General features: G+C 32.9%; 1 protein-coding gene across 2 annotated transcripts; it reads left to right on the top strand.

Annotated features, from left to right (window-relative positions):
• The first annotated feature begins 460 nt into the window (after positions 1 to 460).
• Positions 461 to 55710, top strand: LOC145242395 (beta-glucuronidase-like). 2 transcript variants are annotated; one of them, XM_080105421.1, is made up of 12 exons: positions 461 to 894; positions 4496 to 4675; positions 8030 to 8205; positions 13018 to 13160; positions 16750 to 16943; positions 18392 to 18529; positions 26388 to 26563; positions 30264 to 30410; positions 39977 to 40061; positions 41222 to 41398; positions 47441 to 47576; positions 55544 to 55710. In XM_080105421.1, exons 1-12 carry the CDS (start codon positions 670 to 672, stop codon positions 55690 to 55692), a joined length of 1926 nt encoding a protein of 641 aa, XP_079961547.1. In that variant the 5' UTR covers positions 461 to 669; the 3' UTR covers positions 55693 to 55710. The 2 variants fall into 2 exon arrangements, with proteins under 2 accessions (XP_079961547.1, XP_079961548.1); XM_080105422.1 differs by lacking the exon at positions 461 to 894 and having other exon boundaries at positions 4669 to 4675; positions 8125 to 8205.
• The last annotated feature ends 5238 nt before the right edge of the window (positions 55711 to 60948 follow it).

Here is a 60948-nt window from a genome sequence, read left to right as displayed (position 1 = left end):
CACGCTCTGGTTTTATTTTCATAGCGTCATCGACAGGCAGGCAGTTGCCAAGAAAGAAAAGGACGTCGAAGGTATTCTGAAAAAATAAAAGAACTGAGGATGTGCAAGCAAAGACTGGGGGAGGGGGGGAGTAAAGAAATATGTTATACATTTTTCTATTTTTCTATGCTATTCTTAAATAAAGCAACAACAAAAACTTATTTTAATTGTTTATTTTTAGTAAATTTAAATATTACTACTTGCTTTTCACAAAATAAAAAAAAGTATGCATAAAAATGAAATTAAAATAATATTTTACATTTTTAAAGAGAATTGTTATACACCCATTTCGTTTTGATTACTATAAAGTAAACACTAAACTTGGTTGATTATGAATGAAAATAAAGGGAAAAAAAACAATGTTACAGCTTGATTATCAAAACGGTGTCAAGCGAAAATGTCCCTGTTATTGTTTAGTTCGTTTTTTTTTTTGGTCAGCATCTTATAGATTTTGGGCTACAATCTCCTAAGTTTTAAATTACAAATGTTGGCATCGTTATTTCTTTTTCACTATAGATGAATAAATAAATAATGGTAAATAAATAAATGCTAAAATGTTGTATAAATGTGTTTGTTTTTTTTAGGCCCGCCCACTTTTAATTTCATACAAGCCGCGCACTAAAGACAAACATGGCAGTTTACGCGAATCGTTTTTCTACTTTTCTGTCTTCTTTCTTCATCTTTGTTGTTTTGGTGTTGGTTTTCTGGCCATGTCGAGCGTCAAGTCTTCGAATTCAAGATTCGGAAAGTCGTCAAATACGCTGCTTATCCGGAATGTGGAATTTTAGGGCAGACATGTCATCCAACAGGAACGCGGGATTCGAGAGGATGTGGTACAAAGAATCTTTGAAAAAGGTAATTATAACTTGTTTTGATATTTTTTACGGACATATTTTTCTGTGGACAATTACCGACCATGGCGCTAGAGAATTACGTTTTTGTATTTATTCTTTTTTATTGCTTATTAAATATTTTAGGGTTTGGGATCAGTTTCTAATATAAATTTAACGTAAAATTATCACCCATTTCCTGACTAAATAGTAGGTAAACAGTGTTACCAACTGGGAGTTTAAAAACCCGCTAGATCAGGGAAAGAAATCTCTAGAAAATCGCTAGATTTTTTTACATTTTCCATCTGAAATTTTAAAAAACCGCCAATTCGAACCAAAAAAATCCCCAAAAAAGAAAAATACTATTTTAACTCATACCCTAAATAAAAAAATATTATGAATAACACTATATATTTTGGGAATTATATTGAAACGGTTAGCTTCCAAATTTTATTAGTTAGTTTGATCTGTTCTGGGGAGAGAGTATATTTTGTTTTGCAAGAAACAAATCATAAAATCAAAGTGTTTACAATAAAAGTTAAATTGAAATATATTACAAATTAAATGGTTTATTTAAATATTGAATATCGCTGAATAAATTCTCCGTAAATATTTAAGAAATTAATCTTTGCAAAAAAAAAAAAAAAAAAAAAAAAAAAAATCCGCAAAACGTAGGCACCAAATTTATGCATTAATTGATAGATTTTAGAACCATTCTGAAAGGGAGATTGGGAGGGTAGGTAAAAATAGCACAAGTTTATAAATGGGAAAATAGCACAACTTGCAAGTTTATAAAAATTTTTGAGAATATATATAAAGAGAAAGCATTAAGAACTTTGTCAATTTAAAAAATAAATTATATCTATATTTAAAAGTAGATGAGGAGAGGACCCTTAGCTATCCCCACCCCCTCTAAAAATGAGATTCTGTTTCGTTTTTTGTTTTAGGTGATTACGTGTTTATATTTCAAAAAAATATTTTAGAATTGAAAGTGGGGGATTATTTTTTCATATATTTTTTTTATTAAAATGATCCCTCATTCCTAGGACTATGTAGCAACTGGGATAGGTAACTAATCTTTAATATCTGTCTAAGTCTAATGCACAATGTCGTAAAACCACATGAAATCACTTTAAAAAGTAAAACATGCAGAATTTATCTCTCATCGCATTAAAAAAAAAAAAACGCTTAAGCCTTGAGTATGTCCACCACCATTCATAATCGAGTAATTTTTGTCTGCTTTTAATATTTTAAAAATGAAAAAAAAATTATGATTTAAATATTTGCCAATTTACAATATCTTTTTATTTTCGTTTTATTTGTATAATTTTTTTTACTTCTCCAAATAAAATTAATGTTAAAGTATAGTATCTGTTCTGATACTGTGTCTTTTCTGTTCTTGGTCAATGAAGGAGAAATTCTTTAAGATTGAGGATAAAAAAAAAAAAGAAAAAAAAGTTGCCCCATCCTGAGTGTCTCTTTTTTGGGGTAGCAGGGTTTTCACTGGATTAAAAACTGACTTTGTGTCCTACTTTACCATTGTAAGAAGGCAACAGAAATAAACGCAATAAACTGCACCGAGATATTGACATATGCTGACATTTAAATGTAATAATAAACGTTAGAAACCTCCAACCGATTGTAAGAACGGAGCACCACGTCTGTGACGTCAGCACTTGTGTTAACTATACAAAGTTTGTAATAAGTATGGAAACAACAAAAAATTAGATTACAATTTATTTTTCCAGAAGTTTCCAGAACTTGGTGATGTTTAAGGAATGGGTGATTATTTTACTTTAAATTTATACAGGAAAATGATCCCCTAATCTAAAATCTAAAATATTAGATTTAAAAAAAAATAATAAAATGGATTCTCTAGTGACATAATAAGTAAGTGTGTACAGAAAAAGGAGAACAATTTGGTGCAGAAATAATGAAAACGCACAAATACTTTTTATACAAAAAAAAAAAATGATAGATTTGAAAATTAATAATTAAAAAAAATATATATAGGTGCTTATACTGATCACCCTCAATGATGGCTTGACTCAGTAAAATCCCTAATGAGTCAAGACAACAAGAGTAGTCTTGTATTATAATTGAGAAAATAAAAATTAGAGGTAATCATGACAATTCCTGATCCATGTAATTTTATTGGAAAGATGAGCAAAAAGTGTCTTTTTTTTTAATCATGACATGCTGAACATATTGGTGTTAAATTCAGTTTAATATTGTGCATGAAATAGGAAAAAAAAAAAACACTTTTAATGAGTTGGCACACAGCTATTCCTGGTAAAATGCAAGATGGTTGTTCCTTAAGCTAGTCTAAAATATTGAAATGGAGAGTGATTAAGACAAAGCAAATGGAAGAGAAAGCAGAAAAATGATATTGTAAAACAAATATTTTCATATTTATTTTGTTTTAAATAAATTATTTTTACTTAATAAACTAAAAAAAAGAATTCATTAACTAGACCTCCCAGAACTGCACGAAACAATATTTCAGCTAACAGAGAACAAGTAACTTGAACAATGGTCTAGATTCTGGTGTCTTTGGGTCCAAGAGGAAAACTCCCACCTGGTTTAGAATCACGGGTCTGTCATAAATTCCATACTTTAATTAAACACTGATTTAGATAATTATTTTATTGAGTAACCTTGTTATATTTTATTTATAATTTTATTATTATAAACCTGCTTGATAAGAGTGCTTTTTTTTTTTTTTTTTTTTTTTTTTTCAGAGAAAAAAAAATACCTGTTCAACTGATGACTTATTTCTCTCTATTGAAAAAAAACTGTTCTAATAGATCAGGCTGTCTGAAGATTGTCAGCTTCCTAGCCAAACATTGATGTTAGATTTTTTTCCTTTCGTTTTGCAGATTCAATCATGTTTTGCAAAGCCAAAAACAATTTTTCTCTACAAAACAGCCAAACCAAACACTATGACTAAATATTTGAAGCATAAAAAACTTTTACCAAAATGACTAAATTCTGCAGTAAATAACCTAAAAAATTGGTTGGCATGCTATAAAACAACCAAACACCACAAATAAATATTTAAAGATATAAAGAACTTAACATATAAAAACTTTTACCAAAATGACCGGATTTAGCATTATATAACACCAAAAGGTTTGATATGCCGTAAAACAAAACAACCAAACCAAACAATGTGTATTATTTTCCTCCATCAGATTAAAGTATAAAATTATAAATTATTTTCCATTTTGTAACTAAAATAAATTGAACTATGAAATTTATTGTTCATTTTTGTGAACAGAATAAATCTGTTGGCTTTAGAAATAATAAGAGCATGCCACACTAACCTAGGAACTCTAGTATCATATGGAAGTCAATGAAATCAACTATAATTAACTGTAGTTTTTAAAGAACATAGTCAAAATGAGACCAAAACTTTATATCAAAACAAATTTAATTATAGAATTTTGAGGAAAAAAGCTATTGATGACAAAGAAACAAGAAAATAACTTTACTTTATATATTAGATAATATTGTGTTTGTTTGTCATCAATAACCTGAGCAATTAACATGTGTTAACATGTATTTCTAATAAGTATGTTATATAATCATGTTATTTTATTTGTCCTTTTTTTATTCCCTAATAGACTGGACCGGTTATCCCAATGCCAGTTCCATCCAGTTACAATGACATCACCCAGGATAAAGACCTTCGAGATTTTGTTGGCTGGGTGTGGTATGATCGAGATTTCTTCATTGATTCAAACTGGAAGAATGACAAAATTGTTCATCTTCGTATAGAAAGTGCACATTATAATTCTATTGTCGTGAGTTATTTTTCACAATATTTTAGGGATGGCCATTTTTATTGATAATTTTCTACTTAGATTGAAATAATTAATAATTTTATAATTTTCTACTTTGATTAAAAGTATTAATAATTTTATTGAAATTATTGAAAATTTTCTACTTTGATTTAAACTATTTATGATTTAATAACTATAACAAAATGTTTATTTTGGAAGTTTTTGGATAAACTAAAGATTATTATTCATCTGGACTACTGATCTCATCTTAATGTTATTCTCACAACATTTTGATCAATGTAACATCCGACCTTTTTCAGGTCATCAAATTCAATTCTGTTCAAAAAGGTTTCAGCTAAAATTCCATATAGATTCCTGAGTCTGCTATCCAGATTCCCAAGTTCAATTAGACACACCTGAAGGTCAGAGATTATATCAGTCAAAATGTTATGAAAATATCATTCAAGAGAACAATAGTTTGAATCATCCAAATATAAATTAAGAAAAATATTTGATAATTGTCACCATCAATTCATATGATTAATAATTTTCTATTTTGATATCAAAGTTTTGATGATTTTGTTAATGTTTTAATTTTATTGACACTTTTGGTAATTCTATTGATGTCTTATACTTCTTTGTAGTGGTGGGACGATTAATCTGAATAGGAATCGTTAATCGTAAGAATCCTGTATTTTAGAGGGGGATCAGAATTGCAACGTTAAAAAATACCTTAGATTTACGATTCTTTCATTATGATTCTCTTATATTTTTAAGTTGAACTGTTTGTTTGAAGTGAGATTAATGCTGTAAAAAATTTATGATAAAAACGTCATAGAACTTTTCATAACATATTTAATATGCTGTACAAGAATTTTATTAACTACTTTAAAGGTAATCTTTATTTATCTTAATGAGTTTTCTTATTCCATCACATACATAGGCGCTGTCTTTCTTTTTCGAAATTTCGAGGCCCATGATTAGTTATCTGCTGCACTAGGTACAGGCAATTTAATCGCTGCTTCGGTAGGGGGGGGCATGGTTTTTAACGCCGGCTAATCATAATAATTTTTTTCATTTTCAATTACTTTTTTATTGTGTTTGAAAGATTATAGTTTAAAGTTAATTTCTCCAAGAAAAAAAGTGTGGGAAATAAAAAATACATTGAATAATTTTATCTCAAATCTGAAAAACCATACATTTCACGTAAAAATTCGTTATGACAAAAATCGTGTTTACAAAAAAAGGTAAATGTTACCTTATGCTACAACAGAGCATCAACTACTCTGATTTGTTTTCTTAGGGATATTCAAGGTCACTGACAACTAATCTGATAAACCTGCCACAAATTTACCGTTTGCATGGTATGAACCCCAAGACCTTGGGACTATTTTGTGCCATTTCACTGCGTTCGGTAGTGTTTTTCTTACATGATACATTCGCGTGTGAACGGGCGTAGTGGGATGTCTTATCACATTGCGTAAAAATCTTTCAAATTAGAAAGTTTAAAAAAAATGTGCATTTTTTTTCGTCTTACGTAGTTTTTTTAATACTCTTTTAATTGATCAAAAAAAAAAAAAGTTTTCACAAGCGGTTTGCAAAAACATAAACACCAAACAGGTGCTTCTGCAGTTTAATTAACCGTTTTTCCATAAGTTACGCGCTGACATTTACCATTTCACAAAAATTCTGTTTACATTGGGGAGGGTGGTGCTGGGGCGCGCTTATTTACGGAAAAACGGTTAATTAAACTGCAGAAGCACCTGTTAAACTACACAAGTCCTATAATTGAATACTCCCACCCCACAAAAAGGACGAAAAACATAAAAATATGTTTTGTGAAAACATTTTTTTAGATCAATTAAAAAGCATTAAAACTATGTAAGACAAAAAAAAAGTAAATAAACCACATTTTTTTTTTTTATAACTTTATTTCAAATGACTGCTTAAAGATTCCTACGCGATATGATAAGACACTCCACTATGTCCGTTTGCACGCGAACGTATCATGTAAGAAAAACACTACTGAAGGTGATGACAAAATAGTCCCAAGGTCTAGGGGTTCATACCATGCAAACGGTAAATTTGCAACGGGTTTGATTATAAGATTCAATGTCAGCAACCTTGAATACCCCTAAAAACTAAATTAGAGTGGTTGGTGTTTTGTTGTAGCTTAATGAACCACATTTATTTATTTATTTATTTTTTTTTTAACTTTCTTTTTAGAAAGATTCCTATGTGATGCGATAAGACACTTCACTACGCCCGTTCACACACGAACGTATCATGTAAGAAAAACATTACCGAAGGTGATGAAATGGCACAAAATAGTCCCAAGGTCTAGGGGTTCATACCATACAAACGGTAAATTTGCAGCGGGTTTGATTATCAGATTCGTTGTCAGCGACCTCAAATACTTTTTAAAAAACAAATTAGTGGTCAGTGTTCTGTTGTAGCGTAAGGTAACATTTACCAAACCAATTAATTTCGATTTAAAAAATAACCTTGTTTAAAAAATAACATTATTATTGTTAAAAATATTTTTTAAAAAGTCAAATAAATAGGAATAATTTGAGACGATTGAATATAAAAATTTAATCAAAGATTTAGTTATTTTAAAATTTCATTTAGAAATAAGAATATTCTAGAAAGTGGAATAAAAATCAGTGATTGAAGCTGCAAAAAAAAAAAAAAAAATGTTAATTTTTAAAAGAGTTATCGAAGATAAAGAGAAAATAAAACAAAAAAATGAATATCAAAAGATAAACAAAACATGTTATTCCCCTTGAAATTTGATGTTTTTGTATTTTTGTTGAATTAATCATGACTTAATTTTTCTTTATATTTTTTAATATATAAAATAACTCCTAAAATTGATTGTTATTAATTTCATGATGCATGTTTAATTAATGGTTAAAATATTTGTTTTGACTTTTATCTTCAATGAAAAAATTTTACAGAAAAAATCAAATCGTTTTCAAAATTCCCTAAATTGTATTTCCACTTTTTCGCTGTACCAAATTTTTTCACTACACAAAAACTTTTGATTATATAATGGTATATTTCAAAACAACAATTCCACGGGAATCGGAATCGTACTTGGTATCGGAATCCTTAATCAACATTTTCCTGAAATCAGAATCGGAAAAAATTTAGGAATCGTCCCAACACTACTTCTTTGAATAATTTGAAGTCTAATAGCTCTTCTACTTGTTAAGGTATCTCAGTATTAATGACCAATCCTGTATAGAATGGGTATTTCAGATAGTCACCATTATATTGATTAATATCTGAATTATCTTTTTATCTTTGTGTATTCCTCCCCCTCTCTCTCTCTCTCTCTCTCTCTCATATATTCTTTTTCTTTTTTAACAGTGGGTGAACTCTCATTTTGCCTTTAATCACAGCGGGGGTCACCTACCCTTTGAGGGTGAAATCGGTCATTTATTGAACTATTTTACAATTAATAGGATAACAATTGCCGTTAATAATACCCTGACTCCCACTACTCTGCCACCAGGGACGATTGAATATAAAAGAAACTCCAAGAGGTTTGTTCTTTATTCTTTGCTCTTTAAAAAAGCAAATGAAAATATGCATGGTATTTGCCTAAATCAAGTAGCAAACATTTCTATGATGTTTTTTTTTCTTTTAGTATTTTAAAAATTAACCAAATAAATTATTTTTTTATTATAATTACTTTGCATTTTTTATCTTATCTCCTGCTGAGGTTGAATGGTTTGTGAATAACTTCCAACTTCTAAAGTCTGTTGTCATTTCAGCTTGTGTTGTCTTCCAGAAACAGATCGTCATAAACTGATTTCCTCAATGTTTTAAGTGGCCTAAACAAAGAAAAAGAAAAACATTTCCACAAAAAAAAAAAAAACTGTTTAAAACCTTTTGAGATGAGGATTGCTAATTTGGATCATTCTGACTACTACTCTCATCTTGCTTGTTATTTTCACAACATTTCAGCTGTTGTAAGCTTCGACGTTCTTTAATTGCATCTTTTCAAATGTGAAAACCTTTGTCAAAATTTGAAAACTTACAAAATTCAAGCAGACTCTTTATTTAATCCCCTTATTTTCATTCCATTAGCTGGATAGAAGTGTTAATTAATTCTTATTTTATTCTTAGTTATTATAGTCTGTAGTAAGGATTGAACCTTCATCCTACAGAAGATTATCACTTAGAATTGATTGTTGATCAATGTCAAGATCTACTGTGTCACTAGACAATACTAGATGAGATTAGGTTTAAAGTACCTAAATTTAAAACTAGAACTAGATTAACTACCTGAATCAACCAAACATTTATACTTGTATAAATTGATCAACAAATTCATGTATCGTTTGGATTATATTTGAACTATTGTTCTTATCTTGAATGTTATTCTCAACATTTCAGCCAATCTAACCTCTGACCTTCATCAGGCGTATCTAGTTGAACTTGAGTAATCTTTCTATTAAACTTGGGAATCTGTATGGAATTTCAAACAGAACTCCTTATTTAATCTAAGGAAGCAGCTTGCTCTTGTTCTCTCAGCCATGACTGAGTAGAATCTTAAATAATTTGTAATTTTTAGTATCACTCACACTGGATTGAACCTTCAACCTCCAGAAAACTGTCACTTAGTACTGATTACACTTAACACTTTATCCATTATGCTACAAGTCCTTGCTGCCAGAACCAGCTACCTCCATAGATTAAATAAAGGGTTTTGTTTGAAACTATGTTCTGAGTTTGGCATAAAGGTTCTGGAGTTCAACAAGATTCACCTGAAAAAAGTTGGAAATTACATCTGGCAAAACATTGTGAGAATAACATCCAAAATGAGAACAGTAGTCAGAATATTCCAAATTATTAATGTTTTTGTGGAAAAACTGAAACATAAAGTCAAATCATTTGCATAACCAGGTATGACTCACCTCCTTGTTCTGGATGTCAGTCTACTACTAACATTTCTGAATTTTTGAGATGAGGATTGCTTATATGTATTATTATTCATCGGACTATTGTTCTCATCTTGAGTGTGATTTTCACAATGTTTCAATCGATATAACCTTCTTCAGGTGTATTTTGTCGAACTTGGGAATTTGGACAGAATTTCAAGCGGAACTCTTTATTTACTTCACGGGGGTAGCGTGCTCTTGTTCCGTCAGCCATGACTGGATAGAGGTCCTAATTAATTCGCAATTGTATTTTTCGGTCACCCACACTGAGGATTGGACCTTCAACCTTCAGGAGAATATCACTTTTACAATTGATTTTTCTCAGTACTAACCACTGCGCCACGAATCCTTGTGCAAGGACCCGTGGCGCAGTGGTTAGAGTACTGGGAAAAATCAATTGTAAAAGTAACCTTCTCCTGAAGGTTGAAGGTTCAATCCTCAGTGTGGGTGACTGATATACATTTGCGAATTACTTAAGACTTATATCCAGTCATGGCTGACAGAACAAGAGCACGCTATGCCTGTGAAGTAAATAAAGGGTTCTGCTCGAAATTCCGTCCAAATTCCTGAGTTCGACAAGATACACCTGAAGAAGGTCGGAAGTTATATCGACCGAAACGTTGTGAAAATCAGAGAAAAAGAGAACAGTAGTCTGATGAATAATAATATATGCTACTAACATGTTTGGCCTAGCCACTATCTCTTTATCACCACAGACACAACAGTTGATGACTGATGTTGATGGTCATTATCACCAAGCATAGTGAATAAGTCATTGTCTGTAACAGCTTTACATGATCATGTTTCTATTTAAAAAATATTTCCTATAGATAGTATTTGTTTAGTCTTAAATCTCTTATAAACATTAAAAGTTATGGATTTCATCGAATGTATAATTCTACTGTCATATAAAATTGCAATGTAATCATACTCCTCTGATAAGTAAGCCCACTTTTATTAGCTAAAAACTTTTCTTTGTTTTGCGTGTCACTTAGACATGTACATTGCATGTTGGCCATGGCAGCACAAAGTGATTTGTACCATCAAAGTTTAAAAAAAAAAAATTACATTCATTTTTCTAAGGTGGAGGTTCATCATTTACTTCTGAATTTATTTTTATTTGCTTTTATTTTTCTTAAATAGATTTAGTTTTCACATAAGTTTGATCAAAATTTGACTTTTAAGTTCCATTTTTTTTATTGAAGATGTACCCTTTAATTGCTCTTTTGCTTTTAAGCATTGTCTTAAGGAGAATTGCTTTCCAACATGCTGGAAAACCCCATCAGTATGTCCTGTATTTAAAAATTCAGGTGATCAGTTATCTCCCTCTCAGTATAGACCAATCACTCTCCTGTGCGTCATGAGTAGGTTGTCAGAATCTGTGTTAAATAAAGTAGTCAACCACCTTAACAAAAATAACCTCCTCAGTGACATGCAATATGGTTTCTGTTCTGCTAGATCTACAACAGATATGCTAACAGTTATATTGCATAGGATTAGCAAATCTCTCGACAGAGGCTCACTTTCTAGGGCAATTGCTCTTGACATACTAAAGGTCTTTAATAGGATATGGCATAAAAGTTGTCTCCACAAAATCTTCAGCAACGGTATAGCTGGAAATGTCTTTTCAATTATTAAATAATTTCTCTCTGATATGTTCATAAGAGTAGTGATTGATGGGCAGAAATTAGAAACTCACAGTATTAATGTTGGAGTCTCTCAGAGGTCCATCCTGGACCCAACTCTCTTTCTGATCTACATCAATGATTTCCAAAATTACATCCTAAGATCATTTGTAGACATTTATGCTGATGACACTACCATCTATGGCAACACTTCAAAGGCTATAAACAACCAAGTTCTCTCTGATTCTCTCTTCTCTGATCTTGAGCTCGTGCTGCAATGGGAAAAAGGGTGGTTGGATAATTTTAATACAGTTAAAAGCAAGCTTCTATCTTTACATTATCAATGCTCTGATACCCGTCTAGCATCAATTGAAATGAATGGCTCTCGTCTTGGGAAGGCTTCATGTTTTGACAAGCTTCTGGGTCTCATCTTTACTCCTGATCTGAAATGGAACATATATATCAAATTCGTTGTCAAGGCTGCTGGAAAAATGGTTGGATCATTCTACTATTCCAGTAGATATCTCACTGCTGATGAAATCCTCTACCTGTATAAGAGCTAAGTACATCCAAGGATGGAGTACTGTTGCCACATCTGGGCAGGAGCTGCTAGAAAGACCTTATCCTGTCTTGACAGAGTTCAAAATAGACTTCATAGCCGAGTGGGAGATGCCCTTTTCTTTTCCCTGCAACCTCTTCCTCACAGAAGAGACATTGCGAACCTGTCTCTGCTTTATTATTATTTTCATGGCAAGTGCTTATCTGAGCTCAAATCTATGATTTCCCCCTTGCCTGTCTTTCACGAAAAACACTTGTCTAGCTGAAAACACTATCAATAATTTTCTCCACTTTTTATCTGTGCCTAAACCTAAACATAGATTCCATGAACAAAGCTTCTTTTTTAGAACTGCACGCCTGTGGAACTCTTCCAATTTCCTGCTTTCCAATTGACTACAATATGGTCGACTTTAAGTCCAACGTGAGCACGTTCTTAAGCCATCCCCTTAAGTAATCCAATTTACCAAATTTCCACTATTAACAATTACGATATTGTCCCATTGACAACGCATTAACACTTATCCTCCAGTGGCCTCTGGGCCTTGATAAGTGGTGACTCTTTTGCTATACAAAAATACATAAGCTATTAATGTTCTTTAACAGTCCATTCAAACAATAAGACTGACTCCAAATGCTCATGAAAAAACATAATTTAACCAAACTATTTAAAAACTATTGAACCTACCTGAAAGATTCCAAAAATTATAAAACATGATTGAGTAGAAAAATAATTACTAGTAAAAATAAAATTTATCGAATTATAGATTTGTCTGCTTTAATGTGGAACAGTTGTTTGCAGCTAATTCTGTATGACAAACTGACTTATCTCCCCCTTGCTTTTATTTAAAATCAGCCATTTCAAAATAAAAAAATGTTGAACCCATGTTGTGTATGATTTTTTGCACCTGAAATGCATTTGTTTCAAATTTCACTATTCTGCAAAAGCACCAAAAAATGTTTCATATTTTTTAAGATGATTCATATGTCTGCGCTGACTAAGTAATTTTTTTACATAAATTGAAGCTAAGTACATCATGATGCTGCCAATAAATGCAGTACAACAATAACAAATGAAAATAGGCTAGTCAGAAGAAAAGTTTGATTTGTCAGCTTAAATGCTGTGTGGGTTTAACTTGAAAATTGGGCAAGATAACTTTATATGTTAGAACTGTTTGAGCAAGTGAATTTATTTCAACTACAATTTACAAAGATTGGTTCTTTGTTTCAGATATCCTCGTGGCTATTTTGTCCAAAATTTGCAGATGGACTTCTTCAACTATGCTGGAATTCATCGCCATGTTTGGTTGTACACGACGCATCAGATTTATATCCATGATATCATCTTGAAGACTTCCATCGTGGGATCGACAGGTTTGTTGATACTGTTAATGTTTTCTAGTCTTAAAACAAGCAGCATTTTTTCTTAACAGGCATGGCTTCCATGGCTTCTTTTTTATTCAATACTAACTATTTTTACTCCATGTTTCCTGGAAATCTTTTTACTTTTATTAATAATTTACCTGACTGAAATAAATTTTCTTCACCAATAAAAAAAATGCTCTTTAGCTAGGAATAAAAGTATTTCATATTTTTTTTTTTTTTTTTTTTTTTTAAATTTAAAATGTTGACCTTTTTAGTTTTTCCTACGATTTTGCATCCTCTTAAAAAAATCTACTCATTTTTTTTTTTCTTTAACTTTGACATTAAAAGTCTACCATGATTTAAAGACGAGAAAAAAATGTAGAAAATATTTTACATCTTCAAACAGGAATCAAACTCTGAATTCTGTCTTAGCAGGCTGGCATTTTATCAATTTTGTCCACAGATTATGAAATATGCTATGGGAACATTATAGTGTAAGTAGATGAGGTCAAATAACGATCGGTTGAATGGAGAAGTGAAAGTGAACTTTGGTTTACTTTCAGCAGTCTTGTAACTCTTGCTTCTCTTATTTTGTCCTTTAGTTCTTGTATTCCATGAGCAATGTTTCTGACAAAGGGCAAAGAATTGCTGTTTTTTGAGTTGGAAACTCTCCATATAATAGTTGTCATTGACTAGTTTTTTATCTTGAAATGGTATTTAAAAAAGATTTTTAGCTCCCTATATCAAGTGGCTTCATGTCTTGTCTGGAGTGATTACCATAAAAATAATTGCATATCAAAATATAGTAAAATTTAAAAAAATTGATTTAAAATTAGATTTATTCCAGATTTCTTTATGGTGACATAGATAACAAGGGAAATAAATAGTAATCAAAACAAATCTGTTGATCAGATGAAATATGAAATCAGATTAAATTGATTAGAAATGAAATTCTATTTGCCTAAAATGACTGACTAAATAGTATTAAATACATACCTTTTTTAGTCTTTTATACTATCATTACTTTATATAAAATAATCATACAGTCCTGGATATGACCTTAAACTATATCCAGTGGTGAGGCCCCAGCTTGCGGGTTTTGGGGAGTGTGGAGCCACCCTTTAATTAATTACCATCGCTCCCAGGTCCACTCTGTTAAGGTCGCAACTATGGGTTAAATAGAAACTGACTTGAAAACAACAAATATATTCTATTAAAAAAATTTTCTTCAAAATCTTTGGATTCCACATTAAATAACCTGAAAAGTGTTGATATGCCGTAAAACAACCAACCAACCAACTAAAATAATTAAAAATAAATAAATAGCCATATCTACCCGAAGTTGCCAGAGATTCATTGATTGCACATTTTTAAGATCATAAAGGAAAAAAAAAGTTTTTATTGTTTTATTATTTCATTAATTATGTCAACAAAATTTAGATTAAAGGTCAATTAAAAAAAAAATAGGCATGAAACGAAATATTATTTAAAATTTTTAAATTTTAAAAATAAATGAGTTAGTCACATACAGGTGAAAAACACATATATAGCATTTGAGACAAATTAATAATTTTTTATATTCATCCATTTCAAAACCATTTGAGGTATTTGGTAGTGGTTAAGTACAACAGATGGTTATTTCTTAATTTTATTTTTCAAAAAAATGATCTCATTTAATTTAATTAATAGACTATCGCTTAGAAAACTGACCCTTTTTACGGATACATTACAGTTTCCAGTAATTTTCACACTTTCAATATCATATTCAGTCCTGAATAAAAAAAATAACCCTCCAAAATACTAAACATCTTATACCCACTCGTTCAGTGATGTTGCTACAGTACATCGATATGACAATTTCCTTTTTTCTCTAGCTTCTACCACTTTATAAATTGTTTTTTAAGCAAAAAGAATTTGCTCTGAATTAATGCCAGATACTCTTTTCATTTACTCAAGCAGGACACTATGGAAATTCCACATCAATCTATCATTTACTGTTGATATTCTTTTGGAAATAATGAATGTGTGTCAAGGTCAATACTATTAAAAATAAAATATGTATGTTTTGAAGATAGACTCCCATAAAAAGATATGCTTCAATTTGAATGTGATACAATAATATCATTCATTCTGGGTGTTCATATATAATAACATATATACGACAGATCAAGGATACGACTAAAATTTCCATGGCTTCCATTAATAAAAGAATAATATGTATAATTATAAGCTTATACGAAGTTCATTAAATAAGTTTCCAGACAGGCATTTAAAATTGTTGTAGATTCTTGAAAGTTCAGTATGTTATTGCTATACATCTTATGAGATAACTGATCAATTTTTATGATCTCAGGTTCAAATGAATAGCTACAGCAGGAATTGGAATACACCCTACTAAAGGCTGATTATCACAGCTGGTGAATTTTAAAAATGCAATCTGGATGTGAGGATACTTTAGAACAATATGCAATAAAACTTTTTAACTTGAAAAAAATGCCACATAAAATTTTGTTATTGCTATTGTTATAAGTAATATTTCTTTTATTCATTGAAAGGATATTTAGATGACAACTATCTTTCAGGAAAATGTAAAAATCTTTATTTATTTAGGAAAAAAATATTTAGGTGACAAGTACATTTACAGTAAAAAGGAAATGGAGGACAGCGACCTTTGGAATTTCCACAGGAACCGATTAGTAAAGAATGATAATGATTCCAAATAATGGTAATAGTAACCCATGGAAACTCTACATTGCTTTCTACATCAATCTTTGTAACTTATTATTGATAATGATATTCCTTTCGAAATAATGCTTGTCACGATCAATACTGTCAAGAAGAAAAGAAGTGAAGAAAGCAATTTATAAACAAAAATACAATTAATAAAAATTTAATTTACAATCAATTGATGACTAGTCATATTTTGTTTAATCTTTGATTTTTAAGTTGTTAATCATTGAAGTGTCACATCAAGTATAACCTAGTGCCATGTTACATACATCTGGTTTACAAGCCTCTGAAGGCAACGATACAAAATCTACAAAAAAAACAAAAAACAAAAAAAACAAACACTTCAAGTGTCAAACCTGAAAAGCATATTAATAGAAGAATACATTTTCTTGCACTTGGTAAAGGTCATTTGTCATAAATTCTGTTTTCTTCACCCATTTTTTCCCCCTATATAGCACACTCAACAAATATTCTTTAACTGCAACAAATATGTTTTGACTTTATGTAAAATTGTGTCAATTTAATTTTTTCTTTTTTAAAACAATACATATTCTCTTATCATAAAAGCAATTGTCAGCTGAATATCCTTCAAATCAATAGGACAAATGTTACTTTTTAGAATGTATTTATTTAAAGGGGTATTGTTTTAGTCAAGGGAGACAACCTAATTTGTTTTGGGAACAATTTATTTAAAAATGATGAAAGTCAAAACTTTTTAGCTTAGCGATATTAAATTAATCATCTTTGCTAATTGGACAATCTCATATTTTTATTTTAAATACATGTGAAAGGCGATAATGTATGTACAAACATTAGATTATTTTTAATTGTCACAATGTCTTCCTAATCCAAGAAATAATTGTTTCAGGTTTGGTAACTTATCTTATTATACCAAGTGAAGCTGGAAATACAGTATATTGCGAAATTCAAGTACTGGACAAGGATGGGAAGCCAGTGGCTCATGCAACTGGTATTTCAGGTACAATTATGATCCCAAATGCCAACCTGTGGTGGCCGTACACAATGAACAAAACATCGCCTGGATACTTATATACATTTAAGGTAAATTTTTTTAAAAGACAAAAATAAAACAAATTGAATTATTTGGATTCTTTAGACTATTGTTCTCATCTTGATGTTTCAGCTAATGTAACCCCTAAATTCTTTAGGCGTATTTTGCGAACTTGGGGATCTTTCTGTCAAATTTTAGAATCTGCACGGAATTTCAAATGAAAACCTTTATCCACTGAGATAGGATGCTCTCATTCTGTCAGATAGAAGTTTTAAATAATTCACAATTGTGTTTTTTGTATTGCTCGCACTGAGGATTGAACCTTCAACCTCTAAAAGAGTGTCACTTACAATTGAATTCACCTAGCACTGTATCTGTTCTGCCACAGACAATTCTAATATGAATTTTAAGAGCCTTAAATCTATCTTGTTTAACTGCTGCTACTCAAGATGAGAAAAGTAGTAAATAATCGAAATAATCCAAATCCTCATGTCAAAAATTCAGAAACATAAAACCAATTATTTTCTATTTTAGAAATTTTGAGAAAAAATTATTTTCATGATTTGTATTATTCAAACTACTTTTCTCTTCTTGGTTGTTATTTTCATGTTTCAGTTGATGTAACCTCCAACCTTTTCATGTAATAACCGCCTTTTCCCAAAGAAAAAGGTAATGCTTGGAAGTATGGCCTTCTAGAACTGAACTGGCTAATTCAGACAAAAGAAGTTGGAATTAAATGTTTGACAAAAAGAGTGGATTTTCCTGAGAGCTGCTAAGCAGTTCAGCCAGTGTATGCCTTTCTGGGCAGGTTAGGTCTGACTTGTGTGTCTCAGTTTGATCAAACAAAAAGTCTCATTCTGAAAATCTTTTATTTTATCATGGGAGGATGAATACTTGCGATCTCCAAAGAAATAAATGTTATTTGTTTATAAACTGGACTTGTGGTTTTGCTTGAGATGTAAAATCTCCATTGCAGCACTGACGACGGTGCCAACAACTTTGCATCGGCATGGCAAGTGAGATGATCACAGCCAGTGCATGTTCATACTTTAGACAAAAATATTTGAAGCTTACAAGGTGATTGTTGAGTTTCTTGAGAGAAGACAAATTGCAATTATTTATTTAGGAATTTTATATAAAATTTATAATTTAAAAATAAATTTTCATTTAATTCTTATGATATACCTATTATTTTCCTCCTTGTGTTGGCAGAATTAGACATAAGGTCAGTTTTTAAGGTGGGGAAATCCAGCTATTGAAAAAGGGGTACTATGGATTAGATAAAAATAAACATTGTCTCAGTCTCACTGAGGACAGAAAAGATGAAGTCTAATATCAAAACAGATACTACATTTTCTCCTAGTCAAAAGGTCAAGTTATATTTGTATCATATATAATGTAACAATTAGAGTAAATTTTTGTGTTTTGGCTTTGAATAACTCCCAAAAGTGTTGATATGCCTTAAAACAGATAATTGTTTTTTTGGTTTATTTTTTAGGTTGTACTCTTAGCTGATAAAACTGATGTTTACAGACAACCATTTGGTATTCGCACCGTTTCTGTCACAGATAATCAGTTACTCATCAACAAACGACCATTTTATTGTCTTGGAGTTGGACGACATGAAGATGCAGATGTAAGTGTATTCTAAATCAAAATTGTTTAATATGTGCATTTTTTTTTAATCTTTATAAAAATGAGTCCGCACTGTTCAAGTCCAAAAAATACTCAAAGTTAATGATTAATGAGATAGAATGATTGTCAGTTGATGGAAGAATGTTATGAGAGGAATGGAAATTATTACTGGAGTGAACAAATTTTGATTAATTATGGTAGATTGTTTATGACAAGTATATGTAGTGTCAGTTTAATGATGAATAATATTATAAAACTTGGATGACTTATGACAAGAAAAAGAACAATACATAAAATTATCTTCATACAAAACAATAGCTGAAATAACAAGCTGATAAAATTTGATTACTTTTTAGAATGATTTATGACAAGTATTTGGTGACAATAGATTTGAAGATAATCATGTTGTCTTGAAGTAGCCCCATGATAATGTGTTTCATGATTAGGAAGTTCTTAGAAAAATACTTTCTACTCTATAATTGCTTCTTTCCTCAAACTGCTCGTAATGTAAACACTCCACTTAGAACAGTTTCTTTTAAATCTGGTCCCTAACCAAAATCTCTTAAATCTCTGTGACAATATGCCTTGTTTGGAGTGAATAAAAGTAAAAAAAAAACATTTTATGTTTTTGTTTATATACTAATGAGCCACCGCCTATCAAGGCCTGAATATCACTTAAGCACAAGGGTAAATAATGATGTTAGTTGGCAATGAACAACACCTCTGAGAGAGTTTGAAACAATGTCATAAACAGTCAAAATTTTATTATTTAAATCAGTGACTCAAGACTAGTTGTAAACTAGATGGTTAGAGACCCCCCCCCATCCTTTATTACCTGGCTCCAGTGGAAAACAATCAACTGTAAAGAGGAATGAGGGCTATCAAAAGCTGCTATGACCAGATGGTGGCTACAAAACTGACCCAACCATCTGCAGATGTGGAGAGGAGGACAATACAATGCAACACTGTCTTCTCTTCCATCAATTGCCTAACTGGTGCAACTTGAAAGATCTTGCAAAATGCCACAATGATACAAAGGACTGAAAACTGTTGTATGACCTGCTTTGAAGACATGCAAAGAAGAAGGTGGCATGACAAAAATTTGTTAACGTCGGACATAAAAATGATCAAGTTGTATACAGCATCTCTGCAATACTGTATTCTTTGTTCATGATAGTTTTGTTTTATTTTAGGTACACACAAGAAAAAAAGAAAATTTATTAATGTTGACACTAGATGAGTTGTTGCTGGAATGTTTTACAGAGGGAAGCCAGATATTGGACCTCAGGCAACCACCTACCATGAAACTAATGATAGAGTAGAACAGGGGTTGGCAACTCATTTGACCCCGTGAGCTGGATCATGTTATCATGATGGGTTGCAGGCTGGATGAAGGTCATTCATGAAAAATTAAGGAAAATTACATATGCAGACCCCTGTCAACCTAAATATTTAAAACCATAATGAAAATAAACATTGAATAATCAAAAAACCAAAAGTCTAATATTAAAAAAATACCTTTTCAAGGAATCATAAAGTTGTTTGCTCAGCAACCGAGAAGGCTAACATGCTTGCCAGTCGGTTTGCCTCAAAAATCCACACTGGACCCTCCAACCATCCCTACCTGACTTTCCTCAGCGGACAGACGCCATGCTAGACGATCTAAAAATCACCCCTGCTCAGGTGCATGCTATCATAAAAAACCTTGACACTTCAAAAGCATGTGGACCCGATCTCATCCCAGCTGTGCTATTAAAAAAGTGCTCAGCCTAAGTAGCTTCAGTTTTCTCAAAACTCTACAACAAATGCCTTAATGAATCTTGCTTTCCGGGCTGTTGAAAAACTGCTTCTGTGGTACCAGTATTCAAGAATTCTGGCGAAAGAACTGACCCATCAAATTATTGCTCCATTAACCTCCTCCCACTTTTTGCCAAACTATTTAAGACTATAATTAACCATGCTCTAGTCCATCACTAAATGATGCTAAATTTCTGACTGACCAACAATATGGATTTAGACAAGCCCATTCCACAGCAGACATCCCAACTGTAATCTCTGAACGTATATACCATTCACTGGACAAAGCGGGGGAGGGCAGAGCAGTAGCTCTAGATATATCTAAGGCTTTTGACAGGGTATGGCATGAGGGTCTCCTCAGGAAAATTAGATCATACGGTATCACTGGTAGAATACTTAACATAATTAAATCCTTCTTAGATAAGGGAAAAATCCAGGTTGTCTTCGACGGTTGTACATCTAAACAATATGATATAAATGCGAGAGTGCCTCAAGGGTCTATCCTTGGACCTCTATTGTTCCTAATATTCATAAATAACCTCCCCAACAAAATTGCCTCTGAGATGGGTATATATGTTGATGACACCACGCTCTATAACAGGCATGACAGGAAAACAAATGAACACATATCTAAACAAATGGCAAAACACTAGAGGATAACCTCCAATCTGTAGTGGAATGGGGACAAAAATGGATGGTCACATTCAATGCTGCCAAGACTAAACTGGTTTTCTTCAATAATTACAAGAAACCTTCTCTGCCAGTGACTCTTTATCTGAGAGTACATCTTTCAAACTCCTTGGCCTAACGCTCACAGGAAACATGAGTTGGAACAATTACATTGAAAGCATTGCCAGGGCCGCTGCGAAGAAGGTAGGCTCTCTCTACCGTGCTAGAAAACTACTAACACCCGAAAGTATCCTGTACCCCTATAAGGCCACCATTCACCCATGTATGGAGTATTGCTGTCACATTTGGGCTGGTGCATCTACTACTAGTCTCTCACTCCTAGACAAGGTTCAAAAGAGAGTCGCCAATCTGATAGGCCCTGAACTGGCATCTAAGCTTCAGCCTCTGTCCCATCAACGAAATGTTGCATCCCTCTGCCTGTTCTACAAGTATTTTAATTATGAATGCTATGGCGAACTGCAGACACTTGTGCCCCCACGACGTAGACACCCCCGACAAATCCGACAGGCAGCTAAATCCCACCCCCACACAGTAGAGATCCCTAGATGTAAAAGATCTTTCTACTCCAGTAGTTTCTTCTCCAGAACTGCTAGATTCTGGAATTCCATTCCAGTTCCCTGCTTCCCCAACTGTACTGACATGCAGAAGTTCAAGTGTAACGTGAACTGACATCTTGCTGCCCAAATTCCTATATAGTACCCAAGTAGTTGTTGCCCCTGATAGTAGCCCCCTACACTAAAGTGGCAATTTGCCTTGTTTGGGGTGAAAATGTAATAAAAAAAATTTTTTTTTTAATTTTAACAAAATTTCAAAATACTTCAAAATGGAAAAAAATATGATGCGCATGTTTGAAACTGTTATTGAAAATTGTACCACAAATGAACCAGACACAAAAATGAAATATATATACCCATAAGTATGAGTACAAATAGTTGCAAACATAGACACTTGCATATGTACAGATGCGGATGATTCTTACATTCATGAGATATGCATGTATAATGTGCGTATGTTTAACTGTCTTTAGATTTCTGCTATCTCACATGTCGGTTCCAAATATTATCTATTATTTGATATTAAACATAAGCAATGCAACTTGGTAAAATAAATCTTATGAAAGATAATTAACAGATAGTCTAATATTTTTAGTGCACATGTGTAGCCATTCTACGGAAAATGACCTAACAAATTTCATTTGAATGTCAACGATATAGTTTGATTGAGAAGTGTTGACAGATTTGCATATTCACATTTAATCATAAGTGTTGAATATGCATAAAAATAATTTATATTAACAACAAATTTGCATATTCACATTTAATCATAAGTGTTGAATATACATGAAAATAATTTATATTAACAACAAATTTGCATATTCACATTGAATCATAAGTGTTGAATATACATAAAAATAATTTATATTAACAACAAATGAATATATTAGTCAAAAATATTATTTATTCAATTGAAAACATTGTTGGAATCATTTGTTTATAAATGCATTGCAGCAGTGTTAATCTATCACCAATAACTAAAGAATTAATGGAAAACACTGATTTTTATTTATTGAGAGTGCCAATATTTGGTTTCAAACTTGTTGATGTTAAGAACAAGCTATCATAAAGATGGTTATGAGTAAATCTTGTTTTTTTTTTGTTTTTAGTTTGCTTCAATTTTGAAAAAAAATTTCATATTGATAGGTACTTCCAAACAAAGATGCCATTTTTTTGCATAGGTCACTAATTTGAAATACTTTCTACATGGAAAAATATATTTCACATAAAAATCAATTAAGGAAATATTTTTGGAATTAAATTTTGATCTTAATAGAGCATCACACTGCATTTCTATCAATTTCATTTGAAAACATTACGATATTGTCTTAACCTTCACATCAAATGATGTAACAAGCAATTTGAAATCATTGTGCATGTGGCACAATGTGATACAAATTTGTTTTGCAAATCTTGCACTATATTCATAAATAGCTCTGAATCCTATGATGTCTTTGCGTTGAATAAAGGGAAATAAGCATAATTTTTATTTCTAAGTTAATGTTTTTTTTCAAAAGCAACAATATGATTATACATCTCATTTGTAAGTCAAGTTCTATCTTGAAGTAGTAAATTTAAATGATTCAAATGAGTTGCTATATCTACAATGAATGATAAAAGATATGTAATTATTTAATGAATTATTTGAAGACACCATTTCTATGATAAATAAATAATTGAGTATAATGCTCTCTTGTGACAAGCTTAAACACTTACACTTAATTTATTTCTTTTTGAATAAATAAACACGAAAAGCACTGATTATATTCATTCAAATTTTATTTCGGTATTCAAAGCATTCTAATTTTATTCAATCTATTTGCAGAGTAATTAAACTTTAAAAAGCATGATATATGACCCATGTTGAGCCATGCAGTGTGCAAAAAAAAAAATAGTAGTGAAAAACTCTTGTTTGAGAAAAGGAAGAATGTAATAAGATAAAACCATGGCCCATTGAAAGATTCCAGCAACTTTCAAAGGGTAGGTGGCAGGGGTAAAGTGTTGGGGGTCGCTTTTGAGGGAATGAAATAGAAAACCAACTGAGACAATATTGTCTCTTTAAAGTTGTCCCCTGTTTTGTGTTTTTTGCCAATCGGTCAATTGAATTAGTTTTCAATTCTTGTGTTATGTTTATTTTTTTGATTTTTATGCAGAAATGGAGATGATTGTGTTTTTTGTGATCATAATATTCAAATTCAGTTAGGTAGATCAAAGGATGGTAACAACGGGCCTTTTGTGAAATTCGAAAGTTTTGTCTCATGTTAAAAATAAAAACCTTGGTGATCAGGCTAGTCAAAATGGATTCGCGAGCCATGAGGTTGTTGACCCTTAAAGTAGAGAAAGGCTAATGTTTCTTCTGTGAGAAAAGGGTTGCAGGGAAGAAACAAGATCATCCTCACAAGATTCATTAGACATATGGAGAAAGAAAAAAGTGTTTTTTTTCTAAGTTCAGAGTCTTAGTTTTGTAAAGAATGTCCCAAAAATAGATAACAGTAGTTTTTTTTTTTTTTTTTAATTTAAATGATTACTGTCTATTTTTTGACAAATTGTTCTGAAATGTTGATGACTTGAAAGAATGGATTATTCACATCTTTGTTGTTCACATCATTTCAAATAATGTAACCTTCAGGTATATTTTTTTTTTTTTTTTTTAACTTTTGAATTTTTGTTGAATTTGAGAATTTTGGTGGAGAGAACCAGTTTTAGAGAATCATTTTAAAGAAAAACTGTTTTCGGTAAAACTCCAATATGAGAGAAACAGAAATTTTATGCACAAACAAAATGAGTTTGCAAAAGAGATTCTATATTAAATTTCTCTTAGTTTGTCTGTCTATCCATTCCACTTTTTCTTGGAAACTACTGGGTCGATCTGACTGAAATTTTGTATGGACCTTTGTTATAACAAGGTGCAGCAAACTAAGTATTATGGTATCCGTTTGATGCATAGTTAGGGATTAGTATTTAATGTAAAAATGAGCATAAATTTAATATTCAGGCATCAAAACACTTGGTCAATGGCTTTTAACTTTTGCCTGTATTTAACCGTCAAAACGTATCATATTTATATATGCTTAAAATAGAAGTTTACACACATAGGAAAACGTAGAATGTTTGTTCATATTTTGAGTCCCTGCAGAATAAGGAGTATTCATTAGCTGAAATATTGAGGAAGCCTGAATCAATAATTTAAAGACTGCATTATCCATGGGTTGAAAAATCGTAATTAAAACTTTCCCACTCATAACAAAAATTACATTTGATTAATAATTAATAATAAGCATCGATGTTCATTTGTTCTTATTGTAGAACGTGGAGTGGAAAATGTTAGGAGAATTGCAATAAATAAGTTTACACATTTGTTTTCGATGACCGGACGACAAGTGTGAAAAAGTTAATGTATTGTGTGTGCATTAGTGTCAGTGTGTATGCTTATGACTATGTGAGTTATTTAGCTTTCCCAATACCCAACAGAAGACTAAGGAAAGCCAGTGTCAAGCTAATGTTATCTTTGCATAGATTTTATCTCAAGGAAAAATCTGTCTTTTTGCATATTCGAAGTGGATCAAAATGGCAAATTTGATAAATTCAGAGAAATTCATGTTTTCATTTGCTTTTATTAATTCAGTCGAGGGAACATGTCGAGCTATATGTGTAGAAATTATTTTAGGCATTTTCATTTTGGGCACTGAAGGGTAAACTTCATCGGTACACCTGCATAGAATTTCAAACTAAACCCTTTAGTTAATCCAGGGGATATATTGTTCTCGTTCTGTTAGCGATGACTGGATAAAATTTCTAATCATTACTGGTTATAGTAAGGATTGAATTGTCAACTTCCAAAAGACTATTCTTCAGAACTGATTTCTAATCAACACATTTAATAGTTGCACCATGGATTAATGTAAAATACTTTGCTTGTCAAGATGCTGGTATTTGCACAAAAAAATAATATTGTTATCAAACAAGTTTATTGTCAAAAGCAAACATTTTGGATGAAATTTTCTTTGTCAAAATAACAAATCAACAAGATTAACCATTATGAAAATGATGAGATACTGAAATGAATATTAGTGCTCGGATGTAAGTTTGACAAGAACTGGTAAGAGTTATTTACCTTTCATCGATAACTTTAAAGCATTTTTCAGGAATGGATTTAAATGAAGAGTTATCATTTCAGAAGAATTTAAATAACAAACATCATTTCATGTTGAGTTAAGATTTAAATAACAAACATCATTTCATGTTGAGTTAAGATTTGTCTAAAGTAACTAAAAAAAAAAAAACAATTGTTGCCAATGTGGATTTACACAAACAGGCAGAAAAAGACAAATAAAAACGACCTGATATAAAAATGAAAATGAGGCGCCGTTCTAACATAAAAAAGTAATTAAATCACTTTTAAAGCAAGAAAAATACTCACCATATTTTATTTTTATGAAAAAATGTTTATTTGTTGACAGAAAAATATTAATGAAACAAGTTTTATAAATTTTTTTTCAGAAAAAAGTTAAAACGATTAAATGAAACAACTGAAAAAGAAAAAAAGGAAAGAAAAACTAAATTGATAAGAAAAGCTGAGAGAAGAAACATTAGATTTGCATTCTCCTTATTCTTTGGGCAGACTTTTATTTGATTGAACAGATACAGATTTACAAATAAATACACATAGCACTTTATTATAAAGGGGAAGAGATTCCTTGGAAAAAAGGTTGATAAATTATATCTTTTAGAATATTTTTATACCTTTTTTAATAAAAATATAGCTTTAAAAATCTACATCACTTGCTTTTTACTGGAATTGCCTCTTCTTACCTTTAGATCCGAGGAAAAGGTCTGGATCTTCCTCTCATTGCTAAAGACTTTAATCTGATGAAATGGCTCGGAGTGAACTGCTTTCGAACATCTCATTATCCATATTCTGAAGAACTGATGGATCAGGCTGACCAGCAAGGATTTGCAGTGATTGATGAAAGTCCTGGAGTTGGAATCGAAGAGTGAGTTCTCTACAACAATGATCAGTCATTTATCTTATATATAAAAATATTTAAAGTCAACTAAATTTTTCACATATTTCTCTTAACAAAAGCTGCATATGAAAATCTGTTTTAGCTATCATTTAGGATCATTCTTGCATGGTTTTGAAAAATGTGTTTCTTTCATTTGTTTTCAATAATTTTTACTCTTTTTACCAGTCAGACAGTTTCTCGAAAAATCCTTCATAAAGGAAGTCTGAAGTGTAGGATGGAATAATAAAATTGTCATCTTAGAAAAGAAAAAAGAAATGATTCCATTTCCGTTTGATGAAAAACAGTTTTCTTTTTTTGGTGTTTGTTTTTTTTTTGTTGCAGGCCATCTACTAGTTGGCCAGTTACGTACAAACCCCAAAAGCGATAGAAGCCTTCTATCATGTCTGAAAGTGACACAATATTCGAGTGAGATCGGAAATGTGCCACTATACAACTCATGCTCTCTACTAATTCAAGTTATGACAGCAGGACCATTGCCAGCATCCTCAAAATGCAAATCTAGATGGTTCAACGCTTGAGGGCACAGCTCGACAAAGTTTTCGGTTATGGTTATGGTCTCTGGTGTGGTTTCAAGTGAGGACTACATCATACTACCTCACATCTTCGAAGTCAATTTGAAAGTCAACACTAAGGTATACCTGGATGTACTAATGTGGTGATCTCCTCATGCAATCAGGTGGCTGCTGGTAGACCCTGAGTATGGCAGCAAGACATGGCGCCTGCCCACATGCCCAAAGAGACCCAGGCTTGGCTTTGGAAGGAGTGCTACGACTTTGTACCCTTCTCTTACTGCACCTCTACCCTTCCTCTGACCTGAACCCGCTAGATTACTTCGTTTGAACATCAGCAATGCAACATGACCTCGCACAAGACCAAGGCTAACCTGATCACCTCAACAATTTTATCGTTCCACACTGTACTTGCTCCACATCTGAGTTTTTATCCATTGTTTTACACTTCTTGCACACAAACTTGTTATCAACTCAACCTACCAGTAATTTCACCACCTTTTTGTTTACGTAGTGCTTACAAGTACCACAAAAAATTGAATTGTACCCAACTCCCTGTCTACAAACTTGGTGTAAGACAATACATACTATATATCGGGCTGTAAATAAAATGCTTTTATTTAATTGATGAAATAGTTTTGCAAACTTCTAGAGAGATTGTAATCTCTTAGTGCAAGGTCTGAAGATTATGGTGGGTGATGGATAATTTCCCAGGCATAGTTTTGTTCTTAGGTCTTTTCTATAATGTGAAGTGTTGCATTATCATAGTGAAGAAACTCATTTTCTGACCTTTCACAATTTACCAGATCTTTTCAATCATCTGGTCATGTTATTCCATCTTGGACAAGTCAGTGGGATTTCAGTTTAGGTTGTTATAAATTTGCTTGATAACCCTTCTTTATGTTGGTCTTCACAAAAGAAATTCATCAGTAATTTTGTCTCTCCAGCAATGCCTTTTGAATCCGACTACACTCTTTGATATCTGATTTTGGTTTCTATCTGTTTGGACACATGTGGGGAAAAATGTCTTCCTCCACTCCACCATAATCTACGTATCATTAAAATGTTATGTTTTGGGAATTTGTCTGTTCATAAACAGAAACTGTGACTGGCTAACAAATAAGGAATAGCCAGCAGAGTTGCGGAGTCGGATTGTAAAAATCCAATTCCTAGGATGCCGACTCTGACTCCTTTGATGTCTTCAACTCTGACTCCTTAACCCCTATGTGGAAATCTATTCTGCAGATTCACATACCAAATGCTTCTCATCTGAAGCAGGTAGTAAAGACACATTATATAGAGAAGAAATTTTTAAAAAGATAATATTGCCTTTATAGAAAGAGGATCAAAAGAAAAACAGGAAAAAGCTATAAAAGGCATGTGTTGCTTCTTATTGATTTAGGCCCATTTTTTTCGGATAAGATTGTAATTTTGGATCAATCCCGGACTAATCCAATTATTAAATTCCATTTAATTCAGAAACTGGATAACTTTCGGATTACACTCTGATTGTTATCAGATGTCATCCACAGTCATCTCACTCAAAGACAGAATTTTCATTGATCCTGTGTGATGTCACATCCAAAATGAAAACAGCTGTCCAGACAGGATTTGTAGTGATCCGATGGACTGAAATATATTGAAGTAGAAGCAGTACAGTACAAAATATATCTCCAAAAATAAAAGCAAAACCATACAAAAACTGCTAAATTGTGTAACTGGTAAAACTAAACAGGAAAACCATGTTAAAAAAAATAATTTATTGGACTTAAGGAGTCGAAGTTGGGAAAAAAAATTCCAACTCTGACTCCTAGTACTCTTAGAAATCTAACTCCAACTCCAGCCTCTGACTTTCTCCGACTCTGACTCTGCAACCCTGATAACCAGAATACTAAGGAAAATGTTTTTACAATGTCAATATCTGAATTTAAATCTCGCATAAGTCTAAAGAATTTTTGTAATTGGATATATTTTATAAATACACATAACATAATACCTATTTCATAACTATGTTTTTAAGTCGCCTTTTTTTATAATCCACAAAAAAGTAAACCTAAAGTAGACATTAGTACAAAGTGATTTATTTTTGCTTAAACACATAATTTCTAATGTTTTTTGCCAATAAAAAAAAAAACAATACATAAATGCATTCATCATAGTTACTTGCTCTCTTATGCAAATACTAAGTTTACTTGAAGAGCCTTAAGTAATCTAATTTACTAAATTTCCACTACTAACGATTACTATATTGTCCCATTGACTACTATGCACTTATTAACCCTTATCCTTGAGTGGCTTCCGGGCCTTGATAAGTGATGACTCCTATGTAAAAATACAAAACAAAAAAAAAATCTTTTTTTCAGAAATATTTTTCTTCATACTAGGTATAAAGTGGTAGAAGCTAGGTAAAGATGGAACTTAACATTACCAACATCGCTCAAGGTGGGAGGGGAGGTATAAAAAATAGTGATAATGATGAAAACTTTGAGGCAGAAGTAGATTCATCATCTAGTTGCATTTAATTCTGTTGTTCGTCATGTTCAGATGATCAACAGATTGCTGCTTCTTGTTGTTCAAAATCTACTTGATAACGCTCTTGACTTGCCATCCTCTCTTCCTTTGTCGACTCGCACGAGCTTCACGAATGATTTTGTGTTCACTTGAACAATATCCTGCAAATCTGACAATGTCTGATACTGGACAATATATTTGTTTTTTTATATGAAGGAGTCACCACTTACCAAGGTTAAAAGCCACTCAAAGATAATGATTCATGAGATTGTCAGTCCTATGAAAGGATTGGGAACGATGATGGGTAGAATTGTCAGAATTTGATTACTTAAAAGGACTTTCAATGAATATTTGTTAACATTGGATGTGAAAACAAAACACGATTCATAGTTGAATTTTATAAATGAAAATAGTGTATTATTTTCTATAATTTCTGTGTATACATTTTTCAATACTTTTGTAACATTTTCCTGTCATTTTATTTTGCACTGCTATATTTCAATACCACATCCGAAAGTACAATTACCAAATTTTTGTTCTATGCATCAGACTAGATTCTAATTCTTCAATAAAACTGAGTTTTCATTACACCCTATCTGACAAAAGATGATCTAATCTTTTAGTGTTTTTCTTCGTCCCTTTTCCAGACACAACATGGGGCCCATCTCTCTGGCTCATCACCAGGAAGTGATGCGAGAACTGATCCAACGTGATAAGAATCGACCTTCAGTTATCATTTGGTCAGTTGCCAATGAGCCACAATCTTATAGGCATGAAGCTGAGCACTATTTCGGGTGAGTTCCTTTCTTTTTTAACTCTATTGAATTTTTGTTGACACTTGAAGGCATATATATATATATATATATATATATATAGTTTTTAATATGAATATCAATACACAAAAAAAAATTATAGGAGTATGTGTGTGTATAAAAATTTATAGGAATGTATATATATATCTATATATATAAAAATGTAATTTTGGTTTGTTCAAAGTTTATACAACTATATTTCTACATTACCAATTTAATTGAAATTTTCAGAAAATCTATCTGTAAAGTCAATGAATTAAAATGTTATTAAAATAATTTTACATTGCAAATTATAAAAATATTAATTAAAATATAAATATTTTTTGAAGTCGTTTCTGCGAGACTGCCCAATAATATTTCTGGAAACTTCCGTTTCAACTACTCTCGCATTACAAGAGAAGTAAAAAAAAAAAAAAGTTACTCATGCAGAGAGTGATCCGTGCTGAAATAATAACGTTATTATTAAAAAAGACATTCTTAACATGGGGAAGGGAGGGTGTTTTGTACCTATTCTGTACTTTAACCTTACAATTGAATAAAAGCATATAAAACTTTAATTAAACGCGGAAATACGATTTAGAAAGTAGCGCGGATCTCTCTGCATTAGCACAAAAAAAAAAAAATCCCATATTTCAAAAATTTAAATTAATTTATATACTTACCAATTTTTAAATTTTAAATACCTTTATTTATGTTAAGGCTTTTCACTCATGAAACATTACGTTTTAATTGTTTAGTTTCTTTTCTTTTTTTGTTTACATAAAAAAGTTTGTTTTAACTTTTTCTAAACTGTTTCATTTTTACGACATGCCTCAACGTAGAATAAACACCCTAACCTCCCCATGTTAAAAAAAACACGCCATTCCATAAACCTCAAAAGCTGTTCTTAATATGGGGAGATTGGGGGTGTTCATTCCGAAAGCCGTTTTAACATGTGGAAGTTAGGGTGTTTATAATATGCTGGGGCGAGTCATAAAATTAACGAAGTTACTATCTATTATTTATTGTAAAAATTGCTTGAAATTTATTTATTTGACAAAAAAAAATTACAATTTAGTACTCCTTGGGCGTTGAGTTCTATGGCGACCAGCAGAAAAAAATAATAGTCGCTCCCTTAGTCCCCACCCCACCCCGCACGTAACATCTTTTGACGTTGCTGTAACTAAACGATTATTTGTCACATTTACAAACATTTATTTATTTTGAAAAAAAGTTTTACTTTTTATGAATATTAAAAGAAAAATGGGTACTCATGCAGAGAGTGATCCGTGCTGAAATAATAACGTTATTATTTAAAAAGCCATTCTTAACATGGCGAGGGGAGAGTGTTTTGTACCTATTCTGTTCTTTAACCTTGCAATTGAATAAAAAAAAACCAAAAAACTTTAATTAAACGTGGAAATACGATTTAAAAAATAGCGTGGATCACTCTCTGTATTAGCACCGAAAAATGTTACTAAACATTTATTAATAACTAGCGGGGGTACCTGGCGTTGCCCGAGTGTTTGTTTCCGGGACGGGGAGGGGGAGGAGTTTTAAAAAATGTTATGGTAGGTAAGTAGGAAGGATCAAACCCGGAGTCATGAGTAAAAGTAGGAAAATAAAGTGTGAAAAAAAACAAAAAAAACATCTGCAACGTTAACAGTTCGGCCACCAAGAAAAGTCCATTGTTTAGGAAAAAAAAAAAAAAAAAAACGGACTACGGTAGGTCGGCGCGAATGTGAAAATATAATGTGAATTGTCCAGCACGCTAACCACTATGCCACAGAGAACTGCAGCTTAGTTTGTGACGGGACACCGGACGATGCCGGGTGTCCCGTTCAGCTAGGTGAAGATAAGAATGCTTATGGCCGGGGGGGGGGGGGGTGCTGATACTGTGTCAAAGATTAAGACAGGCGTTTATGAGATGTTCGGGAGACATGATATCTGTTTTAATGGCGGAAAAAAGGAGATTATTTTTCTAGTTGGATCTGGTGAGAATGAGTCTTAACTAACGTAATTGATTCGGACAGTCTCGAGAATTGGGTTCCAAAATGTCTGCTCGGAGTCGGGGACCCGCGGTGTTTTAACTCAGAGACCACCAAGCTAGTTTGACAGATATGTTCACAAAACAATAGAGAAAGGGAAAAGAATAAGAAAACAGAGGGATAGAAAAAGAAATTCACAAGAGAAGAAAGAGGGGGGAATAGAAGATAATGGAGAAAAGGAAGGAAGATGCTTTTGATATAAACAACGATCGCCTACTCGAAAAAGATATAGATGGGTTTTTGGCAGTCTTTGGTCAGCAAGCGAAGCGTACACATCGGCTCTCGCCCCGCCTGGGGTGAGAGGCAGGGGCAGAAATCTCAATAAGGACTAACTTGAAAAGATGTTCTTAGCTAGAGAATTAACCTGATATCTCAAGTATACAACCTGCATCACAAAGCGCGGATAACGAAAACACGACTTTAAACAAATGTAGAATGAGTGCAAATAATTATTTTATTTGGTTTAAACGAAAATGACCTCAGAGTTTTTTCTTTGTTTTTCGATTGCCGGCATAAGTGAAGATGCAGTTTATTTCAGGTATGCCCTGACGCCAGACGACGAAGACACATACACAAAACCAGAGTGACGGCCGAAGAGGACAATGTTGCCACACGGACTTGGGGTCATGCACATTTAACGTGCCTTGAGCAGCGGAGGTATATTTTCCAGTGACCAGTGCAAGTCTGGTCACGCTGGAGGGGTCCACCACTAGACGACGCATGCCCGGGACATCGTTCTCGTTACAGTTTAGTGATTTTAAATAACTTCACATGAAAGAACTACGAAGCCAAACCGGTGTTCTCTTCTCAACTGTTCCTTGTGAACGATCCCCAAACGGTGTTAAGTGGTGGCAGGGGGAGGAGGAATTTATTAGAGAGAAAATATTTTACCACTTCCATTGATCTTAACCGATTTTGGCCATGACTTCTCAGCAGAAAAAGTATAGAAATCTAAGATTATCGAGGAATTTGAGAAATAATAAGCCTATAACACACCTCAGATATTGTTCTGCCGTTTGTGCATATTATATTTGCATGAAATATCTTGATTTTTAATCCTATTAATGTCAAAATCAGACGTGAAAAAATGAGTTCATTTTATTTATATAGAGATTTCTCACTTTTACAAACATTTGATTTTAAATTTCTTTTTAAATGACGACTTTTATCGACTTTTTTTTTTTTAATAGTACTTGCGGATGGGTACGTTGACAACCCCCCCCCCCATTGGTGTTTATTCCGAAATCCATTGTTAACATGGAGAGGTTGAGGGTGTTTATTCTGAAAGCCGTTCTTAACATTTGTGGAGGTGGACCTAATGTAAAAAAATAAATTAAAAAAAAACAAAAAAACTAAATCATTTACTGATAACTTCTCACTTTTACAAATATTTTTTAATTTACATGCGCGGATGAACAAATTGTTAAATAGTGCGAAAACAAAACGTTTTTGTAATAAACTTCAGGATAGTTTTTTAGGTAAATATTTACATTTAGGTCCGTCTCCACAATTTTCTTTTTTAAATGACGACTTTTATTGATAAATAAATTTACTTCTTCGCAACTCTCATTGATAAATAAATCTACTTCTCTGCAACGGGCACTGAACCTTTTTTTAATAGTATTTTCGGGTGGGTATGCTGACAACAAATATCAGTTAAATTTAGCAAATAGCCCCCCCCCCTCCAAAAGTGGTGTTTATTCCGGAAGCTGTTCTTAAGATGAGGTCGTTGGGGTGATTATAAGGTGGACCTAATCTAAAAATAAAACAAAAAAATAAAACAAGTTTTTTAAATGATTAAAATAATTTCTCACTTTTACAAACATTTTTACATGCGCACATAAGCAACTATTTTTTTATTAACTTTTTTTTACTTTTTTTATGTAAAAATTAGTAAATTTCAATAAATAGAATAATAAATCATTTATCATTAATATGTGTTTTTGGTTTTGTGTTGAATGAACCTTTTTTTTTTTCATTACAACAATAATGAACTAATTTAAATCTTCTGGCATGCGTTTAAGGGTTACGAAATTATCAATAAATCGTTTAGTTACTAAGCCAACGTCAGTAAATAAAAAATGTTACGTGCGCATGCATTAACCTTGACTAGGGGGGGGGGCTAAGGGAGCGACCATTAAATAATTATGCTGGTCGCCATGGAACTCAACGCCCAAGGAGTACATAAAGTGGCACTTATGCACTTATGTTATCGTGCTATTTTTAAAAATAGTATTTTCATGTTAAATTCAAATTTTACAAAATCTTTTTCTTTTATTAATTTGTTAGGTGAAAGTACAGATAACCCGGTCGGTTTCTAATGTGTGGAAAATCTAGCCCCCCCCCCCCCCCAAAAAAAAAGGGTTACTCTGGATAGTAACAAAAAATTAAAATTGCCTCAGTCTCGAAAGATTTCTTCTCTACTGAACGAGGAAAAAAACGGTGAAGTGTAGTTCACCTGTTTCTCTCCCCTTCTCTCTTAATATCTCTCTCTATCCATCTCTCCCTTTCCCTCTCTCAATCTATCTTTCTCTCTATATCACCCTCTCCACCTCTCTTTGAGCCCCTTTCTCTCTCTAACTCCCTCTATCTCTCTCCTTTCCTCTGTCTCATCCCTGTTTCTAACTCTTCCCCTCTCTCTCTTTATCTATCAATCCCTTTATCTCTCTATCTCCTTCTCTTTCTCTATTTTCCTTTCACTTTCTCTTTTCTATCTATATATCTTCCTCTCTATCTGTCCATCTCTAATCCCTCATCCTATTTTAGTCTCCTAAATTAATTACAGTGAATAAGGCATTGTCAAAGCATGGATAAATCCTATTTTAGTCACCTAATTTACTGACTGTGAGAATAGAAGTTATTTGGAAATTACTGCTACCTTGAACATCACCAGAAGTAACTGGTAAAACCTTTCTAATTAAATTGATTTTGGCAGCCATTTGGTAACAAAATGACATAGCCTTAGCCCTTGCTGCATGAGGAATACCTGCGACCTTGCTGCGAAGTAGAAGAATTATTTATTCTACTTTAAAACATTCAATTTTTCAAAAATCTCATGTTCGACATCTCCAAAATATCCAATATGGGGAAAAATATTGCAGAAATGCAAACTTATTGTTTAGGATGAATGCACAATGGTACCGCAAAAAATCACTTGAGGCTCTTGGTCGATCCTTGCAAGATTTGCGTGGCAATGTCAGACCATTTGGGAATGCAGTAATATTGCTTGCAGAAGATTTCAGACAAATGTTACCTGTTATTCTTCAATCAACATCAGCAGATGAAATAAATGCTTGCCTCAAATACTCTACTTTTTTGTTCCATGTGTGAAGACATTAAACTTAACTCAAAATATACATGTCCAGTTGCAGACTGTTCGATCTGCACAAAAATTTTTGCATCACTTGTGGGAAATTGGGTACGAAAAAGTGCCAGCTGATCAGAGATAAGGGCAAAATTCTTTGATTTTAACTTCTGTAATTTCTGTAATTTTATTTCATCAAAAGAATAGTTAGTTTAAAAGGTTTTTGCAGATATTCAAATTATTAGAATTCCACTTGACTGAGTGAATGAGCTATTCTTGCAGGTCAATACAAAGACGCCCATGAACTTAACGCTATTATTCAATGTAAAATTCCAAGTGAGGTAGTCAAATACAAATCCATCGACACTGTTGTGAAAGCAGATAAAGTGGTTAATTATCCAACAGCTATATTTGCCAGGGATGCTATCGCATGTATTGCAACTGAAATTTGGTGTACTAATTATCATGTTGTGAAATATAAACCAATCCAAGCTTTGTTTTTCACATGGACAATTTATGTTACGTATTCAAGAGTTACCAAACCAGAAATTCTCTATATCAGCTAAGAAAATGGAACAACAAAAACTGTGTACCCATGCAAAATGGAAAATCAAACCTATAAGAACCTATAAGAAACATACTTTTTCTCATTTTGGAACTTTTTCCATTGCGCCAATTTGAGCCACAGCAACGCGTGGCAGGGTACAGCTAGTATATATATATATATATAAATAGGACAACAAAATTATGAAATGAAGACACAAAACTATATATTGGTAGATATAGAATGGATCATTTATTTAATAATGGAACACAGGCAAAATTTGGGGGATAGAAGGGATTCTTTATGCCAGGACATTTTGAAGCCTGATGCTTCTCATCAGAAGAGTAGAGAAGGTGCTAGGTAGCATGGGGAAGATGCAGCGTCTAGCATAAGGTTCATTAGGAACGAAAGAGATTAAGAGGAATCATAGAATGTTGGGAAGCTTTATTGAATTCTAAATAAATAAGGAGAAGCTTGTATGATATGTAAGATTATATATGGTCTTTAACACAGTATTGATATTCAGGGGTATATGTATTATGGTTAAATAGGGGGTGTATTGTTGCTGCATGGTAATTTATTTTAACGGTTTGTGGGGTATTTGGATTAGTGCCACCTAAATGGCAAATGGCGGCTATAAATTTGCTTATAATTTTTTTTTTTTTTTGGGGGGGGGGGTTAAAACTGAAAGGTAATATGCGGTAATATATTTATAAGTTTCTACTGTTATGATATTGGGAGTATGATCATAAGGGGGCGGTCGGAGATTAGGGTGGCAATGACTATGAGTGCGTTTAACTTGATTTATTTATTTGATTTTTATTTGTTGTTAATTGCTTGGAGAGGGTTAGCTAGCAGCCGCGTGCGCAAGCACACACATGTGCACGTACACACATATATACTTAAAGAAACGTTCACATTTACACATACATCTCTGCCCTGGCATGCAGATATATGCACATATGCGCGCATGCATGCATAGACACCCGCGCCCGCTCCCGCTGATGTCAAATTTTCCTTAAGGTGCTAAATTGAGTATGTGTGCGTAAGCATGGATGCGCTCATACACAGATACATACACACATCGACACCCATACCCCCAAGGAGGCGTATACACGGGCCTACATGTGCATATTGATTCAGACATACTTGCACCTCCACGCATACATGCAAGCACATGCGCACATACAGATACTAATACTCATGAACACATACATCGACATATATACACAGCTGCACGCTCTCACACACGTATGTGGACAGCAGGCAGTGGGCACATATACTCTCACATCCACACATGTATACATAGGTACGTGCACATATACATCGGTACCCCATGTACACACGCACGCACACGTGGATGTACACGTGCGTGTATACACACACATACACACCCAGATATACAGACAGTTATTGGTATAGACATATTCATCTACCTAGATGTAAATCTAAGTTCATGTATGGGTACATAGGCGCAATACTTTCGTTCGATGTAGACATGATTATACATAGATATGAGCATAAACTCATTCCCATACATAATATTTTCATTAGTGGTTTTTTTTTTTTTAATGGTTAGATGTAGGTGCACACGGGAGCGCCGGCGTACACCTCCGCATACATACCCACAGATGCACGTCCCCACACGTATGCATGTACACAGATATACATGCACACACATATGCTCTCGTTATATACATCTGTAAAGATACACACTCACACTCACTCACGCACCGATATGTGCGCACGCATATCCATACAGATATATAGCGTGACATGCCGTAAATTTAATTTATGCAGATTTCATATTTATTATTATAGAGCCAATACTCTATTGATTATTTTTTATATTGTGAGGTTACAGCACCAAAAAAAAGATGTTGTATATCCCCAAAAAGGGGATTTATGAGTGTTAATCATGTTGAGAGTGTATAAACTTGACATGTATGTATTTGTAAGGACCCAAATCTGTTGTATGTATGTTTTAATGTTGTGTTATGTGATCTAACTGAATGTCTGTGGTTCTTCACTATTTGGACCATATTTGGTCTTAGCTATCTATCTATCTATCTATATATATATATATATATATATATGTGTGTGTGTATGTGTGTAACAATCTATTACTTAGTGTTTTTGCTGTGCGCATGTGTCAGACTTGTATTATATACCTTTTAAACTGTTGATGGCCGCTTGTCTTTTGGCCCTCCTTAGGGGATGCCATCCGTCCTTGGGGGAGCTGGAATCTGTTGGACAAGGACGTTTCAAACAACCCAAGATGATGATTGGTTTTATATGAAAATTTTATTTTACTTCCCAGGTGTTGTTACGCAGAAGAATGGAAAGTGAATATCTGACTCCTGGGTTTCTCCTAGTCTCCATTTTGAGACATGTTACCTCCCTCTCAGGGGCTGAATATCTGTTTAACCTATCCGCTCACTTCAGCGTCTTAAATCCAACAACCGAACTTACCTAGCTTCTCAAAAACTGGAAGAACGGATATGTCACTTCCAGCCACCGGGTTTGATGTCTCTGTCAAAACAATAACACTTCAACTCTCTGTGTCTACTTCGCCAGTTAGATAATAATTACATAAACATATAGACAGACATATAGACCAATAGATAAATAATTAACACTTTTAACCCTGCTATTATCTAACATATTCTATATAATAGTAATTTCAAAAGTTTAAAAAAAAATTATTTGGATGCCACCAACTAGCATCAAAACCAAAACATTGAGCACACCAGCCTTATTCATCATCATCTAAGTGACCAACAGATGGATATCAAAACTCTAAAAATTAACTTTAAAGTATAAATGTATATTTGCACATGCGTAGAGAAACACTTGAAGTCGACTGCCGCCTGCCAAGTTCCAATTTTTTTCAATTTTGACCCCTTAGCAGCTATTTTTACTAGCTAAAAAGCAAAACGAATTAGTTCCACAGGTCCAAATCTTTTATTTACACAGCACTTGACAATAGTGGACAGCAAATCAGTATAGTCATTTGAATTAAGTCTGAATTTCTTTTGGAAGATGTAGGCTAGCATGATCTGTCTTTTGCTGGACATACACTAAAACACTATAATAATTTGGAGAAACTTTGTGCAGACAGTAGACCTACCCCTGTTCTACACATTGTGAAACTGGTCCTCGCAGATATTTTTCTTATCCGGTAACAATTAGAGCATACCTAACTCGACTGTACATTTGATGTTGTCAAGGAGTTTCTTGATTTTCATAAGAAGGGAATTTTCTTGTGCATTAGGGATGAATAGTTGCAATTTGCAACTCTTGTACGAAGAGCAGAAAAGGTTCTTGTTTAGCACATTCTTCATAATTACAACCTCAACGCCCATTTTTTCTTGCCAAAGTTCACATTGCCATGTCTGGATTGTATGTAGTGCCTTTTGCATCTTTTTAACAAATTTTGTAGTGTGAACACAGAATGCAATAGCTGGATAGTGTCATCATTTTGTGATGTCATCCATTAAAGAGTTTAATCCATTTTGTCAACCATTAAAGAGTTTGATAGGTGGAAGACATTCGGAAGAAATAGCTTATGTGATCATAACTTCCAAGTGAATTCCGATTCTTTTGAAAATCTTATTTCTTCGTCTAAGAATTAAAATAAAGAATTAAAAGAAATGTTTTGTTTCTGTTTCAGGGCAGTGTTAAACTTCACCCGACAAATGGATGCCACCCGTCCTGTTACATTTGTCATGAACGCAGATTTCACCAATGACAGAGCTGTAAGTTTTCAATAATGCAATTACAATTCAATAATTTATGTTGTAAGTAGATTTAATTAGCATACAACTAAAACTATAACTCTACTGCTATTCTACACACCAGTTATGACAAATGTTTGACATTGCATTTGAAACCAACACTGTTGTAATCTACAGAGAAGCAGTTCTGTGTTAATGTGTTTCACAGATGAGAAGTTCTTGTGAAGAAATTCAGATCATGGAAATTCTGTTTGAGGCTTATCACACAGCAGAAGAAAAATTTTTTTCTTTGTTGTGTAAAAAAGACATGTACTGGCTGTGAATGTCTTACAAGGAGCAACCAGAGATTAAAGCTCAGTTGAGCACCTTCTATCGAAATAACGATTAGATAGAGAGAGATTAACAATATTTTTTCTGTAAGAAAGGGTCTGTAATGAAGAGCTCGTTCTCCATCAGATTTCGGAATTGATTTTAAACTTTGTTTAAGTATCAAAGAGTTCTCTGAGCAACACTTCCCAGATGTGGCAACAGTACTTCATCTTCAGAGTTTGAAAAGTGTAACATTTCTCTTAATCATTTATTAGTGTATAAATAAATAAAATGTGCAGTTCTTTTACATTTAAAAATCTAATTTTTGACTATAGTCAATATTGTTTGCTCTTTTTGGCTGGATAATTAGATAAGGTTAAGTAGACAAGAAAGCCATTCTTAAGATGACAGAAGGGGGTGCATATTATCTGAGAAAATGGTTTGGTTGTTTTAAGGCATCTCAACCATTTTCCAATTATTTAATGCTGAATTCAGTAATTTTGGAAAAAAAGTTTTTATGCTTAAAGTTATTTATATCTTCAAATATTTATTTATGGTATTTAGTTTGGTTGTTTTGTATAACCAAAATTTTTTTTTTATTTTTGTCTTTGCCAAATATTATTGAATTTTGCAAGAAATCATCAATGCCTTGTATATTTAAATCAGGAAGCTGATACCTTAGACAATCAGATCTGGTAGCACCAAGTATATAAGAGGAAGATAATGATTACTCAGAAGGGACCATATCTTGATTGTCACTGTTGAGCAGAAACTGCATATCTTGATTGTCACTGTGGAGCAGAAACTGTAAGTCAAAAAGGGGCAGACAATTTTGACTTTAACTATTTTTTCTTTTCTTTTCTATCATACAGGCTAAATTTGTGGACATTTTGTGTATAAACCGCTATTATGGGTGGTACAGTGATAACGGTCATACAGAAGTGGTCCCGATGCAACTGGCTTATGACCTTGATAGTTTTTATAATTTGCATCATCGACCCATCATCGTGTCAGAGTATGGCGCTGATGCAGTTGCAGGTCTGCACATGGTAGGTGCTCTTATTGCAGTTTTATATATAAATGCAGTACTTAACCAGTTTATGACCCCCAGTCTCCAACAACTCAATATCTTCCAGCAAATCATGTTAGCAACTAGAGAAGATGCTGAAGTAAAGATTGCCAGATGATTAATTAAAAATGCAGTGTTCCTCCCTTGTTTTGTTAAGAATGATTTTCTGTTTAAGAACCTGAGGAAAGGAGGAGGATTCATGCTTATAGAGCATATTGAAGTTATTTTTGGTTCTAAAAATTTTTCTTCATTTAATGAATTTGATATGTTCGTCTTTTGACAGCTGATTGGATAATTGCTCTGGCATCTATTGGCTGCTTACGTAACCTGCCAGAAAATGTTGGAGATCAGGTTGTAAACTGGCTAAGTACCATATATGCAGTTTTTATTTTCAGATATAATTTTTTTTATAAATAGAGTTTTTTTTTTATTTTATAAATGCAATTTTTTTGTCCATGACATATAAGGGAGGATAACCATGGCAATCCTGAAATTGTTAATATAATTCACAATTCAAACATAGTTGATAAAATGACTAGCAGCAGCTAAATTGAAGTATTAGTTTAAAAAATTGAAACTATTAAACAAAATGACAGCACAAACTAAAAATATGATACAACCAGACACACTCAAATGAAACCAACTCAACTCCTCCCTTGAGGCTTGCATTCACAAATATCCATGGACTTTGAAATAACTTAGACAATCTAGAATCATATCTCCTAGCAAACTCCTCAGATATCTTAATACTAAGTGAAACTAACCTACACTTCTCCATCTCCTCCAACCATTTGAACACGTCTGGGCATTTCCCTCTTTGACGTAAGGACTCAGACAGACATATGCACAGACTTGGAGTCTATATTCAAAACACTCTCACCTCGACTAGAGAATCTAAACTAGAATCAAATGATCAGGCCTTCATGTGCTTTAGACTTAACTTGTGATATAGCATTAGTTACTTATATTTTCTATACCGTTCTCCAAGATTGTACCCTAATCAAGCATGTCTCCGACAGTATAGAAATGAGTATATTTGCTGATGACATTACTTCTCTATCTATATAAAAGGCAAGTACGTCCAAGGATGGAGTACTATCCTGCCTTGACAGAGTACAAAATAGGCTTTGTGGCTTAGTGGGGGATGCCTTTTTTCTTTCCTGCAACCTCTCTCCCACAGGAGAGACATTGTGAGCCTGTCTTTGTTTTATCATTACTTCCATGGCAAGTGCTCGTCTGAGCTCCAATCACTGGTCCCCCCTCGCCAATCTTTCATGAAAAACACCTGTCTAGCTGAAACCACTGCCAACAATTTTCCCCACTCTTTATCTGTGCCAAAACCAAAACGTAGATTCCATGAACAAAGTTTCTTTCTTAGAAGTGCACGTCTGTGGAACTCTGTTCCGTTTGCCTGTTTCCTACCTGACTATAACCTGGCTACCTTCAAGTCCAACATAAACAAATACCTGATGAACCGCCCCCTTAAGTAAGACACTTTATCAAATCTCCAATACTAACGTACTGTACATGCAATAACCCTTATCCCCGAGTGGCTTCCGGGCCTTGATAAGTTAATACCTTTTTAAAAAAAAAAAAAAAAAGAGGATCCTAGGACGTACTTGGCTCTTATACAGGTAGAGGATTGCATCAGCAGTGAGATATGTACTGGAACAGTAGAATGATTCAACTATTTTTCCAGTGAACTTGGCAACAGATTTGATGTATAATGCTCTATTTCAGATCAGGAATGAAGATCAGACCAAGACATTTGTCTAAACATGCATAGAGCATCCTCAGGAGGATAGCCATTCATTTTAATTGGGGTTAGATGTGGGTCAGTGATGATGATGGAAAGAGAGAAGCTTAGTTTTAGATGCATTAAAATTAACCCACCTTTTTCCCCATTGCACCACATGCACAAGATCAGATGAGAGAGAATCAGATCTTGATCATTTCCAGCCTTTGAAGTGTTGCCATAGATGGTAGTGTCATCTATACTCTATGAAAGAGTTTGATATGTCAAGAGCAATTGCCCTAGAAACGAAGCCCATATCAAAAGATTCACTAATCTTGTGATTGTGAAATATTACTGTTAGCCCATCAGCTGTAGATCTGGTAGAACAGAAACCATATTAGCAGGTTATTTTTGGTGAAGTGGTTGACCATTTCTCTGTTTAACACAGATTCCAGTAAGTTATTTTTGACACACAGGAGACTGATTAGTTTGTATTGAGAGGGAGATTAATCATCTGAATTTTTAAATACGCGGCAAACTGATGAAGTTTTCTAGTATTTCTCCTTAAGACAACGTTTAAACAGCTTTGGAAGTATGGGGTTTTGGTTGAAGCTTTTTGAGCACTATAATTGGAATGCCATCAGGGCCAGTTGCTTTACTGCAATAAAAATTTTTGATAAGCTTGGCAACATCACGCACAGTTATTTGTATATTGCATAGCATGTTTTCAGACAGAGGAGCGAATACAGGGGGTAGACGACCCTAATCGCACAGGTTAGAATTTGCTGCAAAGTTCTTGGTAAAGAGTTTGGCTTTGTCTGATGTTGATGAGATTACCACATTACTTTGTCTGATGTTGATGAGATTTGTCTGATGTTGATGATAATTGGGATAGAGAACATGATTCTGTTCAGGATCCTGTTTGTTATTTCCAATTTTCTTTTCTTTCTTTCTTTCTTTTCTTTAATCAATTTTCTTAGCTTTTTGTTGGCAATTATGCACTTATTGTACCGTGCTGAAATAATAACATTATTATTTAGAAAGCCATATTTAAGATGGGGAGGGGAAGGTGTTTTGTAACTATTCTATACTTCCACCAAACAATTTAATAAAAAAAAAAAGATATTGTAAAACTTGAACTTAACTTGAAAATACTACTTAAAAAGTAATGTGGTTCAATAAGTATAACCCCTACAGGGCCGGCACAGATGCACAGGCTTGAAAGAAAAAGGTGCAACTGGCTCCAATCCCTGTGGCATCACCTTTTGTCTCTGTCTAGTGGTGGTGGGATTTGTCTCTATCGCCGTGGTTCGCTTACTTGTCTCCAATCTTGGTCCAGCTTCCACACTGTCAACAGGGCAGGTCTGAAAATAGACTGCACTACCAAACAATGGCGTTTTCAAAACAAAGAAAAGAAGTCAAAGATTAACTTTTTTATAACGTAAAATAATTATTGCCTTCAACATTACAAATAGTATATACACAAATGCGTTAATCACTTATAGAATTTTTAGGGGCTGGCATTCGCTAACAAAGTTCTTTGTCTGTTATCGTCAGTTTACACGTGGGAAAAAGATCAACTTAGAAAACAGAGGCGTGTCTCAACCAGGTTGGGGGGAGGATCGCCGAAGAGGCGTGGCAGAGTGTTGTTCAAATGTCTTCGATTAACGTTATATTAGAATCGGTCAGCTGTAACTCCGCCTTCTCAATACTTTCCCATCAGCCAATCAGAAGCCGTCCCTTTTCTAGGTCCAGTAACGTTCTGCTTTCCAAAGGTGGGGGAGGTCCAAGTATTTCCCACCGACTTTTGAACACCCTGACGCAGAAGAAAAAAAAAGAAATAAAAAAACTGCAGAGAAAAAAAAAGGTTTTCCTCTCCTTATTTGAATTCATTAGTGGTCATGGCAAAACCCAAATTATTATTTCGGTAAAAGCAATAAATATCCATGAATTGGCCACTTTTATGGTTTCACTATCAGATGTAGTATTCCTTAAAGTCCGATTTTATGATCACCAGTCTGTCTTGCAATAAACATTTTTCTTTCCTTCATCTTTCATTTATCATCTGTCATGGAATGCTTTTCTCAAGTGGTCGATTACCACTTAACTGGCCACCTGGCAGGTAATTTTATTGTCTCTTAATTAACATAAGTTCACTGCTTGGAAACTATTTTTATGATTTCCATTTAAAACCTTCAACTATCCATCTTGTGGGGAGGGGGGATCATTTTGATTATCTGTTAAGAACAGATTCCTTTTTTCCATCATCATCACCATTATCATCATCTTTAACATTATCGCTATTACATCCAACAATGTGAAATCTGAACTCGTGTCAAAAAGACCCCCCAGAAAACCAACCGCCTCTCGACCCAACAGCAAGACTATTCGGCGTTGCCCAGTACACACTCTGGTCACAAAGTGCATAAGCAGTTTTTTGTTTTTGTTGGGGATGGGGTATCCTACCAGATGCCAGACATTCACTTATTTCAGAGACTAACTAAGAGATCTTTTTAGTTTTTTAACTGTATCTTTAAGCACGATTGATTGGATCTCTTGTGCACTTGGTTCACCAGGCATATTGACCAGGTAGTTTTTGAAATTATTTTTCGTAAACTCTGTTGCTCCTATGAGTACTGAAATGATTGATCCTCCTAAGATTCCAGTTTCTTTTCATGTCATACATAAGACCTTGGTATTTTGTTTGCTTTTCCCATCTCAGCTGTGTTTAAGCCAGCACCATTAGGAACACTAACTTCAACTAAAGTTGCTATTTTCTCCCTCTTATGCCATTATTGCATCTATAAAGAGAGAGGAAGATAAGAAACTTCAGCTACTACATCGTCTCTATAACTACTTTTACAACTAAATGTCACTATATAATCAATAAGCCAACTACTTATCTGTTAAAGTTGAACAGCTGTTTCTGTCTAAGACAAAGGATAGAAATATCTTCCTCTAAGCGGATTCTTATCCCATGGGTCACTTAGAGATAAGGGCAGGTAGATATTCAGCACATAGTGAGTAACAGATGAGACTATCTTCATTGTCTTCTCCAGAGAATTTTATACATATTTTTTTTTTTTTTTTATTCAATCTTCACCCTGAACAAGGCAAGTGCCACTTTGAAGTAGGGGGCTACTATCGGGTACAATTTGCGGGGGCATTATGAAGGGAGATGAGTAGAAAGATGTTTGTTCACATTACACTTGAACTTCTGTATATCAGTACAGTTGGGAAAGCAGTATCCCGGAAGGCAGTTCCAAAGACTTGCAGTTTTGGGGAAGAAACTATTGGAGTAAAAGGTTTTCTTACACCTAGGGATCTCTACTGTAAAGAGGTGGGACTTAGTTGCTTGTCGGGTTTGTCGAGAGTAGTCACGTCAAGGAGGTACAAGTGCTTGCAGTTCATCAGAGCATTCACCATTAAAGCATTTGTAGAACAGGCAGAGAGATGCAATATTTCGTCGATGGGACAGAGGCTGAAGCTTAGATGACAGTTCAGGACCTATCAGGTTGGCGACTCTCTTTTGAACCCTGTCCAGGAGTGAAAGACAAGCAGCAGATGCACCAGCCCAACTGTGACAGCAATACTCCATACATGGGCGAATGGTGGCCTTATAGAGTTACAGGATACTTTCAGGCGTAAGTAATTTTCTGGCACAGTAGAGAGAGCCCACGTTCTTTGCAGCAGCCTTGGCAATGCTCTCAATGTATCTATTCCAGTTCATGTTCCCTGTAAACGTTAGACCGAGGAGTTTAAGGGAAGTGCTTTCAGGCAGTGTATTCTTAGCCATTGCTATTATATGATATAAATTTCATCAAAATAGGATACGTTTGAAATTTTAAAGAGGTTATGCACTCATACCATATGCCCCTTAAGACACAGAAACACTTCCAGTGTCTTTTCTGCTAAATTTTGCATAAGAATACACTTTTAAGATTTATGTAGATTCTCTAACGTTCATTTCTATAGGGAACACACAAACAATTGATATGAAAATGATAAAATGGATGTGTAAAATGAGTCTTAAAGACAGGTTTAGATCTGATAGCTTCAGAAGATTAAATCGGTACAGTATATGGACATTATTGCAGAAGAGTAAACTTTGATGGTATGCTTACATTCAAAGAATGGATGAGAGTTATGGGGCTTAACTTATAGGTGAAGACTGAGGAAAATAAGAAGTGAAGATAAAGAGGAATAAAATGACTAAAGATTAGTTTGAAAGTCAATTTCTAAAAGCTGTAAAATAGATTAATAAAATGATGATTTATTTATTTACAGGATCCATCGGTCAGTTTCAGTGAAGAATACCAAGTTGATCTTTTGGCTTCAACTCACAAAGTCTTTAATAAACTCCGGCATAAATATTTGGTTGGGGAAATGGTTTGGAATTTTGCTGACTTCCAGACAGCTCAAAGCAAGTAGCCATTTTACTTTGAATTCTGATTTTTCTTTTATTAATCTTAAGATTAAATTCATCCATTGCTGCACAAAGTAAATTCTATACAAAAAAGAAATATTTGTCTCTCTTTCTCTCTCTCTCTCTCCACTCATCTAAACTATATTGACATCAGGTATATTTAACTCAATTATACAACAATATATTTTTAAATTGTCTATATACATAGTGATCGGCAAATACAACTATGGTTATATTTGGTTTGAATATTTATTTTGTAACCAGTTTCTAATATTCTGTATTATTCATTTTTAATTTTTATTATCCTACTTTCTTCGTCACTGCTTAGTGACCATTCGGTGTAGGAATATGTATCCTGTTGAGATGCTCTCTGGTTGCATACGAACTGCATACTTATATAAGGCCGTCAACACTACCTACGAGCAGTGTTTTTATTCAAGTCTGCTAACTATTCAGCGTTTTGTCTCTGACAGGATCGTTTTCTCACGTGGATTATTCTTATCTGATTTTCCCAGAAAAGGCACCTTAAAGCCATACACGTGGTGGCAGCGGTAAACATTCAAAAGAATTCAGCCTTTGACGATAATACGTTCTACAAACGAAAACAGTCGTACTCATTGACTAAAGATACGCAAAAAGTCATACTCATTGACTAAGGATACGCAAAAGTTTTCCCGGAAATATTATGAAAGAATTACAACAAATACCACATCGTAATTTAAGAGAAGAGACGATTTTCAAAAAATAACTGATAAAAAAATATTTTTTTTTAAATCGCTTGCGAAAGCCACGCGGTAAGTTGCAAACAAACATTATATTCAAATCAGAAAACAACGTGAACGTGTTGGATTGTCAAAACGAAGGAACAAACGATATAAAATATTCAAATTATAGTCATCAATATCCCCAGAATAAAATGTAAATGTACTTTTATTCTACTTAAAAAGAGAATCATTTGTTCCTTTTCTTGCTAATTTAGAAGTAAGAAACTGTATGCAGGTTTAAACCAACAGTTCCCTTTGAAAGTGACAATATAACCAGTTTTCTGAAGTCGTTTTACTGCGATACAGGAACACGGCAATCACATGACAATTTTATATTAGTACATTTATGTGTATTCTCATATCTATGTGGCATACATTAGTTTGTTTTTATCTATTATTGAAATTAACGTGCTGCTACAGAGTCTGAACCAGACTAAATAGACCTTTACTGAAGTCAAAAAAAAAAAAATACTTACGGGAACCACGCAGTAAGTGAAAACAAATATATCTTATAAGTTTTTCCTCCAAAACAATTAATCTATTTAAACAAACATGTCTGCCTTCAGTACTAAACAGAGAATCATCACTGAACAAGAATCGAGAGGTTCCTTTGAAGCGTGGTGTGAACAATTAATCTACCATATCTCAAATGAAGATAAATTTGAACGTTATTTGGAGGACCTCAAAATCTGGAGAAGTGTAGCAAGTTGCACACCGAATAGAGGCTTCATTGCTGATGAACAAGAAGTCAATGGAAAAAATTCTCAGCAGAAAAAAAGGCCATTAACCAGTGATGCAATACCGTCTCTGTTACAAGAAATAGAGAGGGCAACATATCATACTCTAGTTCCAGCTGTAGAAGGAAAGGACCAATGAAACCAGGAAATTGGAGAAGTCGCCTGGGAAACAGACCTAAATGTTGCCTTTGCGATGCTGCCAATAGACCAGGAGCAGAAACCCACTATTTCCAAAACTGCCCTTTTATGCCACTCTCAGACAGAAAATTCCTTCGGTCTAAAATTGGAGATATCGAAATCCTATCAGAAACTGAGGAAGATGATGAAGACTTAGAGTGTTATAGTTCCGATAATAGGATAATTCAAATCAAAAGACCCGAGAGTCCCAAAATCAACAGAGTAGACATCATATCGTCACCGTGTATGGAGGTAGAAATAAACAAAGAGGATGCGGACGTTACACTAGACACGGGTGCAGAAAGTAACCTAATTAGAAAGAGTGAAGCAAGACATCTCAAACTGAATATCTTATCTACCCCCTACAAAACCAACATGGCAGATGGTGTCTCCCCTATGGAAATAACAGGTGAGGTTCACTTTAATGTTTCCAGAAAATGTCCAATCACAAAACAAACACACTCCTTTTGTTTCGATGGGCTTGTGGTAAAAGATTTAAATTGTGCAATTTTGGGCGGTATGCCATTCATGGACAGAAATGATATTTATCTTCTTGCAAACACAAATTGTGTACACCTTGGAAATTGCTGCAGTTTCAAATACATAAGCATAAAAAGATGCGCTAATGTTAGAGCAGCAGCCATATTACGCATCCCATGTCAAACCTGCTTATTACCTGGCTCAGATATAGCTTTAACTATATCACCAGAATACTGACGTGAAACAATTTCGGTGGAACCCAGACACACTGATAACCATAATGACTGGATCCAATGTAAAATAACCAAACCAGAATACAACAAAATAATCCTCACAAACAATTTAACCACACCTGTACTTATCAAGTGACATAAACAAATATGCCAGATACGCTATACTACTCAGATGCCTCTCATACGTGTTACGTCAAAGCCATCTCCACTGATTCTGGTCTCTGAGATCAGCAGAAATTTCTGTGGACCCCTCAAACATCCTCAATCAAGATGAAAAGTCCATCTTCCACGCGACAAATAAAAAATACAGCCAAGTGTTTTCACCATCACTAGGATGCTACAAAGGAAAATCTGGTAAATTTCAACATAAAATTAATATGAGTACATCACTACTGCCACAAAGAAAGGAGCGCATCCCTATGTACAACTGAACGAACCTAGAACTCCTCCAAACGAAAATTGATGAACTATATGAGCAAGGTATCTTCGTGCGACCAGAAGACATAAACATTACCGCAGAATATGTAAGTCGTTCATTCCTCGTTGCGAAATCTTCAGGAGGCCATCGACTAGTAACTGCATTTACCGAATTGGGCCAATATATCACCGCAACCTGCTCTAATGCCTAAAGTTGACAATATCATCAAACATATCGCTCAGTTCAAATACATCATCAATTGTGATTTGAAACAAACATATTTTCAGATACTCTTGGTCAAATCATCAATGAAATATGTAGGTATTTGCACACCTTTCCGTGGAGTATATGTCTATACAAGAGCGGTAATGGGTCTCCCAGGCTCCGAATCCGCTTTAGAACAATTAATGTCCAAAGTATTTGTCGACTTGATGATCGGTGGTAAAATTGGCCGATGACCTATATGTCGGCGCCAATACACCCATGGAGCTTAACAGTGTATGGGAAGAAGTGTTACTAACACTACATGAAAATAATTTAAGATTGTCCCCATCAAAAGCCATCTGGCATCAACAGAAATCCTAGGTTGGCAATGGACCAGGGAAACGCTCAAAGCTACAAGCCATCGTCTGAATACTTTGGCTATCTGTGATCCCCCTGAAACCATCAAAAACATGAGATCATTCATAGGATCCTACAAGTTCCTGATTAAAGTCATACCTAAGCACTCGGATTTTTTAGCACCTCTGGATAAAGTCTGCGCAACAGGTTCATCAAATGACAGAATCCGATGGCCGTCAGACCTGGAGGAGGCATTCTTCAAGGCAAAACATCTTAAGCAAGCAAAAATCCTGACCTTACTTAGAAGAGAGGACCAACTACAAATAATTACAGACGCATCCATGACTTCTGCTGGCTTAGCAGCATCCCTTTTTGTCTTAAGAGGAGACAAAGCTCATCTCGCAGGTTTATTCAACGCTCGTAAAACATCTAACCAAGCAGGTTGGCTAGCCTGTGAGTTGGAAGCTCTGGGGATTGCTTCAGCTATCAAGCACTTCAGTCCATATATAATTCAATCGGAACACGTTACCGAAGTGCTCACAGATAGCCGCCCCTGTGTACAAGCATATGAGAAACTCCAACGTGGTGCATTCTCTGCGAGCTCTAGAGTCACAATGTTCCTGAGTGTTATCTCTCGATATTCTGTTAAATTATCCCATATACCAGGGAAAAATAATGTATCAAGGAAAAATGCCAAATTTGTAAATTTATCAACGCCCTGGAGACATCAGTAATTAGAGAAATCACCGTAAAATATATATTAGCTGGTCATTGTCCAATCCCATACATGACTCGTAACGCATTGATCCAAGCTCAACAAGACTGTCCGGACTTACAACAAGTGTATAGACTATTACGCAATGACAGAACTCCATCTAAGAAGAAGAAAGGTTTAACCACTATTAAAAGATATTTACAACATTCTAAACTCTCATCAACCCCGGCAGATGGGTTAATCATAGTTACACAGGAGGAAGCCTTGCACCCAGCTAGACAGAGAATCGTCATTTTCCAAGGAGTATTAGACAGACTTTTAGTCACTATACACTTACAACTTCATCATGTCAGTAAACACCAGTTAAAGCAAATTTTTAATATGGGATTCTATGCACTGGATGTGGACAATGACATCAGTTGTACCATAGATAGTTGCCACACCTGCATGTCACTAAAGCAGATACCAAGCCAATTCAAGAAACAATCCTCAACAAAACCACCAGATAAAATTGAGAGTTGGTACGCTGCTGATGTTGTAAAACGTGAAGGACAACTAGTATTATTGGTTCGAGAAAATGTTTCTGTCCTGACACATGCAACATTACTATTATCAGAAAGCAGCCAATCTCTAAGAGATGGTTTAATCACAACCATATCGAGGTTCCGTCCCTCATCGGGTGATGAAGTAAAGATCAGGGTTGATGGCGCTTCTGGATTTCAAGCCCTACTCACAGACAGTTTACTGGGATCATTCCGTATTAAAATAGAGATTAGAGAGATAAAGAACTGTAACAAAAATCCAATTAGTGAATGCTCAGTATCAGAATCTCATACAGAATTATGCAAATTAAAACCATCCGGCAGTAAGATAACGGATAATGAGCTGGCCGTGATAATATCTAATATGAATAGTAGAGTTAGAGAAAACGGCTACTTTTCTCTAGAAGTTTGGACAATGAGAGACCAAACCACTGGAGAAGTTGGAGATCATTATTGTACTGTGCAGAAGTTTACGGATAGACAGTTTAGGGGGAAAAGATACAAAGTGAAGAAATGTGAGATTATCAAAGTTGAACAACACCCTAACCATTCTACCACCGATCAAAACGGAAGTGAAAATGAAATAAATATCCCTAAATATATCGAACCCAATTCATCATTCAATGAACAATCGGACTCTACAAAACATAGAGACACACAAAGCATGCAAGATGACAGTACTAACTGTATAGACCCGATAGAAGAAAGCGCTCAGAGTATAGTTCCTGATGAAATTAGTGATTTGCGTCGGTCTTCATGAATCCGAAGACGTCCAAGATTTTTAGAAGAGAACTATGTGATGTATAGTAACTCTGATTAAGTTCTATTCAGAAATCGTACTCACACAACTTGGGAGAAAAGAAAATGGAGAAAAAAGGACTCTGTTACTGCTTAGTGACCATTCGGTATAGGAATATGTATCCTGTTGAGATGCTCTCCAGTTACATATAAACTACATACTTATATAAGGCCGTCAACACTACCTACGAGCAGTGTTTTATTCAAGTCTGCTAACTATTCGGCGCTTTGTCTCTGACAGGATCGTTTTCTCACGTGTATTATTATTGTCATCTGCTTTTTCCAGAAAAGGCACCTTAAAGCCACACACGCTTATACATGCAGAATAGTTGTATTAATTCAAGTAATTTAATGAAAAAAGAATAATATTCCAAATGAAAACTTCCAGTTAGATGATTTTTAAATTTAAATGGCAATTTCCAGTTAAGTTTACATAGATATTAACAACTTGGATTTCTTTGAAATATATATTCCACATAGAATGCAATGCCTAATAAAGTTTTTCCCTTAATATTTAAATATTTCTAAAACTAATTTTAGAAAAAATATCAGTGTATCAAGTTTTTTCTCTCTATATCTACATTCTTTTTTTTTTCTTAAGAGAGAAAGTCTTTGATCATTAACTATTTTCTTGCAATGTAATGATCAGTTTTAAGCATTTAATGTGTCTCACCATTAAATAACCAATATTTGTTTTGTTTTATGGCATAACAACTTCAATGGGTAATTTAATGCTAACAAAAGGATAGATTTGCATAGATAATTATTTTATTTATATTGTACAGAAATACGTCAAATTTAAATTTTCTTGAAGAGTTTAGTTTCTTTAGTGAAATTTAAAATGTTGCTTAGTTTAATATTTTTTGAACATGTCCTTCAGGTTCTGGGAAATGTATGCTTTTTTTTGTCTCTACTGGTGATTGTGGAAGTCCATTAGTATATGTTTAATTATATGAAATACACATTGGTGATTCTTCATTTTTTTTTAAATAAATGTTTGCGAGCAATATGTGTATGGTTTTTATCACCTCTTCTCACTTTGCTTTCCAACACAAAAATACTTTACTGTATCCAGGATGCGTATGTTTTACAGAAGCATGCACAATCCTTGGACACTTGGCATCAATTATCAACAATCAAAACTCAGACACGGGTCTGATCAGAAAATAAATGTTAACAATCTTGGAATAAATGTAATAAATTGCACAGAATTTAATCAGCTATTGGAGAATGGTACCAAGAAAACATTGCTTCACAATAAAACAAAGCAATCATTTTAAATAGCTGTTTTGTTTTGATATTAAATAACCTAAAAAGAGTTGAAATTCCGTAAAACAGACAAATCAACAAATCATTTTAAATCTAATGTTTTACCATTGAATAATGATGATTGATCTAAATGAATAAATGCAAAAGTTTTATCAACTTATACGAAGTATATGGGGGCAAAAATGGGGACATCAGACTTATTGAATTCAGTGATAGAGGAGTATATATATACATATAGTAACTTGTTAGCACAGAAACAAGGACATGAGTATGCCTAATTTTCATGTATTTTTTTAAACAGTTTCTAATAAATTATTATGCTGTTATTCAATTATAATTTTTCTTGTTTTATTTCTCTAATATATATGCAATAGTTTTGTTGATATTAATATTATAAATTAAAGCAATTTAATGAAAAAAGGATAATTTTTTTTCCAAAGAGTTTATTAGATTTTTAAGAGAGATATATGTAATTTTTATAATCCTATTTTCTAATATTTATACAATAGTTTTGCTGATATTATAATTATACAACCCCAACCCAAACAGTTTTAAAAAATGCTTTTTTTTTCTAATTTGTTTAGTTGTGTTTATGTTTTCTGTGAAAATTAAATAACTTTAAAATTATCTCATTAAATACCTTATTTTTAAGGTGTAAATAAAAATATTAAGTTTGTTCTTAAACATATTGTTTGCAATATTCGAAACTAAATCACAATTTGCCATTTCTAACATGGAATTCTCAAAGTAATAACATTTTTTTCTGTACTAAAATTAATTGTGGCTTAGGAGGTGGGTAGGTTTTTCTTAATATACAAAACCAGTTACGAAACTCACAATGTAAAGAGGGGCCAAAGCCTTATTTAATCATATTGGGTGAAGTATTGCCAAAATTATGCCATAGAAACATTGATAACTCAAGAACTATTTGATTAAGCTAAAATTTATCATCAAAAAACATCAATTTAAAAAAAAAAAATCCCTCAAATTTAGAAAAATCAAATCTCTACAACTAATAAAATCAAAACTTATCACAGTGTGACTTTCAATTTTTCCATGACTTTGAATTTTGATCTAGTTATCGCCAAATTAAATCATTAAATTTGACCATAATTAATATTCTCAAATTTGGTGATGATCGATCAAGCGATGTAGATGCTAAGCTGTTCACAAACAATTTAACAGAAAATATAACCTCACCCTTGTTGGAGATAATTAGAAAATTCCCATTTTGACATTTTTTAAAATTGCATTCCTTTTTATTTTTCAGGTGTGAAACGTGTGGCTGGCAATAAAAAAGGACTTTTAACCAGACAGCGCCAACCCAAATTGGCTGCATTCTTAATACGATCAAGATACATGGCAATCAACAATGGAACACTTAATGAAGACATTTGTGGTCGAACTATCACTTTGTAAAAACCTTATAAAATTCTAGTTTTTTTTTTTTTTTTTTTTTTTTAAGAAATATATATATATATATATGGTCTCCAAATTCACACATTGCTTATTTAGAATTACACTTAGTTAAAAAACAAAAATACAGAAATATCTTTATGATGTACATACACATCATGGAATGAAGATATCATATTCCAAAAATCACATAAATTTATGAGGTAGTTTTTCAATTAAGAAAATCAAGTTTTATGAGGAAATGAGGAGGAGGCATGGATCGGTCATATTGTTTTAACTTTTGCCAAAATTCAAGGGCAACAATTCAATTCGATTACAGAGATTTTGCTTGCATTCAAAATAATTGAAGAATATAATCAGAAGAATATAATCAGATGATAATCAAATGAAATGAGACTCAACACACAGAGTAAGTTATAATAAGTTTATTGTACAAAGATACAATGTAAGAACTAAGAGATTGACACTCAAATGTATCTTGAATGCTGGAGAATCAAGGTTACTTGCTAGCACAGTTTAATCCATTCTCAGCGGTGTCAGGATTTTTCAATAATTAAACCTTTTTTAATCACTAAAACTCTAAAATTTGATTTTCTTGATTAAAAAAAAAAAAACTTAATCAATTTATGTAATTTTTTGAATGTACATCATAAAGATTTTTCTATTTTGTTTTTTTTTTCAATCAAGTGAAATTCTAAATAAACACATCTAGTGTGTGTGTGTGTATATATATATATATATATTTTATTATTTTTAAAATAGTAATCTACGTTCATGCATGTTTCGGGGCCCTACCCCTCTTTAGCGTAGCTTGACTGTTATTAGGACTCGAACCCTGAACCTTAAGTATTTCAGTCCAGCGTCTTATCCATTACGCTATATGATGCCATAGACGATTTACTGTTTAGTTTTTTATCGTTTATATATTTACGTAGTTTTTTTTGTTCTTGATTTTTTTAAAATGATATTGAGGTTAGCGTCTTCACCTTGAAGATCGGATGTTTTTTTTTGTTTTTTGTTTTTTTTGTTAGAGATTGGCCATTTTTTTTTATTTTGGACGTAAACAAATAATTTCTAAAAAGAAATGTTTACATCCAAGATAAAAAATGGGCAATTTCTAAAAAAAAAAACCCCCCAAAAAACCATCCGATCTTCAAGGCGAAGACGCTAACCTCAATATCGTTTAAAAAAAAATCAACAACAAAAACTATATATATATATATATATATATATATATATATATATATATATATATATATATATATATATATATATATAGACCAGTTTCGTTTCTCGCTCAACAGAGCTAAATTGAAGAAAATTGCGATTTAACTGTTGAGCAAGGAACAAAACCTGGTTAGCCTTTTTTTCATTTATTTTTTTAATCATCATGTTAATTGGTCTATATTTAGCCATAATTAAATTTTGGACCCACAAAAGAATTTTCACATCATACATATATATATATATATATATATAATCTTTTTTTAATTTCTTTTTTATAAAAAGAAAGAAAAAACATTTTTTATATATTATTGTTATATTGGGGCTTATTTCTGTTATCTAATCCATAATTTTGTGGTATACTTATATTTATCAAATTTTTTCAAAATTTGTGGTTGGATTTCATTTTTGATGAAGACTCAGCGATTTTCATTATCTACTATAAAATAGAATCATTTTTATAAGAATCATCTATCTGGGACCAATATTTTAAAATTTTGGTCCCAGTTTTTTTTTTTTTATTTAATAGAAAATATTTTTTCTTCATGTTTTCTTCTCTAATCATACCTTATCATGCCAACATTAGATTCATCATTGGACATCAAGATTACAGTCTATCAGATCTTAGTACAATTCGGTCCATCAGTGAGGATTTTTTCCATTATCAGTCTAGGATTTCCACAATGACATATACTTGTTGTCGCACGCTGTCCTTCCTTGCTTGGTTCAGAGTTACCAGTTCTTTCTTGGGAGATCTGTTCCATGTGAAAGATGTTCTTTAGGTTCTAGGATACTTCAAGTAATTCTAATCATTCTATCTGTCAATGTGGTAATTCTATGACCGTACAGGATTAAAGCTTCTTGATTTCAACCTACATCTTGATTGTCCAAGATAGTTTTTCTTGTCAGTTTCCTGCCTGTGTTTTTGGATTCTCACATGGGCATTGCTTCAGATACAAGGAGAGGCTATCCTAGCCAATAGCCAATATATGCACTCTCTTTTTTCTTTTTTTAATTTGTTTTTAGTTTAATACTAAATTTTTCTTAGAAAGAACAAAAGAAGAATTTTTCCAAACTTAAAAAACATTTTTCATTCACAAATTTATGATTGCCTTAAGATTTCAAACTTCACTCATTGTCAAAAAGGTCCAAGTTGTGACTAACAATTTTAAGATGTTATTTTTTATTCTTTGTTGATTTATATATGATGTTATAATCTAATAATTCTCTATTTTAGTAAATTTACTTTTAAAATTCCAAGAATTCTATGAATGAATTTGATTTTTGAAAATTTTTATAATTTTTGTATGTAACGTCTGTGAAAGTAAGAATTTTGTGGTTGGATTTGATCTCTGAAAATGTTCATATTTTTTGTAACAGTGAAAGTAAGAATATTATTTGCATGTAACATCTGTGAAAGTAAGAATATTATTTGCATGTAACATCTGTGAAAGTAAGAATTTTGTGAACAAATTTGATCTCTGAAAATGTTCATATTTTTTGTAACAGTGAAAGTAAAAAATCTGAGTGATTGTGAACTTCTTATAATTCTTATATGTAAAATGAAAAACTATAAAAAAATTTTGAGAGCAGATTTGAATTGCTGAAAATTTTTATACTTTTTATGAATGTATGTGAATCTGAAAATTTGAATAATTTTGTATGTAATGTCAGTGAAAGTAGTAATTTTAAAATGGATTTGAACTCTAAGAATTTGAATAATCTCTGTAAGTAACATCAGTGCAGTGTAAGTAAAAATTGTGAGAACAGATTTAAAGACTTGAATAATTTTTGTATGTGATATCGGTTAAATATTTTTATGATCTCCAACCATTATTTTCTCTGATAAGGATTTATGAAAATAGTAATTAAATCTGCCTACAGACATTAACATTTCTTTATCCACATGGTGTCACACATAAGAATTGTGATAAAATATACATTACACAAAACCTATAACACATTTTATAACAGTTAAACGAGGTATATTTTCTAATACAGGCAAGTAGAAAAAATATATGGTATTTGTTTAGTTTAATCAAGACATTAAAAAATGAAAGCGGAAAAAAATTATATTGTATGTAATCATAATGGAATAAAAATTTTCATAAAAATAAATCACTTAATTTGATCAAGTATTTTTTTTTTTTTTAATTTCACGGATGAGGAGGAGAGCGCCAGGGGAGATATCTCCAATCACCATTTAATGTTTGTCAAAATTTGACGAAATTATTTTGAAACATGGGCATCACAAATACCTAGATAAATATTTTAGTTTTTTTCACTTATTTTACATATTTTCTCTATCCTTTGTTAATCCCTTTTTCGTTTAAAGGCACCTCCTCCTCCTCCTCCTCCTCCTCCTCCTCCTCCTCCTCCTCGCCCACAAAATAGGCAAGATGAATGCAATACGATTGATCTCATTAAAATTTGATTTTCCTCTGTAAAAAAACAAAACAAAAAAAAAACTCCTTGATCAAATTAAGTGATTTTTTTTTTGTATGAAAACTTAATTCCATAACAGGTACATACAATATAATTTTTTTTCAATATTTTCATTTTTTAATGCCTTTATTTTTTCATGTCTTAAACAAGTACCATATATATATATATATTTTAATACAGGAGAGTAAAATATATATATATATATATATATTTTAATACAGGAGAGTAAAATATATATATATATATATATATATATTTTAATACAGGAGAGTAAAAAAAAAAAATATATATATATATATATATGATATATTTTCTAATACAGGAGAGTAAAAATTATATATATATATATCTATATATATATATATATAAGATATATTTTTTTAATACTGGAGAGTAGAAAAAATATATATATGTATTTTCTAATACAGAGGAGTAAAAAAATATATAAATATAAGATATATTTTTTAATAAAAGAGAGTAATATATATATATATATATATATATATATATAAGGTATATTTTCTAATACACGTGAGTAGAAAAAATATATATATGATATATTTTCTAATTAAGGAGAGTAGAAAGTAGATCTTTGGTTTACTTTTGACATCCTCGTCACGCTCACTTCCCTTATTTGATTTGTCCTTTAATTCACATATTCCATGAACAATGTTTCTGACAAAGGAGGAAGAATTGCTGTGTTCTGGGTTGGAATCTATACAACTAACACTTATTGTTGGTTTTTGATCTTGAAGTTTATTTGTTTTGTTTTAGCTTTTTACATCAAGTGGTTTCATGCCTCATCTGGAGTGATTTCCATAAAAAAATTAAATACAACTTTTTCTGAAAGTCTGAACAACATTTGCTTGTGACTTTCGTTAACGTATACATTCCAATCATCAATAAGAGCAAAGTTTAGTATCTGTTCTGACACTACAATTCATTGTTTTTGTTCTCAATCAGTGAAGGAAAAATCGTTTTAGATTAAAGCAATTTTAATTTTTATCTCAGACATGTGCACATAGTGTGATTATATATGGAATTGAAACCTGATCAATGAGGATTAAATATATAAGTTGCATGGAAAGAAATAAGAATGATATAATGCATGTGTAATGTATGTCTTAAAGACAAGTTTAAATCTGATGACCTCAGAGGAAGATTAAATTTAGACTGCACAGGGAGAGGTATGCAAAATAGTAGACTTTGATGATATAGCTACATTGAAAGAATGGATAAGAGTTCTTGAGTTTGGTAGGAGTAGAATAGTTAAAATAGTAGGAGGTCCACTTCACAGGAGAAGGCCAAGAAAAATGTGGAAGTAATAGAAAATGGACTTGAGGGGAAAGGGGATAAATAAAGACCCGGTCAGAGATTAGTGTTATTTTGGAAGTCAGGTTCTTAAAGCTGTCCAACACATGCCAGTATGTAAAATGAGCATTAGGCTGAATATATGCATGATAACTTACTATTAAACGAAATTGAAATTTTCCTAAAGTTCACCATTGGAATCACAAAATAATTAAACTAGATTTTCATTTTACCATGCAGAATTCTTGTTTATAATTATTATTTCAACTTTTGAGTCTC

Source organism: Euprymna scolopes, chromosome 21 (genome assembly GCF_053919585.1).
Source record: "Euprymna scolopes isolate OS-2025 chromosome 21, ASM5391958v1, whole genome shotgun sequence".
NCBI classification, from domain to species: domain Eukaryota; kingdom Metazoa; phylum Mollusca; class Cephalopoda; order Sepiida; family Sepiolidae; genus Euprymna; species Euprymna scolopes.
This window is presented reverse-complemented; position numbering and strand designations above follow the sequence as displayed.

Coding starts and splice junctions, on each gene's coding strand:
- LOC145242395 (XM_080105421.1), top strand. CDS start 670: ATGGCAGTTTACGCGAATCGTTTTTCTACTTTTCTGTCTTCTTTCTTC. Junction 13,161..16,749: donor TTCCATCGTGGGATCGACAG/GTTTGTTGATAC, acceptor TAATTGTTTCAG/GTTTGGTAACTTATCTTATT. Junction 47,577..55,543: donor TGACTTCCAGACAGCTCAAA/GCAAGTAGCCAT, acceptor TTTATTTTTCAG/GTGTGAAACGTGTGGCTGGC.